Raw genomic sequence first — 72,089 nt, 5'->3', positions numbered from 1 at the left:
AATGGCAAAGTTGAAACCATACAACCTTAACAACATCAAATTAAAGCTCTCATCAAAAGTTGGCCGCCATGGAAAGAGGGCGACAAGGCACAAAGTTGGCCAACAAAGCAGCAACAGTTCAAGGAAATAAGCCGCACCGCTGCACAGAAGCACAGCCTCTAGTCATTTCCAATGCCTGCAAAGACAATGGGGATACGCTGAGGCTTAAGTAATAAGCCCAAAATGACTTCCAGAGCGGCGGGGGCCTCCTCCTCATTTCAGCGTGGCAGCGATGCGGAGGAAATCAAGAGCCACGCGAGATGAGGCTTTCACGGAGGATCAAAGATCGTGATTAGCCTACACTGTCCGTCCGCCATTATGGGGGAGATCTGCCGCCGATGGCAACCATATGCCGGCCGGATTAGCCTCTCCATCACAATCACTATCCGAAGGGAAGAGGAGACGAGGAAAAAGGGGAGAGGAGAGCAGACCCGAGAGGTGAGAGGAGCCCAGAGAGGCGGGGGGAGGGGGATGAGGGGCGGGAGTGGATGTGGAGAGGTAGAAAACATCAAATGTCAGTCAGCGATGTGTGGCATAACACGTGTGCCCAATATGCAGGAAGCCGTTTGGCAGGTTTCCCTGACCTATATAGTCCGGAAGTTGGAGAAACTGCAGGCTGAAACAAGTCTTTCAACTTTTTAAATGGGCCACAGTGGATGCTCTGTACTGCACATTTGGGATTTTAATAAAGCTAAACTTAAAATAAAGCTAATAAAACGAGTGGAGCGGTGAAGTTGTGTAATCTCACAGAAAGGGGGAGGTTCGTCTAGTTCAGTAAAGAAGTGTGACATTTCCTACGAGGCATGGGACGACAGTTTCATGTTCCGATTGTTCCGGATATTATCCTATAATCATCAAAATGTGCTTAAAGTGGCAATTAAATACACTTAGATCACTTCACATTTTGTTAAGAAACTATTTTTATTGCATCACAGACAAGAAAGATGTATTACTTTATATTGAAACAGTCAAATAATCTTAAACAAGATGATCATAAATCATGAATAAAGGATGTATAAAAAAATATACATTATCTGTATTTTTAAAATCAGGCTCTATCTTTTGACTTTTCTACCATCGTGGCAAAATACACAGCTTTTTCAAGTCACTCTAAATAATGATAATGAAAATTCAACTTATTGGGTGTTTTTAATGTGATTCGCAATAACATTTTACACCTGTAAATATGAACAAATAATTTGCTTTAATTTGATAACGACAGAGGACAGAAAAAGGTCCCCAACAAAGGGACATGACGCCTTTAGACCACCAGGTTGCCTCATACTGCAGAAGTAAAGTTTTCCCCTTCACTTTAGTCAAAAGAGGATAAAACCCGTTTGGGGACATATTTATAGAAACAGCATCTACGCTATAAGTCTCAGGCATTTCCTTTGGTGGCAGCTGACTGACATCTGAACGCTGGTGTTGGAAACAGACAACATCTGTGGTGTTCGACTTGACTGCAGCACGTCATAGTCCTGTAAAGCCTCTACGATCGCGGATACGCCGCATTATATCTTTCTTTGCAAGAAAGCCAACATAGCATCGGCTCTAAACGTTTAAAACGGCTCCCGTCCTGCTGTCGAATGTGTAATTAGATCATTTTAATTAACACCTGCCTCAATCCTTCAGTGGAAACGCCCGGTTACAGCGGCTCAAAGCGGCATCTTTTGTAACCGCTGTCCGTCTCGTCTCATTGTCCGATTCACCAACGATATTGTGCTAATGATGTTACGGCACAAAAGACCCCATCGCGTTGTGCAGCTGAGTGCAATTTGCCCTTTGTTTTAACGTCTGATTGCAATTTTCTATGTGGCAAAGTATAAATGTTGCCATTGGGGCAGGAGGGAGAGAAAAAAACAGACACTTGTACCAGACCGACGAGGTACAGAGGCAAAAACTCGGAGTTACGTGGGCGGGGCTTAAATCAACAACAGAGGTCGTCAGTGTGTGTACAAAATCATCAAGTTCAACTGAAACTAAATTGCATTGTTAGAGTACAACTGCTCTTTAAATCCCTTTTTTTTTTTAGTTTTGGTTTGTTTTGCATTGTTGCTTTGTCTTATCCTCCTCCATAGCTCGTCAGTGGAGCGACTAAACTTCCACCAGGGAGAACCTTAGTTTGCATGCTACGTAGCTTAATTAGCTGGCTCCGCTGTAGCACATTAAACGGTGTGTGAACCAGCAAATGTCCCCCGGGTCCGGTTAGAGGCCGGCGTGGTCCTTACAAGCAATAAGAGCATTCTTTTGGGCTCCAAACGGCAAAACTTAATGTGATTTCAGTTTGACATTTAACCACAGATTAGGAATAAACGACTGAGGAATCTTTGAATTGAGCTGAACAAATTAATCCAATCAGCAAAATGATTGGTAAATTACACCACTGAGGGCTAACAACGTTCACTGCCTGTGCTGTGTAGCAACTGGGATATTGATCGGAGGCACCATCGTTTCATTTTATTCCATAAAAATAAATGACATTTATTATTTCCTCTATGTGGCTTTTATCATATTGATGTTTAAATGTCAAATCAAACACCAGGGATAATGTCTTTGTGTGAAATGAAGCTTTAAAAGTTGACCCGTATGAAATGGGAGGGAAAAAAGCCCTTTATAACTGTCAGTTGTTTGCCTCTCTATCATTTTTCCTGCTCCCCCAACGCTGTGCCTGTTCCAGATTACTCAGATGAGCCGATGAGTCGTCAGGTTTAATGGCTCTCTGCTCTCTTTCATCAGCAGAGAGCCCAGTCATCACTACCGAGTGGAAAGCCGATGAGGGCTTGGCTGCTCGGGGGAATAGGAGCGGGATTAAGTGATATCATATTGTTTAGTGGGGGGGTGGGGGGATCTCCCTCACTTGGCAACAGCCCTGAGAGCCAGTCATGCCTTCAGTAGGTGGGTAGTCATCGTGTCTTATGATGAGCGCTTGATATCTGCATCGGTGACATTTGATCTCACAGCTGTCACGACGATAAATTGACGTTAAATATTGAAGGCGTTTTATTAGAAAAGGGGATGAGTCACTTGTATATCATACAGGCACATTCATCCAGTTATATTACACATGCGTCTGTCTTTCTGCTGCCTCCAGCTGAGAAAGTGAGTGGGTGGGACCATCCGATCCCCTGAAGGCCTTTTTCTTTTGCATGAGTCTGATGATCAGCGGTTTATATATTTTCTTTGTAAACCATTTAGTCTTGTTTGGCAGGACGTTTGGCCCCTGTGAAGGTTCTTAAAAGCATTTTTTGCAGCGTGATCATGTTGACACATTAGTCAGCTGTGAAAGTCCGATGATGTGTTGGGGAGGGGGGTTATAAGAGAAGGTCAGGGTCCGATAACTGCTGCTACTTAGAGACTTTGTCGGAGCCGTTTGCACTCGGCCTCGGACGGCTCCCCCGTGACTATTTAGCTCTCACAACAAAAGTGAACGTCACGTTTTTATAGCCTTTACCCTGTGAAATCTAGAGTACCGTATCTAAAGTTGTTGTTTTATTTTCTTAGAATTCAAAACCGCCGGAGAGAAATCCACGTCTCGCCAAATTTGCCTTTGCACTCAATTAATGCGAACATGCGTATCCACCATTTATTTTTGAGGTTTTGCCGAAATTAATGAAACGAGGAAACGCTGGTACCTGAAATAACACCAAGGCGTTGCGGTCGTGTTATAGAGGAAGGGATATTTGTGAATCTGGTCTGGCTGGTTCTGTGCCTTCCATCCACCATACCGCTCTAATTAGGTGCAACAGATTCAATATAAACGTCATGGCCTTTCATATAATCCTGCCCATTAAAATAAGAACCACCATTAGGGAACGCTGATGTAATGACTGTTATGAATGTCAAACGTCCTGTATCATGGCCACCCAGGCTCCTCTGTGTTATGAAACCTGAAGGAACGTTTACAGAGGATTATCAGGGCGCTACGTCAGGTCTTTCTCTTCAGCCTGGACGTCTTACATGGAATTAATACAAACAGGTTTTTGACAAATACCTTCCAAACAAAGCAATCCCAGAATAACACAAGTGGACCATAAAGAGAGTCAAGACTGAGGTCAATTAAAATAATCTCCGATATTGTCAGATTCATCAGCAGTCTGTCATCTAATTATAATGCCCACTTTGGAATGCAATGATTATTGAAGACTAATGAATAAGTTGTAGCAATTAGGCGCCAGACTTACAATTTAGTTTGTCGGATAATATCTCAAGTCGTTTGGCCTTTCTTCTATTTATTCTGCTACAAACTAATAATGAATGTAATGATTCATCTGATTCATAATTATCATTACTTTGCAGTCTGCTGCTATAGAGTGATGATGAGTTTCCCACAACTGGTCACTGAGTGACTAAACGAGTCGTGCAAATTGTTGGTTTTGAAGTACATTTATTACATATTTGGTAACCTGAGGTATTGATCGTGTATTTTAATACCTCGGTGCTGGTGAACTGTGATGTTATGTTGTCAGGTTGTTCATCCATTACTTCAGGGAATCTACTCAGATTTTAAAATGAACTGAATAGAATCTGGTGGTCAAAACACCTTTTTGGCAATAACTCAAGAATTCACATGCTAATTATGACCATTTCAACACAAATGCCTAATAGGTAAACATTTACATATATAAGAGTGCAACATTACTACCTATGAGCTCAATATTAAACATATCACACCTGTATACAACCTCTCTGACGATGGCAAAGCGTGTTGCATTGGATTGTATGAGTTTGACACATGAAGAAAATAATTTCTCAATGCATTTAATCTCTACTCGGACTAGATTTGTAGAAAAATAATAATAACCCTCAAAATAAATCCACATAGCTCATTATGTGCCCTCCTGGGACCAACAGTGGAAATACACTACGTTAATAACAACATAGTTCAAGTCTTTTGTTTACTCTTCTTGTGTCGACAAGTCACATAAATGGGTGTTTTCTTAAAAAAGAAAAGAAAAAAGGAGACAGTGTGCACGTGTTATATAATATTTTGAGGAGTGCAAACTGTGTTCTGGAAGTGAATTATCGCAGATTAACTCTGCATTATTAGTCAGTGAGTAACATGCTTTTCATGAAGGAATTTACAAGTTCCTTCAATGCTTTTAAACCAGGACTTGTATGGTGATTAAGTGTTACTACATTTTAAAGTGAGAAAGCAGAAGTGGGCTGTATTGATTGATTCTCCTGATGCTGTAACTTTAGCAGTGCCCTCTGGAAGTATCTATTCCCGCCGCTGGTTATCCAAAGGACAACACAGACTACACTTTAGAGCGTTTGCATCACATTTCATGACACGGAGAAAAATACGACAAGACAAATGTTATTCTTTCACATTTATGACATTTGACATTAACGGTGATGTATGAAGTGCAAATGTGTAAGTTAGAAAACTTCTTCGGTTCTCAAATATGGCAAGGAATCTTCCAGAGGAAAGAGCTTTTACGGATGAAATGTCCCTTCAGTCTATTTTGAGTGAAAGTTGGTTCATTAAAACATCCTGGAAAATCACATTTTCTGCACCGCTCTGCAGCGTTAAAGTCAAAGAGAGGATTTAATATTCCAAATAAAGACGCAGACGGATTTTGTCTGTCTCATTTCTGTTTTCAGTGGGATCAAGTGGTTATAGTGAACTTTGCCTGAGGAGCAATCGGCAAACACTGCTGTAAAAATGTGTACGCTGGCCGGGCTGGAATGCTTCTGCAAGTTTTGATTAACGTCATAAACATAAAAAAAATCTCCAGTGAAGAAGAATTAGTTTAGTTGATGATCCGTGCAGACATAAACATTCAGCTTCCCCACCCTGACTCTTTAGGGAGGACACTAACGGGAGAGACTGTAAATCATGTGCTAGATCCTCAACAATTAAGTCACCCCTTTGAAAATTGCCTTGATGAGCAATAATTGCCATCCAGCCCTTCCATCATCATCCGCTTTTATGTCCCCTCCGTGGGTCCTGAATCACGGCAATCTCCCGTCATCCCATACGACCCTTCAGGTGTCTGATCTCTGAGAGAAGACCACCACTTTTTGGCACCTAAGAGCCTTCTGGTGTGCCCATTAAATCATCTTAACCCTTATTCCCATCTCAATATAGCCACATATTTCTGAACAAGATAAATATTTGACTTAATACACACTGTAGGTGCTGGACTGAGCTCGGGCCAGAAGGCACCGCTAACAAAACAGGGGTGAAAGAGGAGCATTCACTGATTATTGCACATGCAGCGTTTGCACGTCCCTGATAAGGCATCGATTCAATTCATTATACGTCCTGAATAAAAACATCTGAAGCTGACCTAAAGCCAGTAATGTCAGTTTGTATTTTGATTATTTATGGATACGAATTAGGTCCTTACAAATAACTTCTCCACCTCTCTTTAAACCCTGCCTGTTACTTGTCCTCTTGAAATCCCGTCGGCCCGTTTGATAATGAAATAGAAAAAGAATTCCCGGCCAAAAAATGTCCTCGCTTTTCAAAAGAAACATTAAGTCTTACATTAAGAGCAGTTCCTTCAATTACAAACTGTTTCAGAAAATATCAGATATAATGTGGAAAAAAATAAACACTTGATAATTTGTTGAGAGACAATTTTGAAATGTTTACGGTATCTCGGTTACATAATGCCTTTCGGGGCTTGTAGGTCCAATCCGAGAGACACTGCTGGCTTTCATTAGCAGCGAGGCATTTTTCTCCATCATATTGAGCGATGCTGCCAGAAGTCTGTGCTTCTGAAAACATTGCTGGGCCGTGCCAACAAGTCCCCGCTACCCCTCCAACCCCCCTCCTCTAAGCGCAGCCAGAGCGGGGCCAGATTGCTGAAAGGCAGCACAGGCAGTGTGGCCCTCCTCCAAGCCTAGGCCACTTTGGAAATCGCCACACGCAAGTGCTGGCCTCCCTGAACGGTGGCGTGATGGGGGTCACCTCTGGGGCCTCGGGGCGGGTAAACACACATGACCCAAGACAAACTTTCGCAATTCCGCCAGGTGTGCAAACAAGAAGGCCCCGCAAAAATACCCCCGAAAAAAAAAAAAAGTCTGACCGTGCAAAAACAATACGACTGCCTCTGATGAACTCCTACCAATGCGAGAGGTAGAAAAGGCAAAGAGGGGCATGTTAGCATTGCATAGAAACATTCGTCACGCCTCGGAGAACGAGAGGGTTGCATTGGCTCGGGCGGTGAACTCACCTGCTCCGATTGGCCTCCAGCGTGGAGCTCGTCCAAGCCCGAGAACTCAGACTTCAACAAGAAGACGGTGTAGATTAAATCTGAGCAGGCCAACGTTTCTTTTTAGCTTTTGTCTCTAGAATTCTAACTCAATAAAACTTCCCCACGTGGCCCACAGTCGACTTCACGTCTCCCCCAGTGTTGGTTTCACGGCCTGCATCCGCCATGCAATCCACCCTGTCCTTCCTCATTGTCTCCCGGGGCCCAGAGAGTCCTGAAGCTGACCCCTGTGGGGAGTCTTCCAGGCACCACATGTTGGGTTTCTCTGTCCGTATGAACTCTACTTGCTTGAACAGTTCGGGCCTATGGCACCTAGTCTGAAGGACACAGCAAAACAAGGATTTAAGTGCAACCAGATGCAGCACTGTCCTCCCAGATCATCCGTTATGCTTTGTGTTAGATGTTCCCCAGATAGTCATGCAGCCGCTGGAACTTTGTTTGTTCGTCAGAAATCAAAGCGTCGGAGATGCTATTCACAAATATGTTTTAATTCTGGCTACCCGAACATCTGGCATCGCTATTTCCATTTGAGATTTTTGACAGAATTATTCATGGCCGATAATTAGTGAATAATCCTACGACTGACCCCGACGGTGTAACGACAAACAGATAATTCTCTTTTTAAACTGCACTAAATCTTTGTCATAACAACGCGCAATTTGAGCCGGTCCGATTTCTGCTTCATAATGATATCATTGTTACAACTTTACCTCTGCTCACCCCTCGCCGCTAGACGTTGAGTAAGCACGTAGCAGCCTGCTGGTTATACTATTAGCAATACAGATGAGAGATGTCTGCATGTCTGTAAAAGTCAACCTGTAATTATCATGGCTGCAGAAACCCCGGGGCGAGAGACCAAGTTCAGATTTATAGATTTATTCTGTCTTCAAATTAGCATCATGCCTCAGATTCCAGCATTTCATCTCTCAGCCGGCTGGAATGTTTTGAAAGTCAGGGGAGAAAAAATGGACTCATTGTAATTCACAAATACACATCCCCCCCCCCCCAAAAACCCACCATCTGTAAAATAACGTTGGAGAGGCAACAATATGCAAGTGTTCTGTTCAAAAGAGACACATTGGAAACCTCATTTAAGTGCAGCTGTACTGCTTTGATTCTTTTGGAACAGTTGTGGACTATTTGGATAAAAAAAAAAATGAAAGAGCAGAAAAATGTTGAATTCTGTTGGTTATTATGAGAGCTTCTTCTGGAGGTCACCAGCAGCTGAACAAGGGGCTTCTCGCTAAATTAGCATTCACGGAACATTTCTCCTGCCGACAGGACAAACAAAATTAATATAAATAAGTGAAGTAAAAAATAATATAATCACGGACAGACTTGGACGTATGAAGTAGGATGCTTGAAATAGAATATTTTTATTTATTGTGAATTCTCTAAAACATGAAATATAGTAAGTTTAATGAAGTAGAGAGTTTTAACTTGTCATCCTTAGTTGCTGCTGTTCTTTTAATGTGTTTGAGATTGAGATGGAAAATAGAAAAAAAGATAGATTTGAGGTACTTTCCTGTCATACCACTGTATACTTCTACTTCACCACAGAGGCAAACAAGTACTTGTTACTCTGCTAACTTGGATCTGACAAATATGACTTGTTAGTTTGCAGTCTTATTAAATATGTAGGTTTGGAAGTATCCAACAACAACAGTAAAAGTCTGCTTACAAATCGATGCATCAGTATCTGTCATACAATATTATAACACAGTGTACCCTTTTCTGATAATATTTCTGTTTTCTATACAAGTTCAGGGCTTGTGATTGTAATCTCCACATGATGGAATTATACTTTTATTCAAAGAATCTGAATATGGCGATGAAGAAACCTCTGACCACATAATTTCATGAACCTGATTCCAGCTTTGCATGTAAACTCTGATTTTTTTTCCTCCCGAGCCACATTTTAATATCAACACGGAACGGCCTCGAGTTTTGGGGTTTTGTTTGCGTTTTCTTGCTTTCACTTTAAAAACGCCTCCCAGGAGCACCGTGGGCCTCTAATTTTTTCACAGGCATATTTAGTCTGCATGTTTTAACGACACACACTGGAATGCAGGTTTCTTTTTAAGAAAGTGCTCCCTTTTCCCAGCTGCACTATAATATATGCATTCCTATGTGTCAATAGGCTGTTGGATAAAGTCAAATTCCAGCATATATTTTAACGTGAATTTTTTATTTTTTATTTATTCTCTCCGTTTGAAGTGAAGGCTTTTTTTTTCTCACAAGGAGTAAATAAATTCCTGGGTCGGCCTGTCCCGGTTTGATCTCTGCTGACTCAGAAAAAAGATTGCATACCTGCCGAGCATCTCATAGACAATGCCTCTGGCTTTCTTTTGTGTATGTAGGTACGTGTGCAGACGGTGTGTGTGTGTGTGTGTGTGTGTGTGTGTGTGTGTGTGGGAGGGGGCGTCTCTCATTTACAGTCTGCAGACTGAAGTTTACTGCTGTCAGTGAGGTTCAGGTGATGCATGTGAGCTTTTAAACCCCCACACAAAAGCTCTTTAATGTCTAAAATATAAAAAAAATAGACATAAATGTCAGATGTAATACAGTTGTACAATGCTCTACACTATGGTGACTTCCTTTTTTTTTATCCAGGATAAATCTGGCTTGACTCAGGAGTATTCCCATCTGATTTGTATTTGATATTCAGACAGGCAATAAGATATATAAAGCCGTAAACTATGGTACAGTTGTGTGAGCACTTTAAAATGATTATCCCAAAGACAATACAGCCAGTAAACTCTCTGGGCCGGCCTCGCCCGCCCGCCTGCCTCTGCTCCAGGCTGTATTATGACTGCTTCAAGTCAATGTCCTGCTCGTACATCTTTCTAAAATTATACACCGCAATGAAGAAAAAGCGGCCACTTCTAAACAATGTCAAAAATTCAGATTTAGATCCCCTCTTTCTTTCTCTTTTTTTAATATCTTGTTATTGTGTTACACAGGGACTGAAAGACGAGTCACAGCATTATGAAATCATGTGAGGAGGGCAATTATCCATCACAAAAACCCCACAGGAAAAAAAAAGAAAAAAGGAATAACCCACCGACCGGAGGAGACAACAGAGCCTTTTGTTTGCCCCCATTGTCAGTGACACAGTGCCGAACTCCTCCTCATAATGGCTTGTTTCTCCAGCGAGCCGTCTGCCTTCATCAGGCGGACTTTGTTCTCCAGTAACCAGTTTCTGAGACGCATAATGGGCAGCTTATGTAGAAGCTCATTCAGGTTGTCCCCCCCCGTTTGAGTCACGACCAGCTCTGAGTTAACGTATTCTTCCTCACACTCGCAGGGCGCGTGACACACACACTCGTTTTTTTTTTACTGCTGTTGACATTTCACCCGAGAGTGACGGCATCCTGCGAGGGCCGGTCATGTGACCTCGTAGTGGAGTCGTATCATCAGTGCGATGAAATTAGAAATGCTGACTCTGCAGTGCAGACGCTTGAACTCGCTTGACCTCGGGGCCGGGCTGCTATTGTAAAAACAAAAAAACAACGAAAAAATCTCGTCAGCTGCTTGACACCCGACCACACAATGACAGGCTTCCCGGTTGCCGCGACGACCAGAAACTCTTGAGTTTTTGGACGTAGAAGCGTAGGAGCATCGGGAGGTCCTCAGTCACGGTTGAGCTGAGTCCTCGGTACGAATAGAAGAAGAAGAAGTAAGTTCTGGGTTCAGGTCTCAGCGGGGCCGGGACCTGTCCTCACCTTTAACACGCCATGGCGTATATAAACCAGACGGCGTGGACTTTTCATACTGAGAAGAACCATAAAGTTTCACAGAAGTGGAGAAATAGTACGCCAAGTAAGATATATATACATGTATATATATTTATAAGTCCACCTCCATGTACTTAGCACACAAATTAAACCCAAGTTGTCAATGAACATTTAGAAATCATCGCTTGGGTCTCGGCGGGGCTTCGCTGTTTGAACTGCAGTGTAGGTAGGCAGTGTTTATCCTGGACCGAGCCCTTGATTAAAATGAGGAATGGAGGAGAGAAAAAAAAGTCCCAGTCTGTCAGTGGTCAGCCACAGCCTCCACCAATGATCTGACTTTCTTTTTGCAATTTTTATGTAATCACAACTCCACAAGCTATTTTTAATGTGTGTTTAGGTTGTGCGCGCGCCATTCGATATTAAACATTTCCCCCTTATTACTTAAAGGCCTGACTTTATTTTCCCTCAAAGCTGTGACTCCAAAAACAGCTGTCCAGACACCACAAGAAAAAAAGGTGGGCCGCGAGTCACTGGAAAAGATGGAGATACCGCCGCTGGACTTCCAGAAAGAAAAACATCTACTTTTCATTAAGTATATACCGTATCGTACCTTCACCAAACAATTCACAGAACATCAACATCCTCTTGGCGGCGAGGCGGCGGCGGCGGCGTTAGATTAAGTTTCTGCACTTCCATGAGGTTTTTTGTGAGCCCTTCCCGTGACGGTCCGGGTCCGGGTCGCCATCCCGCCTCGCGTTAGTAAGGAGATATTTACGTTCACACCAACAGGAGCTGATTGCGAGCGCCGTGTTTGTTTCCAATGAAAGCACGTTAATTCGAGGCTGCGCCGCAGTGTAAACGACCTCGGCGTTTTACAGATGTCGCCTGTTACAGTGAATCACTGTACCTGCCTGTTTGCCCCCCCGGTCTGAGAGAGTACACACAACACGAGGTCCGGCTATTAATAAAGCCCCCTTTTCCTTTTTTTTTTTATTAATACCGTAATACCACTATGTGTGTAACGTCTGCTCCGGGCTAATTATGTCGCGTCATTTTTAGCTTTTTTTCGAACAGACGAGCCTCAGTCCGGGTTAATTTTAACTCATCTTGGGTGTCGTTACCCGCCAATATTTTTTCCAGAAAATCTACGAAAAACAGTCGACGAAACTGCTGTGACAAAGTGAGGAAAGCAGCAACACACACACACACACACACACACACTGTGTTAATAGCATGTGTAATTTTAAAGCATGTTCCAACACATGATACCTCTATTATGTTTCTGTGAGAGCTTGTGATAACAAAAAATGAGTCCATTTGAAGGTGTGTGGTCCTGAGTGGTAAGAGAGAGAGAGAGTGTCTGGCAGGGTGGGCGATCGACCACAGTCCTCAGGGCAGACCTTGGCCAGGACTCAGGGTACGGCCAGGCTCTGCACACGCACACACACACACACACACACACACACACACACGCACTAACAAGTATAGCAAGTGTAGTATACGGCCACCAGTGGAGAACCAGTAATGAATGAAATATTATATTCCACATCATAATCCAGCCTTTAACATTATTACCTTCACATAAAAAGCTTTTTTTTTTGACAGCATGGAGTACATATATTACAAAATTGTCTGTGCAGCAAAATGACGAGCCTTCCAAACTGGCAGTATACCTCTCAAGCTCTAAAAAGAAATGTTTTATTAGATAGAGTATAGGAACTCATACATACACAGCGTGGTTAGATATGTTAAATCCATTAGAACACTCGCATGAACTTGACATTGGCTCCTCTTGAAAAATGGAAATGCCAAAAAAATCCCGGCTGGAATAAATTCAATAAATACCTTATGAAGCAAATGTGTCCAAAAAAATCTCAAGCCTTTAATTTGCATGTTTTCTGGATTAGATCAGCGGTGAGTTGAGTGAAATCTTCAGACACGAGTGGAGGTCGTGGTCAAGGTGATGGAGACGGGGTTTTGTTGTGGTTTTCCCCCCTGACCCCCTCGACCCCCTGACCCTGACCTGAAAGTTAGGCAAGTAACACAATGTTTGGCTCGACTTTAACTCAACTTTGTTGCAGAATAAAAGAGAAAAAATCCTCATCCCGTTCCTCGCAGTGAGTAAATAATTCCCACTGAGATATCCGAGACTACAACATCCTCGTAGTTTCACCATCAAGGTTGTTTATCACGTCGCCGTGCCACCCAAGAAGAGCCTCCGCTGCCACGAGTCGAGGTTTTGACATCTATGCTTTATTTTTCATTCACTATTTCAGATTCAATCACGACGTGCAGATTATATTCCCCGTCAAACGGCGTGTGATTTACTCCGACTCGGCAGGACTCTCCCCAAGTTTAATGCTTCTGACAGAAAAGCATCCATTCAGAAAGAAAACAACCTGAAGAAATGTTTACGCACGAGCTGAAATATTATTCCTGAAAGTATCGAGTACCAAACTAATGCTTCTGCACAGCCCGCATATAAACGTGCAGTTATTAAGGAAGACTGTACATTTATCATCAAGGTGCATGATTGATTGAATCTGTGAATGGAAATAGGTACCGTGTGTGTGTGTGTGTGTGTGTGTGTGTGTGTGTGTGTGTGTGTGTGTGTGTGTGTGTGTAGCCTTCCCTAAGGATTCTGTAACATGCGCTGCAACTCAAGAGGCATGTTCTTGTTTTAGACAGCAAATATTTACAAAGCAAGTGAAGCCAAGGAAAATGTTTCGCTGCACGAAAATAAAAGTAGGTAGGCAAAGAAATGCTGTTGTGCCATTTTATTTTATTTTGTGGCGTTTTTTATTCAGTTACGATTTTCTATATCGAGTCCGTGAGATTTTAAATAAATAAGGAGCATTTAAATAGATTATTTACTTAATTTGCCCACACAGACGTTTTTATTATTCATATTTTTAGCTCGGATTTATTATGATTGCCTGAAAACAGTTTGTTTACGGACCTCACTTGGGTATGATGCAAAAAAAATGCATCATTGACACACAATGATTTTTATCTCAGGGCTGTTATCGAGGACTGTAACATCTCATCGACCAACAATCAGGTTTTTATTACAAACGCTTTATTGTGACCCAAGAATCGTCCCGGACCAATCCTTCTGTGTGGGTGATGATTAAAACATCCCGGGGTATCTATATATCTCACCTTGAGGTTTGGGTTTCATAAGAAACCTGAGATGTGTGCAGCCACGGCAACGCAGGAGAGGTAGAAGTTTATTTATGATGCTCACGGCGATTCAGAAACACGTTTTAAAAAATTCAGCAGCAATATGTAATAAAAGTCCACAAAACACAGAGAGCAGATTTTCTTCGGGAGAAAGTTCCAAAGAAAAGTGTTCACCGTGAACGTACCGATCAGCAACGTGGATAGATTCACGATAATGTTGACCAATCATAATCATTTCTGCTGAGTCACCATTAGAGACTCTCCAGCCTGACTGACGTTCTGCTCCGACACCTCGTCTGAGTTACTGATCCATTGAAACAAACACCTGCTGATCAAAGACGAGCCGCGATGTGTCATGTTGTGTACTGTGTGTGTGTGTGTGTGTGTGTGTGTGTGTGTGTGTGTGTGTGTGTGTGTGTGATGATTCACCGCTTTGGTTGTCACGAGCTGCCTGCGCTGCTTTACATGTTGGCAGGCCATTCTTTCAGGATGTGTGTGCATGTGTGTTTGTGTGTGTGGGTGTGTGTGTGTGTGTTATTGTGTGTGTGTGTGTGTGTTATTGTGTGTGTGTGGGTGTGTCTCCGACTGTTAGCGAGACTATGAGAAGGCATCTCTTTCACAGAGGAGACAGGTGGACACGATTTATGGCCTCTTACAGGAATCCCCCCCCCCTCCCCTCCCCCGTCCGTCGCTTCCACGAGAGCCAATTAAAGCCCATGACAGGCGTGCCCACACACACACACACGTGCACACACTTATGACAGTAGTGACTCAATAACACGACTAGTGTCCGCGACATAAAGAGCGTGAAACGGCAGAAAAAGAAGCTTCAAAAGTCAGACAGGGAAAGTGACACACACACTCTGTAAATAAGCAGTTTCACACCACCTCCTCTCTCTCTTCACACACACACACACACACACACCCAGCGCTCTTCTATCTGCAGCACATGCATACACACAGACAGACACAAACACACACACACACCCTGGAAGCTCGCGGAGCTCTCCGGCTCGCAGGCAGACGGGAGCTCAGCAGCCGGCTGGAGGAGCTGAGGGACGGAGGGAGGGAAGGAAGGGGGGATGAAAGAGTGGAAGGAGAGCAAAGCCGAGCACTGTTGCCCATATGCTGAGGAGGGCATGGGCGGTTGAACAAGCTGCCCCCCCCCCCCCACACCCACCCCTCCACCAACTGAAGCCCTCCTGACTCATGGGAGCCTCTGATCCTCCAGAGAGCCTGGAAACGCTGCCGAACCCACGCGTAACAGAGAAGGAGGGCAGACCAGAGAGGAGAGAGAGAGAGGGAAGAAAGCCACAACGGTAGGCTGGGCCCCCAGCTCGCTCCGTCGCTGTTCTGCTGTGATGACATCACAGAGCATGTGACCCAGGCTCTCCAGTGACGGCACATGGAGGGCAGGAAAGAGACGAGTTTTAAAGCTGGTGCCTTCTGGGTTGTGTGAGGGCTCTGCTTCGCCTTCCCCAAACAACCACAGAACCACAGACGTGCGGCTCGGGGTTGGTGTTTGAGGGCGACCCGGAGTGTAAATGGTTAATCGTCGCGGGCCAGCACCAGTCACAAGGACGGCGCTAAGCGAGTAAGTACGTTCCAACCACACTCGCCAAGCAAGCAAGTCCGACACCATCTGATCTATCCGCAAAAAGGCGATATTTGCCTCTGCAATTTTTCTTTTTCTTTTTTTTTCTTTTTTTTTTTTTTTTTCTTCTTCGTGCTCTATAAAACCAGACCTGGTTGTTACTTGTGGTCATCCAAATAGTTGATACGTAAAAAAGCATGTCTTGTGGATGGCTTTTCCGTTTTTTTTTCTTCATGACACGCTGCGTGCTCTTGGTTTAGGACGTGTCAAGGGTCACGGAAACCACAGAGGAACAAAAGTGGGGCTTGCTGCAACCAGAGGCAGCTATGGCATCTAACAGCCTTTTCAGCACAGTGACACCATGTCAACAAAACTTCTTCTGGGGTGAGTACCGCGCCGCCGCCGCCGCCGGGTTGCTGTTGTTGTGTTGGGAGTCAGAGAGGGGGCTCGGGTCACGGAGGGGGAGGACTTGGGGTCAGGTGTTGAGGTTTTGGATGAGGGTTTGGGTAAACGGGGCAACGATCTTGGATCCGATGGTAGGATTTGGGTCCAGAAGAGAGGATGGGGATGGGGGGGGGATCAGCTGAGGTCATTGAGGGACCCGGCTATCAAGGTCCAAGCTTCTGTGGTGGAAGAAAGACCCAACGTATCATCAAGACTTTTTAGTGGTGCGCAAATACTTTTTTTTTTAAAGAAAAGGAAAGCTCTCTGCATTTACAGATATTTACGCTCCGTGATGTTAGTAAATATTTGTGGGAGAGGAAGATGACATGTTTGAGATTCACAAACGCCGAAGCCAACACAAAAAGCATGGGGTGATACGCAAACAGACGCCGCCACGCAAGAGTTTACACTCGAGCAATGGACCAAGACATGGGGATTACTGGATCTCATGTGTGTGTGTGTCGGGTGTCTCTGGGAGAAGAAATATCGATTAGTTTGCCAAGTTAAAGAGCCTTTAATCGCTTCCTGAAACTGTTGAGCTGCGTCGCTTGTCATTTATTCATCAGTGTAGTTTTCCTCCAGGGAGCGTTTAATCCACGGGCATGAATCCGCTTTGGATAAGAAGTTAGTCCACTTGTAACCAAAGTGAGGAAATCATTCATTTGAACTCGAAACAATCGGTTTACGCTGATTTAAAGACGATAGTAAACTCCTGATTCTCAAAGAATAACCCTTTTTAAAATCAACGTGTTCCCTCATATTCATCTGCATTCTGTTTGTCCAATTATATATAAAATCCCCCCCCACCCCCGAAAAAAGTGGATCTGTTAGAAATCAAGACCTGAGAGCAGTAGCAGTCTCAACTTTTATGATTTCCAATTACCTGTGAAGGCCAACTCGCGTTGCTCCACTTGGCGGTCCTCTGTTTTGGGTTTGCTTTGTGTTCTATTGTGACAGCTCCTTTTACACAATCTAATTTAATCAGCAAAATAAATGATGTTTTAGTTTTACCAGATGAATTTTCCAAATTTTAAACAAACATTTCCATTCCCGTGCAACACGAGGAAAAGACAGTTTAATATAAACCCTCCCTCCCCCGCTCCGGTCCATAGCCTCCGCTCCTCCGTCCAAATCAAATGTTTAAAAGATGTGTTTTAAAGACGTCTCCGTGGTCAGGCACAGCTGTTCTGGGCTCCGGCTCCGCACAGAAGCAGCCGAGAGCTCCCCTAATACACTCTGAAAGCCGGGAGAGAGTGAGCGTCTTCTTCCAATCACCACCACCTATTACCATGTTAACCTCTGACCTCTCGGTGCGTCTCTGGGGTCGAGCGAGAAGGAGAGGCGCTGCAGGAAATTGAAAGCACGCTGTAGTAGAGGAGAGAGAGAGAGAGCAGATGTTCAGGTGGAGAGAGAGGAGCAAAGGGATAAAGATAATCGCTGATCAATTCTCCCACATAAAAAAAAAAGGCAACGCTGATTGAACCGGTGCTGCGGCTCCTTGATGTGGCCCGTTTATGAACATCTGGGCAGTAAATCTGTCAGTGCAACCACCAAAAGCCCCCTTGACAGCGTAATGTGATTTTGCTCAAGACCACCGGCGCTTTTTCTGTTGTGTTTATGATTTCAAAATAAATAAATGGAGTGTACGTGCATCAGAGCTGGTTGGAATTAGGACGGGAGCGCCGTAAACATTGTTTTAGACCAAAAGGAGGATCTGAGAAAAGTTTGATTTTTGAGTATTTGTTAAAGAGAAATGAGAAGAAATTTGATTGGTTTTTATTTCTGTTAATTTGGATTATTTTTAGGTATAAGGATGAATTGTCTTCCTCACAACTTGAATCATTGTGGTGCACAAAAACCCATATATAGCTATAGATATATATATATGTGAGCTCAAGTTGATTTGACATCTTTTCTCCTGCTCCCACGTCTCTCCTGGATCATTTTGTCCGGCGTCAGTGAGTTTTACGAGAGCACAAAGTTACCAAATATGTTTTGTTAGTTAGAAAGCCACATTAATCCGTCTCCATCCCGTCCGTCGCTTCGTATTTAAGGACAGTTTTAATTTAGATGTGTGTACATTCCCCGGCGATAAATTGAACCGGGCTTGAGAGGGAGAGCGGGCAAATATTCCAAATTGAGAAAAAAGGGCTCTCATTAAAATTTGTCTTGGCATTTACATCAAGCAATTTTTTCCCCCCATTTAATTGCCTCAAATACATTTTTTTTTATAACTCCTCAGACTGGCACATCAGATGAGGAGGGCAGAGTAATCTTCAACATGTGTGGCACCCACCCAACCGCCGTGGCTCTCTGGGGAACATTTAAGTGCCTATTTTCTCTATTACAAACTTAATTACATATAGACAATTAAGTCATGGGAGCAATTATCGTTCAGTAAAGTCATGTAGTCACAGCGGAGAGAGACAGAAAAAAAAACTGCTTACACAGACGGACCCAAATCAACACGATCAAACGAAGAAGAAGAAGAAAAAAAAAAGCGGGTAAATATCTGAAGACTCCGGGGCGGAAAACTTTCCCCAAAGAAAATCTCAGATAATTTGCCGGGGAAACCGTATATGTATTTGAGAAAGCCAGCTTCTGTTGCATAAGTGTTGCCTTAGATCTAACCACAGGCCTGCTTCTTGGAGACATCTTAAAAGTGAACCAGACATCCCCCCCCCCCAGCCAGGGAGAGACGTGAAGCCCACTCATCAATAGGTAATTTGAAAAAGCCAGGGGGAAAAATCCCAGCGCTTCACTGGCTGCTACTGTGCAGAGAAGACTCTTCCCTTAACTCCCGGCTCAAAGGAACTCTATTTAGCGATGCTTAATTGTACCTCAGAGGCAAACATGTTATTTAATCCCGGCAGGGTCGTATTGATGGAGTGTGTGTGTGTGTGTGTGTGTTTTTGCATGCTCCCGCCAGCTATTAGGACTTATTAGCGCATTAGTCTCATAATTCCTGAGGGTAATCAGAGTGTTAATGTGATCAGTGTTTAATCAGCGATAGATGGATTGCTCTGTTTTTACACTCATAGGTAGCAACAGTGAATGGTGGGCTGAAAATAGGCTGAAGGCTCTTATTAAAGGTCTAAATGAGAGTGTCATGGGAACCGTAACCCGTGATTTTAAAAAATACGCCTTCTTCCACCCCGACTGTTGATTTAAAAGTCCAGGAGAAAGTCTTCTCTTTCTTATTGTTTGTGTTTAACCATGAAATGCTGGTTTAAAAAAAGATTTAAAAGATCACTATGAGTTTGTTCTCTCTCCCAGTAAACGAGTGAAAACGTGATCACGAGCCACTTTTTTTTCTGGACATCCAGAACGTGAACGATATCTCTGCTTCTGCCGTTTCCACGTGAAGCGGCGAGGAGAGAGAGAGAGGTAGAGAGAGGGAGAGAGAGGGAGAGAGAGTCCTGCTTCACACTGAGACTTACTGAGCAGCAACAAACGGCAGAGTTCAGTGTAAATACTCACAAGGCGCTGTGTATTATGCTTTCTTTTATCCCCGTATTCAGTAGCACGGGGGCTAATTACACTATTATGATAGGACGTCCTGCCAGTTGACTGTGATTACCCCCCCCCCCCCCCCCCCCCTTCTCTCCTCCCAATAAATCAACGCTTCATATCTCCGCCGAGCTGTAAAACTACCGTTTTACGCTAAAGCTATGATTTCTTTCTTCTTCTTTTTTTAAACGCGCAATAATGACCAGGTAGTTTTAATGCTGCGAGGCTTTTTAATGCGGCTCTGTGCTATTTTCACACTTAACAAGATCCTGCACCCCCCCCCCCCTCCCAATCCATTTCAATTGCATCATGCTGGGTGAATTACCGTTATCCTATATAAGCCCTCGGAGAGGAAGTAACTACCTAACACTTTGGAAATTGGTCTATCTTGGAAGCGGGTTGCGCCCTCTAATGAAACGAAACCCCAGCGTTATAACCCAGATTCATATTCCCCTCTCTCTCCCCCGCTCTCTCTCTCTCTCCCCTCCGTGAAGATGGCTTCAAGCAGCGCTGATACAGCAAAAACACAGGAAAACTTGAACAGCATTGTTTGGCGACCTCCTTCCTCTCCTCCTCCTTCGCTTCATGCATGTTTCTAAAGGGGGGGGGGATGTTTGGGTTCGGCCCGTAATGATGTGAGTGAGAGTGTGGCCGCCTCACCTACACAAGGCCTTACCTGTTCTGCCCACGTCGCAGAAAAGGGCAGCTTTTCCCCCGCCTTGTTGGTTTAATCTTACAGGAATGCGGTATCCCCTCTGACTCGAACTCCCAAATATATATTAAAACTAGTGGGTCACGGAAAGAGCAGCACGGGGTTGGACGGGGCGTTTTTTTCTGATTATTTTGACGTCAAGTAAAACCCACGCGGCGAACCGAGTGTAAACTAAACGAGAAAAGGCGAAAACGAGACGAAAAAGGAGCATGAAAGAGTGAGGCGAGCCCCCGACTGTGATCAATAGCTTGGCAGCAGATCAGTGGGGGCTGTCTGAGGTGGAGGTGGGGGGGATAAGTACACCTTGTTATAAACGTGTCTTCAGACACTTTTCTCACAAGTCCTGATCGTTTTGTCAGTCAGCGCATTTAAAAAAAAACACACTTTGGATTTTTTTTTGAGCGGCGACGTCACGGGGTTGTAATAGTCGGGTTTGTAGTTACTACTGTGACGAGTGTGTGTGTGTGTGAGTGTGTGTGTGTGTGTGCGTGTGTGTGTGTGTGTGTGTGTGTGTGCGTGTGTGTGTGTGTGACAGGAAGATCTGTCTGCTTGATTAATGCTCTCACTCAAACTGGCACCTGGAACCAATCCCCCCCTCCGTCGTCCTGCCGCTGACGCCCCCGTCCCATGTGCACCGTGTGTGTGCATTCCTTACACTGTTGTGCGTTGAACAGGAGGCACAGATGGGACCGGGGGGGGGGGGGTGGGGGGGGGTCTGAGCGGAAGAGAAGAAAAGGTGTGTGCAGAGGAGGGGGGGAACAATAGGTGGGACGTGCAGCGGAGGGTGTGGGGTGTCATTAATAACACACGGGGCCCCATCTCCTAATTTGCTCAAATTACCTGCCCACACACTACCTGCCCCCCCTCCCCCCCCTCCTGAGGTGTGAACACAACAGATCAAATACACCTGGAAATCAGAGTGCCCACCCACTCGGCAACGCCCACGCCAGCCTTTTTTTTTTAACGCTGTGAGGGATTTAAAAAAAAAAAGCAAAAGTGACACAGAGGTCCGATACAAAGGGACAGGATCGGTTTGCACTCAGTCTTTGAACGCCACCTCCCATATGGCACCTCCTCCTCCTCCTTCCTCCTTCCTCCTTATGTCCACCCTCCATCCTTCCCCTCCCCACCCACGGCGTCAGCAAGAAGGAAAAAAGGTGGTGATGACAAATGGGGGACGGGGCGGCGATGCTTTGGTCACCGCAATAATCAGAGCAGGAGTCAGCACCTGTGGCACACACACACACACACACACACACACACACACACACGCACACACACACACACACACACACACACACACACACGCACGCACGCACATGCAGACATAATCAAATGTGTGCACAGACACTGAAATGAAATATGCCCCCGGGGCACAAAAGGGGGGGCTGGGGGCGGAGAGTGTGTGTGTGTGTGTGTGAGTGTGTGTGTGTGTGTGTGTGTGTGTGTCTGGGATGCGTTTGAACTTTGAAGAGTGTGTAGCTGATATTGACAAGTCTCCGGGGAAAAGTGGCGAGCTAGAAAATGGTAGCTCTCATTTGGTAAAGTGGCCTCCAGAGAGAGAGAGAGAGAGAGGTTGACAAGCATGCACATAATTGGGATTAAGATTAAAACGTTGGTAAATCTTTAACTCCCTTATTTAGCGTTTATAAGCTGCGTTTAAACACACTTAAGTAGATAAATGGTTTATAACACACTGTTTAAGTGTTTATTATTGTTATTTGTGAACGCTTGTAGCCCCTCCCTCTCCTGAAGCATCACATAAACTATCCGCTCACTTGCTAAGGTTTCGCCCGGGGCTTTCACCTGCACCACATGGCCTTCATCTAGCAGGCTGAAATAAATAAATACAGCCTAAATATATGTGATGTGTTATATTAGAAGTAGACGTGCAGATATTATGAGGTTTAAACGCTCCAGACATCATGGAACCGGAGCAGAGGGGGAAATAATTATCACGAATAAAGATAATAAACCGTTTTATTACAACAACGACAACAAGTTTGGTCAAACTGATTGCTTCAAATAGGAGTTATGTTTTTGAAAGTTACATTAAGACACTTTAAATGTGTTTAAAACAACATTGAACTGCTTCGTTCCGTGTTAATGTTGCTTATAAGGGCTTTAAAGGGACGGATAATAAAGGTGTTGCCAGTTTTACAACTTTGCTGCACATTTTTCAGAAGTCTGCTTGAAAAAAGAGACGTTTGAAGCGATTTCTGCTCGTACAGCAATGTGACCGAGGCTGGCATCCTCGTACCCGGTGTGTGTTTCATGTTCGATCCCCGCTCCGTACATATCCAGGCCGACCCGCGACTCCCCCCCTGATCAAAGTCTGATCCTGGATCAGGCTTCCAGTCCGGGTTGAGTCCTGTCACTCACCCAGACAGCTGCCCTCCTACAGTCGTCTGTACTTCATGTTGTTGTCGCAGTTAAAAGTTTTTTCCGTCAACTGTTGCTGCTGCTCGTTCTATTTTCTGTCTGTTTCCCCAGAGGAAATAGGTCTCTCTCTCTCTCTCTCTCTCTCTCTCTCTCTCTCTCTGTCTCTCTCCCTTTTTGGATGGAGACCAATAGCAGGCGTTTTCCACTTCACTCCTCCCGATGCTGAATGAGCAGAGGACGCTCCCAGAGGAGCAGGAATATTTTATTAGAGTGATATTTTTGAAAAGTTCCTCATGTCTTTCTTCCTCTCTCTCTCTCTCGCGATGGAATTTTTTTTTAGGATGCTGCAACAATTCTGGGAAAGAAAAAGCAAAGACAATTCAAAGTTACAGCTCAAATGACAGGCTGGCTTGATCTGCTCTTTTGATTTGCATTGTTTTTATTCCTGCTTGGGAGGAGGAGGAGAGAAAAAAACAATTGGGACAAAAAAAAGTGCAGTTTAGTCTCTGGAGGATTCCTCGGTACAAACAGAAATAGCACTTTTTATTTTGCTGACAAACACTTTTTAACGTGTGTGTTTTTTTCGTGGGGGGAGCTGAGCTCTCTTTGTTTTCTTATTTATGACAAAGCCACCGTTCCAGAAGAGAAAGGGCGGGGCTTGTGTCGTCTAAAGGTGGAGGAGGAGAAACAGGAAGTGCTTTTGCTTAATTGGAGGCTCTGGTTCCTTAAAAAAAGAAGACATCAGAATATATAGAGATGTATCTTTACAAATATGATCAAATGTGAGTTTCACATGAATACTACATTACACACACACTTACACCTAGACACACACACACACTTACACCTAGACACACACACACACACACTTACACCTAGACACACACACACACACACTTACACCTAGACACACACACACACACACACTTACACCTAGACACACACACACACACACACACACACACTTACACCTAGACACACACACACACACTTACACCTAGACACACACACACACACACTTACACCTAGACACACACACACACACACTTACACCTAGACACACACACACACACTTACACCTAGACACACACACACACACACACTTACACCTAGACACACACACACACACACACTTACACCTAGACACACACACACACACTTACACCTAGACACACACACACACACACTTACACCTAGACACACACACACACTTACACCTAGACACACACACTTACACCTAGACACACACACTTACACCTAGACACACACACACACTTACACCTAGACACACACACTTACACCTAGACACACACTCACTTACACCTAGACACACACACACACACTTACACCTAGACACACACACACACTTACACCTAGACACACACACTTACACCTAGACACACACTCACTTACACCTAGACACACACACACACTTACACCTAGACACACACACTTACACCTAGACACACACTCACTTACACCTAGACACACACACTTACACCTAGACACACACACACACACTTACACTTAGACACACACACACACACACTTACACCTAGACACACACACACACACTTACACCTAGACACACACACACACACACACACACACTTACACCTAGACACACACACACACACTTACACCTAGACACACACACACACACACACACACACTTACACCTAGACACACACACACACACACTTACACCTAGACACACACACACACTTCCCCTGCAGATGCAGCAGAAACAGAAGAGTTGGTCTCTCTGGTAAACAAACAGTGGATAGTCTTCACCGGGCCTCCAAATTATAGTCCGGTTAACCAAAGTCTCAGAGACAGCCCCCTTTTTACGACACACACACATACACACACATGAGCTGTTGTGCACATTAAAAAGGCACACTTTAAAAAGCACATATACAATCAGATTCTAATGGGAGCTTGTCTCCGCCAGTCGAGCCAAGAGTAAGAGTCTTTTATAGACATGAGAGAGACTGGGAGGGGGAAGCGGGCCCTGGGGGCCCATCATAAATATTACCCGATCATCAGGCTCACAGTGTGAGGCAATTACTAATGAAAAAGAATCCCGTGCAATATGACCACGAGTTTAATGTTTACAGCTTTTAACCCCGTGTACAATGCTCTAGGTTTTCTTTGTGGCAGAAGAAGAAGCTGCTTCTCTCAGAGGGAAGCTGTGTGATGTGTCGCATATTTGCAGGAAAGTTGCTGCAACTATCTGGGTAGTTTCTTTAGTTGCCTGAGTGTCTCCAGGAGACACAAACATATCAGTGATGTATGACGCCGTAAACAGTTAACGCTTTTAACATCATCAAGTTCTCGCGAAATGATTCGCCGTAAATCTCACGCTTTTCAGATTGACGGCGTATTCCGAAGCGGGCAATTTTAAATGTCAGCCTCAGACCGCATCCCAACAACGGCGTTGCCAAAGAGGAGGGATTCTAATTTTCTTCTTATGTTCAAGTTCTCAGCTTTTTGCCCATCATGCAACACCACCACAGAGGAGATTGTGTTTGAGAAAGGGCGGCGTTTCACAACCGATGCAGTCGCCGAGTCTCCCCCATCCCCCGATTTGGGCGCTATAACAAAGCTGGCGTCGTCTGCGGCGTCCCGGCTATAGGGGCGACTTGTCCTGGAATAACTTCTGAGTGTTGCGCGGTCGAAGGTCGCACAATCATACAATAGTCATTTATCCTCTGTGAAATCGTGTTTTTCCCCCATTTCAGCTTGTCTGAGGACATCTCAGGCTGGAAGCTATGAGGGTGAACTCCACCACCTCCCCCCCCCTCCGTCCTTCTCTACTCCCTCCATCCTCCCCCCACCACCTTGTTGTGAGTCATTTCTGACCAGTGGCTTAATAAGCTCACTGTAATTACAGGCTACGGGGTTTTTTCGGGGCCCATCTCTTGAGTGCTGCATCAGCGGTGACACTCGCCACTTAATTTAGTTAACTCATTCGGCACACTGAAGATGCGATGTGAGCGCCTCCAAGATGTTTTCCCGGAGCCAAAGGTTTCCTCTGGAATCCGATCCGGTATGTATATACGGCTCCAGGTTGCAGAGTTCATGCTCAGCTTCTTTTTCTTTTCTTTTTTTGGAGCGGCTCCGAGCTGGACCGCGATCAGGAAGACTAGAAAGAAAAGAAAAGGCATCCAAACCCCTCGGAAGTTGAGTGGTTTCTGCCCCGATGTGCGCCCCCGCCCGCCGCTGCGGTGCCGTTGCCCGGTACTGTTTTTTATTTCCTGTTTATCTGATTGGCTTTTGTTTTCAGAGCCGGACATGCTGACAGTTCTGACTCTGATTCCCCCCCCCAGAAATGAAGTAGCAAGCCCAGGCCAGGACTCCATCTGAAGTCTATATATAAGTCGATGTGACTGGTGATATTCTGTGGTGACGGCCAAGCCAAACAGATAGTATACTTAACACGTTTTTGAGAAAAGAACGCATATGGTACATTTCAAAGCGTGGGTTAACACCATCCATGTTTATGTCTGTGTGCAATTGAGCATCCCCCCCCCCCCCCCCCCCCTCCCTCCATCTGGCCCTCCTCTACAGCTCCTTATATCGATTTGGACCCAATGCACCTGGACATTCCTCCTCCGCAGACACATCCTCCCCTCCTCCCGCCCTGCCGTCTCCAAACAGGAGCGAGTGATAGCCGATAGCCCCCCAGCGAGCGCTAGTCCGGACCGCCGTGCCTCTCGCCTTGTAGTCACTCTATCTATCTCGCCCGTGCCTCGTTGCCACACATAAATCATCCTCAATCGCACTGCCGCGACAGGGGGAACCCCTCCCACCCCCACCTTCTATAAATCTGGTATTAGTTTTACCTCGCATAATGAACACGGGGGCCTAAACGGTCCTGGATACATGAGAACAGCATGTCTTGCAGATGTACTATAAATATTTTGATACTAGCCGGCTAGTTTGCGGAGGGGAAGTAGACCAGTGAAATACACAGAGGAAGGGGGAAAGTGTAAAGTGGAATGTTGGCCTAGCCCGAGTGTCTGTATTGTCTTTAGCACCTACAGAGGGGCTCGGTCCAAGAAAAACCCTCTTTACAGGGTTCCTGTTCCCAGCCGTAGAACCAGCCACTCATGGATACGCTGCGTTTCCTTCCAAGCCGATCCCTCAAACTGCTCTCTGAATGGGGGGGGGCATTGTTTGATTCATAGCACGATCGGACCTGATTGAGTGATAGATGCTTTGAAGGGGGGGGAACCACCTTTAGGGACCCTCGGGGTCTGAGTGAGGGAAAGGCAGCTCTTTGATTGGTTGAATTAAAGTGAAGGACTAATAATAGCGTTTGCTAATGACACATAGAGTGGGGATGCCAAATGTGCGGATATTTTGTTTGCAACATAAGTGGAAAAACTGAACTCCCTCCTTTTTTTCTTTTTTTTTCTTGGCATGCATCTGGCCCCCGGGCACTGTCACTCTACCACACACACACACACACACACACACACACACACACACACACCCCTGCAAATCCACTGTGACAGCAGGTGGTGTGTGACACGTCAACATCTGAGCGTCCCCTGGCAGGCCGAGTAAAGGCTTCCAGAGCGGCTCAGATCTATCATTGGGACTCGTTTAATGGCAGCCTTCGTCACGTATTACTGCCCCCCCCCCCCGGCCCACAGAAGTTCCTTTTTTTTGGTTCCTATTTTTAAGTACAAGTGATCTCAATTAGGGACCTCCATGAAGGCGGTAGGCGGCAGACAGTCAGAGCAATAAGAGCAGAGAGGAAATTGTCTTTATACCCCCTCCTCCTCCTCCTCCTCCTTCCACTACCCCTCCTGCCACAAGCAGGGAGCAGCCGCCCCCTCCATGTCTCCATCTCTTTCCATGCTGCTCTCTTTTGCCATTTCAAAGACCAGAGTGAAATCTCAGACAAAACTTTTTTCTCTCTATCGCACTTTTCCTCGCGGAGCATGAAAACTCTGCAGCCACCTCAAAGTCTCAACACAAGATGTTTGGATTGCACTCCGTGAAAAACACACACACACACCGCAGAACGTGCCGTCCTCGTCCTAACAGTTCACGGTGATGTCACAGGCTCGGTGACAAACAGTCATTAAGGGCTTAGCTGTGATCTGGGATCAGTCGGCGAAGGTTTGTGTCGATGAGGTCAGGAGGAGTCGAGTTTCGGTCCGGCGTCATCCCTCCACCGACGTCTTTACCCGAGTGACCCGGCAGGCAGGATCCTTCTGTGGGCGACGTTTCTGCCCTTCTTGGTTTTTTTTTTGGTTGATGGGGCTAATAGTGCTGGATCTTTGGCTCGCTCCGCCGCCTAGCCCGGTGGGCTCGCTGATTGGTTCGCTGGCAGGCCCGGCTGCAGGCTGGTGGGCTGCCAAACATGGAAACATCCCGTTAGAGCTGAAAAAAAAAGCCTGGGCCTCGTCACGGCCCTCCTCTAGAAAGCTATAATTAAGTGTCTTGAAAAATGCACCACTGTTGAAATGGAGCCTTTATCCTGAGTCTTAAGTGGCTGTACTTTTCCTCCTTGAATGATGAGCGTTATGTGCTCATGAAGAGGAGAGAGGAAGAGCGTTGCTCTTTTGAGTTTTTATTATATAGGCAAATACTTTATATCACAATCTGAGTATATAAATGCATGAACCAGATTATTGATGTACGTTTTTTTAGCATCCAGCTGTTTGTTCGTTCCCCTGTCATCTTTCCGAATGACGTGTTTACAGGGAGCAGGGTTGGTACGGGTGCTGGAAATCCTTGAAAACACTTGAATCTTAGTGTGGCGTTTGAAAAGTGCTTGGATTTAGAGTAAAGTGCTTGAAATGTCTGTTCTATGTGATGACATAGAAGATCTCCATATCTGAGGGACTGAAAACAGCATTTTCTGACATTTCTTTATGAAAAATGACTTTTGATGATGAACAGATGATGAAAATAGTTGGTGATTATATTTCTGTGGATCTGTTAGTGGAATTAGTTTTCCTTTCATTTGTGGTCCTTCTGTAAAAAGCTGTCTCCAAACATCATGTTGGTTGTTTAGAGGACAATAACATCTCATTTAATGTGATGAACAAGTGACATAATAAGTAGACTGAATACTGACCATTGGATTGGTACAAATATGGAGTTTACCACAGCGGGAAGGGGCTGGAAAAGCATGGAAATGCACCTTGAAGTGCTTGGAAAGTGCTTGACGTTGGAGAAGGTGTAGGAGCCCTGAGGGAGGATGAGCGTTCATGTTTTTGCAGTAGGAGCGATGCGGCTGACACATCTCTGAATGAAGTAAAAAGGATTGTGTACGACATTATGAAGACAGCGTGCGTTCATATTAGCGGTTCACACGGTCGTCGGCGTTCCAAGTGGGAACGAGAACAAGAAACTTTTTTTTTCAGATAACTCGACAGGAAAATATAGCCAGCGAGTGTCAGCCGAGTTTTTTTATTTTTATTATTATTTTATTGGAAACAAATAATTGAAACTTTAGCGGCAGAAATACAATATTACCATAAATCATAGGAAAAAAACCTGCACATCCTGCTCAATGTGGTATAGTGTGGTTGTGTGACTTCTCCTACTGTGCGATGACTCGGAGCCAGTGTAACACAGTAGATGAATAATACCAGAGCTGAGAGAGGCGATCCAGCTGTGCGCCAGGCGAGCAGCAGCAGCCTGCGTCGACTTCAACAGCTCCTATGCTTGATTCATTACTACGTCACATGAAGTTTGTTAATACCCAGCAAAGTCAAACACACCAAAAAGTACAATATTTAAAAAAAGTCCCATTCACTTTTAATCTGAAGTGTTTTGGGGTTAAATCCAGACACTGACTAGAGGGAAGTTGGGGATCGAACAGCGTATTCTGGCACATTAACGCCTTCTCTGGTGTCTCTCCCTCTCACATCACGGCGACTTCAAACGACAGATTTCCAACTCGGAGGTCGCCCCGCTATACCTCTGAATGACAGCGATGTCAGACTGCAGGCCTTTCTGCTGTTTGAACGCGAGGCGGCATCCTGCAGGGAGCTGGGAGACAGATGCTGGACGTACAGCGGAGAGGGAGGCAAAGCGGAGTCAGATGGGACAAACACTCTTTGATGAGCCGAGCTTGTTGGGGGTTTAAGTCACGACTGCACTCGGGAGGGAGGAGGAGGGAGGCTGGGAAAAAATCAGGAGGCGCTTCCTGCCCGCTGCCTCTGATGGGACAATAACAGGGTGCAGAAAAATCCACATTTAAGTCTGATTAGTCGGCCTGATTGTCTTCGTGAAACTTGGTCTACTCGTTAAAAAAAATTCCAGTCAAAACACTATATTATAAGTAATTAGTCTGATTTAAATTAATGGCATGAAATTGACTCAGAACTTATTATTTCCTTTTAAATGTCAAGGATGTTTTCCACATTTACCCTCCTATTCAAAAAAAACCAAGCGATATTATCGGAGCCGAAACTTAACTCTGTTGGAATAAACTGGCTGCACGGTTCCTGCAAGGCCATGTTTATCACTATTCCAGATTTAATTACTCCTATTCACATGTATCCATCCATGAATTGTTAGTTGATCTTTGAGAATGTTGGGACAATGTGAACCATATTTCTGGTGTTTGGGGCACACGGAGGGGAAGTGTAACTCAATCACTCTTTTTTTTTCCCTCCCTCCTTCCCTGTCCACATGACGAGGTGCCAGATGCATGTCAATGCTTTCAGACTTTATATATATCCCTCCCACATCCTCACACACACACACAGACATGTATGCATGAGCACACACACGTACATACATACTTATGAAACACAAGAAGTTATTTCAAGTTAGTCCTCAGGCGTCTTTTTTTTTTCTCTCAACACAGAAACCTTATTCTGAAGACTGTATCCAACGTTTTAACGGCATAAAAACAAGCTGAAAAGCACCCAAATAACATGACAGCTGTGCTCCTATAGTCCCCTTTATTTAGAAACAAGAATCAAAGGGCTTTGTCTTAAAGACTGCAGTTAAAAGCGTGTGTGGGAGCAGCGGAAAAGGGGCAAATATACATGCTGCCGTGTGATGTGGCAGTCGCCGGGAGACTGATGGGTAATCGGGGTAAAGGGCGGGGTGGGTGAGATACGAGTCTCACAGAGGGTGGATGATGCCCTCTACAGTAGACAAGCCTTCTCAGCCTCCGGAGCAGCGTCCACACTCCACTGTGACCCGTTTCAGCTCCAAAGCACTTTTATTTGTTTCATTTGTTTGCTTTTTTACTCACAGTGGGATGTTGTAATTATGCACGGATGTAAAGATTCCAATTAATGTTGTTTTCATCCAAATATGCCATTTCTCTTTGGGTTTTGTTGTTTTGTTTTTGCCTCGGTTTGGAAAATGTGCGGTTTTGCAAGTTCAATATATATATATATATATTTTTTTTTTTTTGCATCGTTCATTTCGCAGTGGTGGGAAAAAAATAAAAAATCCTTTATTTAATTGTAAGTACCAAAAACCCACACTGTAAAAGTCCTGCATTGAAAATATTACAAGATAAAAAAAAAAATACTTTGGTTCTCACAAAGCAGCAAAAAGAGTTTTATATGTGGAGAGTATTCTTAGTGATGTGTAAATATCATTTTACAGTGTGAATTTGTGGAGAATCTGCTCATTTTAACTATTTTATACGCTGTTGGGAAACATATTTATGAACCTATCATATGTTTTGTATTTTAAAATATTTATCTGCAGATGCAGATGTCAAATAAATGCAGTAGAGAAAAAAAAGTAGAAATAGTGGAGTAGAAATACATGAAATTGGAATAATTTGCAAATGTCTTGTCTTTTAAAACGCCAAACAAATATTATGCATGAATACATTTCAGCTGGTAATTATGACACATAATATAATCACCTCAACATCAAACGTGATGACTGATGCATTTAAATAGGAATAAACGGAGGAAAACAAAAATATTCCCACTTTACGGGCAACAGTAATACTGACGTGAAGTACCTGAAGTGTGTATCCAAAGTGCAGTACTTGTGTAAAAGTACTTAATTACATTCCACCTCTGTTTACGTTCAGGTGAGCCTGATTAGTCACGGAGCTCTGTGCGTAATTACGCATCGAGGCTCGTCTTTTTTTTTTTGGCTCTTCCACGTGACTTGTAAACCGATTCTACATAATAATAATAATAATATTAATTGTACAAGTTGCACAGCAGATGGTGACATTAGATTGTAACACCAAAAGAAGAAGGGGGGTCACGTGGGGATGGGGGGTGGCGTGTTTCAGCAGCCTCTACCTGTACACCTGCACAACAGCTCTCCCCTGCGACCGAGTTGAAACTCTCCCTCCTCACCCTGACTCCCCCGCTCTCCGGTGACTCACTCCCTCCTTACGTCGCGGAGTAACTCACTCCTCAACCCCCGGCGGCTCGACTCTCCGACTCCGAGCCGCCGTCTGCTGCTACCGCCGCCACCGCCGCGCGTTTTCATCGGGGTGGGGGGGCGACACACACACTCACTCACACACACACACAAACCCGGGACCCGATGGACCGACGCATGGTGGAAATGACCGTCTCCGAGAGTTAGGAGCGCACGGACCGTCCCGGTTGGCGTTAACATGTCGGTACGTACTATGTGTGAAACTAGAGGGAGAGAGAGAGGGGAGAGAGAGCTTCGTGGAGGTACAGCCGCTCTGAGACCTGTCCGGTCGTCTTGCATATAGGCGTGATAGATCGTGGCAGAGGGAATGGATCTGACTCCAGACACCACGTGTTGGAGTCGCATCAGCGCAATAATTGCTGGGCGCTCGAGCTATATAAACCACAAAACGCCTGCGCACGGGAAACCCCGGCCTCCAAACACTAACCACATTTACGACTACAAAAAAACGGGATTCTATTTTCCGCCTCCTTCATCTCACCGGCGATGATGATTTCTTTCTCTTTTTTCTCTTCTTTTTTTAAAAAACCCCGTACTCTAAAACGCGCCGAGACTTTACGGGAAATAAGTAGAATTTGAAGACATCGCGGGGTTGTGAATAGCTGCTGACGTATTGTCTTCTTTTTGTGACTTTGAAAACTTTAGTGTGTGTGTGTGTGTGTGTGTGTGTGTGTGTGTGTGTGTGTGTACATCGCCTGCGGGCTTTTCAAGGGAACCTTTCAGTTTGGCACAAAGACTTCAATGGCGCACCTGGAGCAGCGCTTTGACTCCCCACTAAAGGAAGACAGACAAACTTTTTTAACATCGGTGTCGTCCGCTCCACTTTAAACCTGCTTTTTTTTTTTTTTTTTTTTTTTTGGTGTGTGTGTGTGTGTAATTGTATATAGCCGCATTACGCGCTCGGACATTTATTTGATGGTATTTATATCCACACGCGAGCCGCCCCGTGTTGGAAACATGATGGACAAAACTAAAAAAAAAACCTGCCATGTGAAAAACCTCTTCGTGTGTTCTTCTTCGCTGGAGAAGTGATGTTTTTTTTTTAAGTTTGAGCGTTTTGAAAGCGTGCGCGCACGAAGTCCCATTTTCCGTTGGCAGCGGCGCGCAGCCCCGACTTTCTCCCCGAGCGTGTGAGAGAAAGAGAGAGAGAGGCAGAACGAGAGGAAGCCGAGGAGAGAGAGAGGGAGGGAGAGAGAGAGAGAGCCTTCTGGTGCCTTTTTTCCTTGATAATCAACGCTGTTGTGATGCGAATCCCCGTAGATCCCAGCGCCAGTCGGAGGTTCAGCCCGCCGTCCAATAGCCTCCAGCCGGTCCCGGGGAAGATGAACGATGTGAGCTCTCCGGTCGGGCAGCCGGACGCGGCGGCGGCGGTGCCAAGACTGCGCCCCCACGAAAACCGCAGCATGGCCGAGATCATCGCCGACCACCCGGCCGAGCTGGTCCGGACCGACAGCCCCAACTTTCTGTGCTCGGTGCTTCCCTCCCACTGGCGGTGCAACAAGACGCTGCCTGTCGCCTTCAAGGTGAGTCCGTCTGCGGCATGTCAACCACAACCAGGCTCATCCCGCATGACTATAATAATAATAATAATAATAACTCAAATACATTTAATTCTGTGCGATGCTTGTGTTGCGTTCATGCTCTTCCTTCATGTGTCAGTGGACTTTTTTTTTAGATTTATCACAGTTTTTGAAAATGTAAAAAAAAACAATGTAGGAATGCTGAAATGTGATATTGTTTAATGTATATTTAGGAACAAATTGTGATTAGAATAAAATAAAAATCATTAAAAGGAAGGTGTTTAAAAAAAGAGAGAGAAATGTGAACCGTTTGGAAGTCGTATTATTTTGTTTTCACAATTTTATGTTTTTATGGCCAATAATAAGTTGATGTGGTAAACTATAATAATTATGCCCCCCCTCCCATCCAGAACCAGTGACTACAATCAAAGCGTTTGTCTCCACGGTTATAAGTGTTACGTTACGTATATACGTTACCACAGCATGGCCTCATACAAACACACTTTTAATCAGGATCCTAAACATGTCATTAGCCTTCACACGGACACTTTACTGAGCTTCTAATGAGCACAAAGCAGAAAAAATCATAAACTCCAACGTGCATCAAAGACTTAATTGTTTATACATGTCAGTCGTCTTCAGGCAGTTTTTTTTTTTTTTTTTTCAAAGCGATGACAATTCCTGCTCCCGTGATATTTCACAGCAGAGGCCCCTATTAATTACTCCACGGGTATTATTTAAAAGCATGGATCAAAGAAAGTGGATTTTTTTTGTCCCGGGCTCCAAATCAAATGTGACACTTTTTTTTTTTAATATACAGTATTTAACTTATTACTATGGCTCTGTAATTATTGCTGCTCTTTTATCTGCCTCCAGGAAATCTCACTGATAACAAGAGGCCTCTCGCCACTTTCTGTTTTTATAGACAAGTATTTGATAGTGAAGTACAAATTAAATCCATTCATCAACATGATTGTAAGGAAGGGGATGCATTCTTCATTTATTTCCTTATTTTAATTTAATTTGTAATCATTTTCTTTACGCCACCAAGAGAGCGGGAGAATTTCTCGTCGTGTTCTCCGAGTATGCTCCTGACGTTTCTGCCCTTTGACCTCTGTGCCCACGACAGGTGGTCGCCCTGGGAGACATCCCCGATGGGACCGTCGTCACGGTGATGGCGGGCAACGACGAGAACTACTCGGCCGAGCTGCGGAACGCCTCGGGCGTGATGAAGAACCAAGTAGCGCGCTTTAACGACCTTCGCTTCGTGGGCCGCAGTGGCCGAGGTGAGACCCTTAAACTCTCCGGGGGCTGTTGGGGTTCAGCGGCGTGGATTAGTGGTCGCGTTCACATAACGATCTCTCAAAAAACCACCATCTCCTCGAGTCGTCGACGTGTTGCTTTACAATGAAGGGGCTCTTTGATTTGCATCTTCTAACCTCAGGTGAGGCAGACGGACACCTTTCAGAGAGATGGTTTTAGCTGCGTTAGTGGATCTAGGAACACGTTTTTTTTAAATCCTTCCCTTCATGCTCACCTGACGTGACCCGGCTCGGCTCAGGCTCATAAACATGTTGGGTGGTGCTGCGGCCCCGCAGCTGATCACTCTGCACATATCCTCAGGCCGTCACACACACGAGGCAGAGCCGCGCTCCCATTGGCTCAAATGGCATTCCCTGAATATTTTGGCAACGCCAAAGCGCCTCTTAGAATCATTTACCGTCTTACTAAATCGTCTTATTTACGATTTGAGATTCTGGCACCGGGGGACGCGCTCTCGCCCTCTCCGAACTTTACTGGAAATGTTTTCTCTTCTGTTAGCCTCACAGAAAACAAGGAGAAGTTGCTGGTGATAAGCGGCTGTCAGCAGCTCCGCCGGCGACTTCTCCTCCTCAGTTTCAAAGCTGTCAAAAAAAAAAAAGGAGGAGGAGGAGGAAGCCAGTAAACAGAGGAGGACCTGTTGCCACAGAGACCTTAAAGGTGACACGGAATCTAGTCACAGGAAGTGACATAGGAGCCCGGAGAGATCAGACTACGAGGTGTCTGAAATGAACACCCCGAGATAAGTAGGAGCGAACCGATAGGATGTGAGATAGCTGAACGTCGTGGTGGGGGGGGGATGGATTGTGCGGGTGATTTAGAGAGTAATCAGATAACATGGTGAGGAGTTATAAGAATGCCGCTGTCCAGTATTTGATCCCAGATCAGCTGCATGCGACCTCAGACCAGGTATGTGGAGCACCTGCTGCATCTGTGCTCCGCTATCATCCCCATGATGGTCATGTTTACAGTGGAGGGGGGGGGGGGGGGGGGGGGGGGGCACATGGCTGAATGGACAGCTGCTCCCCCTCCACTTCCTGTTTCCTCTGCGTCGCCATGGCTACGTGATGCGTCTGCATACCTCAGACGTTAGTGCTGCTGCTGACTTGGCTGCTGTTGCGCTCTGATTCATCAGAAAGCGTTCCTCGTGCACGTAGGGACGCGCCCCCCCCCCCCTTAACCCCCCCGAAGGCAGGCAGCAACTGCTGGGGATTATGGAGAAAGGAAGTGACTATTAAAATGCCTCTCTCGCCCACTCACACTGCGTTAGACAAGGGGAGAGAGAGAGAGAGACTGGATAACAAGATACTGGCTCCTCCAGTCGAGCTTCCATTAATGCCCTGCCAACAAAAAAGCAAACACCCTCTCAAACAGCCAACGTTGTCGTTAAAACTCTTCAAGTCTCTCCCCCCTCCTCCCAGTTTGTATTGGCTATTATATGATCACAACCACACTTGTGACTGGGAGGATGGTTTGGCGATGAATGTGGGTCATTGTCTCTGCAGATGGTGTGTCATTTGATGTTGTTTGATGTCACTACAGGCAAGAGCTTCACGCTGACAATCACAGTATTCACCAACCCGCCACAAGTGGCCACTTACCACCGAGCCATAAAGGTCACCGTGGACGGACCGCGTGAGCCCAGGAGTGAGTACAAAGTCACGCTACATCCAGAGTACAGCATGGGAATGTGTTCACACACACACACACACACACACACACACACACACTACTTCCTTTAATTAGCGATTCAGAAGATGCAACTTTACAAAAGTTACACTGTGAGCATGTTTCCACAGGTTTACTCATGATGAGTGAACTGGCCCTTTAACTGAGCTGTGGGTGTGGCTGCATTTAACCAATGGCAAGCGAACGCCCGGGCTAAAAATGGTGACTGCGTGTGAAACAAGTTAATTAAAAAAACAAAAAAAAGCTTTTTACTGGAAGAGATTCTGTTTGTGTTAAATGGCAATCAACAGGCTTTTTAATTAAGTTGACCTCTTAGAAAGCAGCCTCGCATGTTTGTGACGGTTTGAAAGAAGTAAAAAAAGAGTGAGCAGATTATTCCTGAGAGGTTACGCTGGGTAGCAGAACGCTAGCATCAGCTCATTTTAATGGGCCATATAAAAACAACTGAGGAGGAAAAAAAAAACTTTACTATAGCCGTCAGTGCCAACTGGTCTGGCATGCAGCTGTTTCTCTAACCCTCCTCCCTATTCATAAAAAAAAAAAACATATTCTCATCTCATGGCGTCTCAATGAACGATATCACATCACAAAACAGACTCTTGCCCCCTCCGTCACATATGGAGACACAGCGGAGCCGGAGACAGTCGGATTAGTGCCACCATCAGAAAAAAGAAGGCCTCAAACGCTCATCAACACAAAGGCACATGCTTATCGTCAAGCACACATGTACACACAATCACACTCTCTCTCTCCATCGTGTTTGATCAAAAGCATTTCCTGTGCATCTGCCGTCCCCCGTCACACGACTTTCAAACAAGTCCTGTTCTTCGGTGGCGAGCAGATGGAGCAGTCGGAGCTCGGATTTTGTTTAGAAAAGCTCTGGGTTTTTTTTATTTTTGCTCTCAACAAAGATCTCAGATCTTGTGTGTCGAGGAAGTGAGAGTGACTCACCCCCAAAAAACTAGACAGAAGCATCCTACCTGACATCCGGCGAGAGGAGTCTGGCGTTGTAAAGACAGCTTCACACTTTCCTCCATTGTTTCCCCCCCCTCCCCTTTTTTCTTATTTGCTCAATTTGTGGCTTTTAAAAAGTTCAAGTCTGCGTGTTCTCTAACGTAAAAGTCTCGGGACAGTAATTCAAGCAATAAAAGCGTGTGTCATCACACGTAACCCCTGAACTCCTTCACTCTGCTGTTAAGTGGTCAGAATTGCAGTCGCTGGTGTAATTTACCCCCGAAAACTACAGCCAGAACACGTCTCCCTCTCAGGGGTCATTAAGCCGGGGTCGGAGGGTGGCAAAACACACATGTGCCCTCTCAACCGCTACCCCCCCCCCCCCTCCCACCACCACCTCCGACCCCCCCTCCTTTCAGCACGGAGACTTGCTGCTGAGAGCACCGGCTGTCTTTGGCTGTGATTCTATCTGTGAACGCTTCATTGACACATGGGGAGGCTTTGTCGGCCATTACGGCTCTATTTTGTGTTTAAATGAGTGGGGTAATTAGGAGGCCTGTGGTACAGCTGGGGGAGGGAGGGGTCCGGAGCCAGTTTGAAGCCTGACACACTGGCACTCTGTGATCCTTCTCTGTGTAAAAAACAAGCTGACAATGACATTTGATTCCGACGTGGGCCGCTAACCGGTCCGAGAAGCTCAAACGGGCTTTTCTCGGCTTTTATTAATGCTTCGACACGTTTCCTGATGGCGATGGCAGATTTTTTTTTTTTTTTTTGCTCCCCGTTAACGACTCGGCTGCTTGTGGGCGTCTCGTTCAGGAAGGACGTTCGTTTGATGAAACTTATGGTAACCATATGAGGGGGATGTCATTCCCCCCCGCCCCCAGGCAGCTCCTCATCTTAATATCAGTGGGTGGATGGAGTCGGACCACCCGCGATCCAAGGGGGGGGGAACTGTGGCAGCAAGCTTCAGCAAATTAATCGCGTGGTCAAAGTGACGAGTATCAGTAAGTTTAAAGATCTGTGGTATGATTTTCCTCCAGAAGTTGTAGTGTGTGTGTGTGTGTGTGTGTGTGTGTGTGTGTGTGTGTGTGTGTGTGTGTGTGTGTGTGTGTGTGTGGGTATGGCAAGTGGTTAGTCAGGTCCCTCTGGCCACTGTGTTATTAGCGGGAGGCTAACTCGGTTTCTGTGGCTCGCATTGTGCTTAATCGTTTGACAGCTCTTGGTTACCCTGTGGTTTGCCACTGCACCAACAACTCAGCGAGTGTGTGCACGTGTGTGTGTGTGTGTGTGTGTGTGTGTGTGTGTGTGTGTGTGTGTGTGTGTGTGTGTAAGCGTACTGTATAGGCATAGGCATGTGTAGGCGTGTGTGTGTGTGTGTCCCTAGAGCCTGCGTCTTGCCTGTGTGGACCCACATGACATGTTCTGCAGAGTGTGTGTGTGTGTGTGTGTGTGTGTGTGTGTGTGTGTGTGTGTGTGTGTGTGTGTTATTGCTGTCATTAGTCTAGTGTAGCCACAGTGCTGATTCGGAGCAGAGCTAATAGGCCTCATTAAATGTCATTTTGAGCTAATAGACAGGGAGTGGCTGTTTAAACCAATATGCTTTTATAGGTGGTTCTGTCTCCTTTCAGCTGCTCCTGACGGTGGCTGCGGCCAGCTGAGACAAACTTCCTGAGTGATAATAGCCAAGACCGTAATAACACAATATACTAGGCTTTCTGTCCAAACCCACTGTTCTCATTAGAGTTAATTGATGACAGACAAACATAGGAGGTGACAAAACCATCGTGGCGTCACATGTTCTGTGTCTCGCTGTGACATATTGCAGTGGTTACTGTGCATAACTGAGAGCAAGTGATGTGTGTGTGTTGTCAACCAGTGTGTCAGTGGTGGAGGTTGGCGGTCAGGCCCCTCTCTGCCTCGATGGGTGTTTGAAGCAGCTGGGTCTTGGGGGGCTCTGGGCTCGGGGGACAGGGTCTTGTTCTGGTTCGGTTTTGGTCAGGGTGTTAACAAGTCTGGTGAAGAGGCCCTGGTTACTTAAAGGCCTGCAGACAATATTAGTGGTTCGGAAGACCTGTCTGCCAAGCCAAACTCTTCCTGCTACACACATACACACAATACGAAGTTATGCTTCTGCATATGATTACTTTAATAATATTAGTACCTTCATGGTGTGGCTTATTGTTTGTGTACAGCACAAGAAAGAAAACCAATCATATTATTATAAAATGACAAAAATAAAGTAAACTGTAAGTCACATTCAATCCTCTGTCACCTCTGGTAACTGACCTGGGAACAGCCTCCCTAGAGGACTTCAGGCTGTGATCCAGCCAGGTCGTATTTTGGAACTCGACCTAATAATACGATTGCACAAGATCCTCGCTGCCCTACTTTGGAGCGACCTTAATCGAACTCTTCAAACGTAGCTAAAGTGAGCGACAGTCGTCTAATTGGGGATTGAAGTGATCACTTGAATTCCAACTTGATTTACTGCCATTAAGTCATAAGATATGTTTATAAATCAACTAATGACTCACAAGATTGCCATTATTATGGTAAGGTGTTAATGATTCACATGACTGGATGTTATCTGCGTCAAAAGGTTAATAACGTCCCCTAAAGGAAGCGAACAGAAAAATACTAGTAGGCCTAAAATGTCGCCCTGTGGCACGCCATTAACGAGATGGGCATGCATGCTTTGCCGTATTAAGCAAACAACAAACACACTCAAGACAAAATATGCACACACCTACACAGCCTTGTAGAGGAGTGGTTGCTAGGCGACGCCCCCCATTAAACACCCTTACAAAACTGCCACCTTCAGCGCTGCTCGGCTGGAAAACAGTATGAGTAAGTGAGACGCCTTCATTAACATGTCTGTCATGACGACACCACGAGGGCCTCGGCAACAGTATCATCACACGCACATGCCATTACATGCGCTGTAAGGTGCTATTAGCTGCTGGAAACCTGGAAACAGGCGGCAAATGCTAAGATTCTTAGCCGATGCTAAACACATAGCGGGGATAGGGGATATGAGGCTCTATTTTGTTTCTGGGTCATCATGTTATTTATTTAATTATTGTTTTTATATATATATGTACTTTTACAGAGCATCCAGGTATATAAAGAGACTTTCAGAAGACTCAATAGTCTTTTCTCCCTCACAGACAGTTTTACACCCACAACTATCTGCAGCCGCTTTACTAGAAACAGCTTTTAACAATGGGAGCCGGACAAATAAAACTCACCAAAACATCAGGAGGAAAAGGAATGAAAAGAAGGAGAAGGAGAAGGAGGGGAGGGGGGAGAAGAAGAAAATGACTGCAGGCTTTTCCAGAGGCAGTCAGTCAGTTGAATGTCTTATGAAGTTCCTTGAAGACGTGCCAAGGCCTTTACAACGCAAAACACAAAATCATTCAGTGGGAGGGGGAGAGACAGCGGGAGGAGGGGAAAAAAGTGAGAAAGGGGAGACAGAAAGTGAATAATAATAAAAAGAGATAAAGATTATGAAAGAGGGGTCCGGAGTCGTTTGGCATCGAGCTGAAGTATTTAAAAAAAAAAAAAAAAAAAAGGATCTCAGAGGGATTTGAATCAAAGCACTTTAATGTGAGCAGAGAAGTGCAGACACAGGCCAAACTGTGTGTGTGTGTGTGTGTGTGTGTGTGTGTGTGTGTGTGTGTGTGTGTGTGTGTGTGTGTGTGTGTGTGTGTGTGTGTGTGTGTACGCTCTTTGTACTTAGTACAATATCGAACAAGTGTGTATATAATGTGTTTTTGTGCTCAATAAATGTTCCGCCTTTGGGAATTGTCGTGTGTGTGTGTGTGCGTGCGTGCGTGTGTGTGTGTGTGTGTGTGTGTGTGTGTGTGTGTGTGTGTGTGTGTGTGTGTGTGTGTGTGTGTGTGTGTGTGTGTGTGTGTGCGTGCCCTTCCCTTGCCTGGCTTGCTTCCTCCAGGCTGGAACGCATGGACCACACAGACGGCTGGCAGCGCTCCACGACAGCCTGGCTCCCCCTTTCTCTCCGTCTCCTTCCACTCGCTGCCTCATCTCTTGCACCTCCTCTCTTTTTCACTTCTTCCTCTTTTTCTCCTTTTCTCTCCTCCCCCCCCCCCCCCCCCCCCCCTTTTCCTCTTTGTATTGTCTCCCATCCTCTCCCCTTTCCTAGCGGACCCCCATGGTAGACGGGGCGTCTGGCTGTCACCCACTCAGCGTTTTTTTGGGGGGGGGGGGTTTCAGATCGCCACCTGAAATAATTCATTGTTTCTGACCGCTCACAAAAACAACATGGCCACTGTGAGGGCTCCAAATAAAAAAGTGAAATATGGACGCGTGGTATTCATTCATCGACTTTACTGGCCGTTCCACTGCGAAATGACTGACACACACACACACACACACACACACACACACACACACACACACACACAGACTGGCTGATTCAACTCCAGGCTCCACGAGCATGGGGTTTTTTTTTCTTCTTTTTTTTTCTGAATCAGCCCCAAAGATACATTCATCCGAGCTCACTGAGTGATCATAAACCAGCCTGACGGGCTTAAAGGGCATGACGCGACACCAAATTTATAAATTATCCCATTTATTCAGAATGTGCTGGCGCTTGGCATTTTCCTCACATGTTCCTGAGTCAGGCTACAGGCAGCGGCGTTTCATCGTGTCCGTAGTGATAGCTGATGACTTGAAAAGAACATTTTAGCTACCATTTATGTCTGTGTTTCAAACACATTTTCTCACCTTTGGACGGAGCCAGGAGAACTGTTTCCTATTGTTTCCAGTCTTTATGCTCGGCTCACGCTAAGCCGGCTGCTGGCTTCGTATCCTACCATACCGACATGCAAGTGGTATTAATCTTCTCATCTGACTCTCAGCGAGAAAGCGGATATCATATTCCCCCCCCAAAAAAAAAAAATCTATCCCTTTAAACTTTTTTAGCCTCCTTGGACGTTTTGAAGAGCCGTACGTATTTAAAGGGATATATTCTTCAGCCGGGATGGATTACTATTCATAACTATTCAAAGATCACTGTGCGATCCAGTCTAATGCCAACATTAATTACAGAGGACTTATATTGTGTTTGCCTACTTGCTCTTACCAACTGTTATCAGATCAGCGGGGGCGAGTCGAAGCCAGCCTCATGTCTCAGCGACGGCTGAAATAATACTATTCTCGGCTGGCTGTGCAACTGTGTGATGGGAGATACTATCTATAGAGGCGTTATCTCGTCATTATTCATCTTTTTTAGTGCCTGTGTGAGCCTGTTCTGTGTTTCACAATGCATGTTTGCAAATCGTGTGTGTGTGTGTGTTTCTACACGTGTGTGTTAGTTGCTCACATCTGGTCTGAATCTGTCCCGTGTTTCCGGCCGCTGGCTGGGCAGGGAAGTGGCAGGCGCTATCGAAAATCTCCGCTGTTTTCACAGGGATGATGGGAATCTCAGGGACTTTCCCCTACGGCAGTGAAATCATCCGCCTTTTCCCGCTCCTTTAAATACCCCCGGCTCATTCCGCCGCCCTGCTAGGGTTCCGATAAAAACAGCTGAGACGTCTTGTGTTTGGCAACAGTCGTCGTCTAAAAAGGTGTAATTAGCTCGTGAAAAACTGTATTTACTGTCAAGCCGGGCTAAACTAATGGACTTTGAGGTTCTGTCTGTTTGGAGTGTAAATTGGACGTTAATGTGGCGGGTTGACGCGCTGCCGGAGAGGAAAATACGTTGCTTTCCCCTTTAAACGCAGCTTTTAATGTATGCAGATGTGAATTATCTTTATCTCCTTAAAGATGCTTTTTTCCCTGTATTTTGGGATCTTCCTCCCAGATGTGGAAGTCCCACACCCTCTCTAACTACTCCACCATTCGCTCTTTGACAGCCTCCCGCCTGGTTCAGACCCATCCAGTGCTCTTTAATTTACTGGTCATAAGGGGGCTCTTCCTCTCCGGTAGCCTCCTCCCCCTTCTCTGTCCCCCTGTCTCCCCTCATCTCCCTCGGTCTCTCATTGCTATTTATTCCCATCACTAGGAGACGGGCTGTGTGCACAAAGCCCGCACTGTGTCCCGAGTCGTTTTTAGAATAGAAATTCGGTCTGTTGAAAATGGAAACGCCGTGATTGACTGGGCACAGCTCTCAGAGAGAGGGAGACGAGGAATGCCAGCGAGAAATTATCCATAGGAGCGATGGAGAAATATTATTAATGAAATATGGCCATGAATTATGTCAGAAAAACTTCAATGAGCTGAGGGTTTTTTTAGCCGATATTATTCACGCTCCAGAGCAACTATGTAAAGAAGCGGATGATGAGATTGTTTATTTTGAACGGGATGATGCCAGCTCGGGAACGTCATGGCAATACAAAATCTGTCTGACTGTCCCGTGGCGGCGGTTTTTTTTTTACTCTCGCCATTCTCAAGTCAATTCCAAAATAAATTAATTTGTTGTGAGGCAGCCGGATGGGTTTATAAAATGCATTACTGTGGCTTTTTTCTTTTTTTTAAGTCGCTGTAGTGGAAACATGATCCACAGGGAGGATGAGGCCGTTTAAAAAAGATTATTTTGTTATCATTTGGCATTTATTTGAGCATGAACGTGCCTTCAAATCTTCAGAGAGAGAGAGAGAGAGAGAGAGAGAGAGGTCGGGTTGACATTAGGCCTGTCTGATAATTCAATTTCATATAATACTCAATGGACTCACATAGTGATGAAATCATAAAAGGAGATAACTGATACACATATATTACATTGTCTAAATTGATAATAACAAGCTTGCTCACTCTAATATCTCATAAAATGTGATTATTTTAGTTTTAGTGCTTTTGGTTGGTGAAGGATTCAATGCGTTTATGCAGTTGAAGAGTCGGCATGTATATTTATCGAGATATGAAAATGATAGAAGATTTTGGTCCGGCCCGAGCTGACACACGACAGAGCTGTGAGACGGAGACGGAGGGAGGTGGGGGTCATTACTACACATGTTAGGACTGTTAATCCACAAGGATCCCCGGTGAGGCAATTTTCTGCGGTCTTTGATCTCCGTAATGGTGGTTTTTTTTTTTTTTTTTTTTTCTGAAGATCTCGTCTCCTTCCATAACACCCGGCCTCCCCTGTAGGTGTAGCGCCAGGCCTTTGTTCAGGCAGCAGGCAGGTTGGGCAGGATTCTGAAGTAGCTCGTTGTTTCTGCCCGAGCCAACTGGAGCTCTGCCAAGCACAGCGGGAGTTTCTACTCTCCTCTGTTTGATATTTGCTGTGCCGCCTTTCCAGCAGAACTAATGCGAGAGCAGACGCATCGACACAAACCTGTCAGCGTTAAAAGAGAATACAGTGTGTGGGTGTGTGTGTGCACAGGAACCTTTCTGTTCTACCCCACCTTTGCTAAACTCTCTACACCTGGGCTGGGTTTCATGTTGGTTCCCAATCCAGGGCTCCATTGGGGGTTAGAGATGGGCTGGCTCATTGTGTCCTGTAATAGATTTACCTGCCTGAAAAAAAATGACGGCAACAAAATGAGGATATAAAGGCTGCTTTGGCAGAGGAGTGCAAAAAAAAAAAGATCTGATGTTATTTGGCTTAAGTTGCGACTCCCGCGGGGATAATTGGGTGATAGCGTGAGAGCTTGTGTTTACCTGAGGAAGAAGGCCTCGGGTTAAAAACCTACATGCAACTTCTCACTCTCCCTGTCACTCATAACTCCATTTCTTTTTTCTTTTCTCTCTCCCTCTCATGCAATATGATACCAGATAATTGCCTAAGCCTTGGTTAATTAGCAGGATGTAGCGTCCCACTCCCAAACGCCTCTCTTTGCTTCCTCTTTGTTCCGGGAGCGCTGTTTACCGAGTTAGGCATGGCACACAGAAGCCATTTAAACACAGGGAACAGGAGCCAAGAGCACAATCAAACACAATTCATGGTCATTTGCATACAGCGTCTTCAGCAGGGATCAATTAAAATTCTGTTTGAGTGCCGCTTGAAACCTCCTTACAAATAAAACTGTTTTTTTAATTGTGCGTGTCCGCAGGACATCGCCAGAAACTTGAGGACCCTCCCAAGACCGGTCTCTTCTCTGACCGCCTTAGTGAGCTGGAGAGGATGAGGGTGAGAGTGGCCATTCCAACTCAGGGCCCCCGGCCGACTCTCAACGCAGGGGCCAACTCCTTCAACCCGCAGGGACAGACGCAGATAACAGGTGAGCCCCCCCAGCTAGCATCGTAGAGCCGGATCTCACCTGGTCCAGAGCTCACCTTGACCTCTGACCTCCCTGTGAAAAGATCCTCTTGGATCACATGGTCAGATGGTCAACAGTGTTGTACAAATAAGACACAAATCCAAATTGTTGCTGCGACGGCCTTTGTAGGTTGCATCGTCAAGTAAATGCCATATCTATCGAATGTGTCATGCTTTTAATATCATACCGATACCTTGTTTCCTTGTACGGAACAATGGCACCTAACTTTTGTCCAGAATGAAAACAATGTTACCTGCTGGGTTATTGGGTTTCTTTTGGCCCGTTGCCATGGATACAACACCTTTGACTAAGGCTGAGCATTCAACGTATATCAGCTTTTGTTGTTACCATATTATTTTCCATTTAATTTTTACATGTGTCGCAGTGGAACAGTGGTTTGGCCTACAAAAATATATCAAATATCATATCCTTCAAAACTATTACGTCAAGTATCAAGAAATATTCTCAACAATATTGATATTCAGACACGTTGCCCAGCCTTGCATTGTGTGTTTACACCCAAGGATTGATGTGTTCTACACATTGTATTTTACACACAAATCTAAATATAGTATTCGTCCCAGCGGGTATCAGTGAATCAGCATAGCAGGCCAAGCCACAAGCTAAGCAACCTTTACCTGTACGTTAGGTGAAATATCAAACCCCAGCCCGACTCTTGCTCCGTCACTCTGTCGATCTGCATCCTAGAAGGTAACTCCATCTCTCACGGCGGAGGGACGGCTGCAACCCGATCGTCCTCTGGAGGATCGTCACAGGTCGCCACGCAGCTCTTAGTTACCGCCCGACGCGGCGTCGGAGTGTTACTTAGCGGATCGTTTGAGGGATGGTTACACAGCGCTGAGCGTTGTACTCTGGATTGGATGTTAATTGCATGTGATCGCGTGTGTCAGTGTGTTGAGGCGAAGCTGGAACTCTGATTGGAGCCCCCAAGTACCCCTTCAGTTTATATCACACTATTCATTTTTATAAAAGTGGGGATTAATGTTAATGACGTTGCTTTGGTCACATTTGAACCATTCCTCCATTAATGTCCACTAATACTTTTAACTGTTCATCCATTCATTTATGTATCTGTTTTCACACATTTATCCATTCCTTTAAAGGAGTCATCACCTGGAAATCGCAATTTCTCTTGTTAAAACATGCATATCTGTGTTTGACCTCAGTTGAAACTTGCCTGAAAGGCTGGAGTTTGAAAGTGGCGCCGTTTTTTCGCTTCTGCTCTTTTTCCGAACAGGAATAGCACACAAGGGTGTGCATTCCTAAAGCACGAGATTTTGATTCTGCGCCTACGGTGACGTCACCGTGGCGGCTACTTGCATAAGCCCACCCCTCTTTCACCACCCAACCCCGCCCCGTTTGCTACCTGAAATCGCCGAAGCGCCGCCATTATGTTTTGGAGTCTGCATGCAGGCAAGCCCCCCCGGCTCTGTCCTTCCTGCGGCGAATCAACGCGCGCCTCATTACATATTATACAATGCACATCCGGACCAGTCAAAACCTCGCGCGTAATCTCGCGTGATAAAATCGCGGTACGAAAAAGGGTCAGAACAAGCTCAATGTTTGATTAAAATTTTTTTTTTTTTTTCTAATAAGTTTTACGAATTGATCCAAAGCGATCCAAGGGGGGCTGGATACGTATAAAACCAGGTGATGACTCCTTTAAGAAACCTTTGTCAGCGTATTCATCCAGTTCAACCTTGTATCTCACTACTTCTCACACACTCTCAATCACAACAGCTCAGGAATTACAGTTCGCTCAATATGTTCTTAATTTCTGTTTTTTTGGAAGGTTCTTCACATTTATTCAGTAAGTCTACCGTCTTTTCCACAACCTGGCAACCGCTCCGGCTGGGAATTAGGGATTGTAAATCACTACACATTTGCTCACATATGTCATCATCGACACATAAAAATAGCTCTCACACACAATGCGTTATCGACCAACCTTCACGCTCTGCAACAGCAACACACACACACACACACACACACACACACACACACACACACACACACACACACACAACACAGTGTGTTTACACCCTGGTTGAGTGCCAGTGAGGCTTTCTGTGCCTCAGCTGTGAGCACAATGTTTTAGAAGGCAAACAGGAAGATCTTCTCTTCCAAGGTAAACATTAGATGTGTCATTACGGAGGATGTTGCATAACAAGTCCAACTGATACTTACCTCTTAACTTACGCACAGAGAAAGCCCAAAAATATCTCCAGTTGTTATGTTGGAAATATGGAAAATTTGAAGCAGCTGATGGGCCACTGCTAATCATTCTTTCTATCGTTTCCTGTTTCCCTTTTGTATGTCTTTCTGTTTCTGCTCATGTTTTGCTTTTTTTTTAATCCTTCTAATTCCCTCCTCCTCTCCTTCCCTCGCTTTTCCTTCTCCCCATCAGACCCACGTCAGTCCCAGTCCTCTCCTCCCTGGTCGTATGAACAGACGTACCCGTCCTACCTGAGTCCCATGGCGTCCCCCTCAGTCCACTCCACCACCCCCCTCTCCTCCAGCCGAGGCACCGGCCTGCCTGCCATCAGTGACGTGCCTAGACGATTGCCAGGTAGAACCATTGCTACTGCCTACTGTGTGAACCCCGCTCCGGTCCGGTCCTCCTCCAACCCATCAGCAGCACCTGAACTGCCTCAAATAATCCACAGATATTACATTTTCTTAGGCCATAGACGGAGAGAGAAAGACATACACATACGTACTCACACTCAAAAGCAGAAACTTTCAATTTAAGAAATCTCTACCACTTTACCAGAGGTTTATACAGCGAGCTGCTATTGGCTCGTTCTCAAATGAGAGGAATGAGGCATGGAGTCATCGTCCGCCCGTCTCTCTCTTCGGAGAGCGGTTTGGATGGCGTGGATGACAGCAGAGGGGAAAAAACGATTGTTTCCGGGCTTTTTTTTCTCCCTCTCGCTCCAAAAACCTTTGATCCCAGAGGAGTATGGGTAATAACAGGCCCGGGGATAATAACAGGCTCGTGACTGACAAATAAAGTGTCTTTATAGCAAAAAAAAAACGCTACTCTCACAAGGCATTCTGGGTAACTGCCTCAGCACTGTTCGCCGTAACGGCAGCATCTGTGTTCCAATTTGTCTCTGTTTTTTCCCCCGATGTGAAAGCTCCTTTAAACTCCCTACACGCCGCCAGACAAGCTTCTCCCCCGTACACCTGTTTGACTCACTGCCATGTGAGTTTGCTCTCTCTCCCACCTTTTTTTCCCTCTGTTTTCTTGTGCTACACTCTCCTGTGTGCTTGTGCATGTGTGTGTATGGGGGGGGTGCCCCGAGCGAGGCTGAGTGATTACGCCCCTACGTTTTTTTTCTCACCCTCTGTTTTCTTGTGCTACACTCCTGCGTGCGTGTGTGTATATGTGTGTGTGCGTGTGTGTCGGTGCATGTGTGTGCGTGTGTGTGTGTGCGTGCATGTGTGTGTGTGTGTGCATGTGTGTGTGTGTGTGTATTGGTGCCCCGAGCGAGGCTGAGTGATTACGCGACGCAGCCGTGTGACTGCATTAGAAAGGGGTTTAAAATCCCACCAGCTGCCTTGTCAGCTTTGATTAGTTTGGTCTTTCCTTTCAACTTTCATCTCACAAGCGTCGGGGCTTTTGTTCTCAAAGTGACGCACACGTGCACGCGTAAGCAACGGACGGACGAACACGGACGCCCCAAAAAAAACCCCTCTCCTTTTACCCACTCGCACACCTCGAGCACTTAATGCCTTCTAAGTGATGTGACTAAGGCTCTCAGATCTCTGGAGATCATGTTGACACCTCGCCAGGCTGCTCTGTAACAGTATCCAGCCACAGAACATACCGACAAGTACAAGCAGAAGCTGATATGGATGCTCCAGTGCAAACACCGTCCCATACCCCACCACCCACCAAACCCCCACCCCCTCCCTCTCTGCACACACCTTCACTTAATCCATGCGCATGTTGCAAAAAGTGAATCAGTCAAAGCACCTAATTCGGAAGTGATGCTTGAGGGTTCGTAAGAATCCTCGCAAATATTTAGACGTTGTTCCAGTCTGGTTTCGTTCAAACCATTAAAGTTCGATCTGGCTTCTCATCACAGGACCCCCCCCCCCCCCCCCCCCCCCACCACCACCACCACCACCACCACCACCACCAACAACCTTTGAGCACTAAAATAGGGTCCAAATGTTAAAAGCAGGGAGTCAGGAGTTTATTGAACAGCGCCTGCTCATGTCTGAGATCACACCGCTCGCTCCACAGCAGAGACAATCACCTACTATTTCTATTAGAATCAAACGGATCTTGTGGAAAGAGGAAGTTTAAAAAGGAGGCCTAATTGGCAGCATATGCTATCTGACGCTAGCGACAAACCCCGGCTTCAGCTATTCCTCCCTGCACATAAACACTGCCACCACCCCCCCCGCCGCCACCCCCCTGTCCTCTCGCAGCAGACATGGTGACACGGAAGACGCCTGGTGATTTATGATAAGAGCGCCATGGCTGGACTAAACCACTGAGAGGAGACGGGAGGGGGGGAGGACCCTCCTATTCTCCTTAAACTCTGCGCCCAGCGCGAAGCTCGCCGCAGCCAGTTAGTGGTTTTTCGGGTATTTTTTAAAGGGATGAAGCGAGGAGAGGAACGAAGGGTGAGATGGAGCAGCTCCTTCTCGGCGCTCTCGCTCGCTCACGCGCACGTACACGCACACGTACACACACACGCTGGAGCCGATGGGAGGCGAGGAGAGGAGCCACATCAGAGCTCAGCCCTGCCTCATTATGGATCTCATGGAAACTGTTTCTGCTCAAAGTGTTTCCACATGTGCAGCTCCTGATTCATCCCAACTGCTTTTTTTATGTGCATACAGTATTCACGCACACACACACACACACACCTCACACCCACACACTGTTTGCACACACACACACACACATTTGCATGCATAAACAGTTAACAGATAAACATGGGCCAACACACACAGAGAAACATAAATATGCAGAGGCATAAACATCTTAAAGCAGCGCTCTGATGTGTTTGTTAACTTTATCAAAACTGAGTTGACATGAAGAAAAAAAAACAAAGTTGATGAATATGACAATATTTATAGATGAATGCTATTGCATTGCATGACTGCGCCCATAAAATCCATTAGACAAAGTCTTAATAAACATATTTGGCAGGAAATATTTGATCACACACAATTAAGTTTACTACTGTTTCATTCCTCACGGGACTTATTTGTTAAATTCAATTATTCTAAGACAAAGTGCTGAATTGTTTCCAGTCCAAAAAAGCCACATTTCAAACTGACAAACTGTAATTCTGATTATATATTATTCTATACTGACAATCCCTAAAGAACTGTTTTCATGTGTGTGTCCGTAGGTTCCTCTGACCTGAGTCCGTTCCCGGGTCAGTTCGAGCGCCAGTTCCCGGGTCTGTCCTCCCTCACAGAGAGCCGGTTCTCCAGCCCTCGGATGCACTACCCGGCCACCTTCACCTACACCCCGCCCGTCACCTCCGCCATGTCGCTGGGCAGCGCCCACTACCACACCTACCTTCCCCCGCCGTACCCGGGCTCCACCCAGACCCAGAGCGGACCCTTCCAGACCAGCAGCACGCCCTATCTCTACTACGGCGCCTCGTCCGGCTCCTACCAGTTCTCCATGGTACCCGGCGGGGATCGTTCGCCCTCCCGGATGATCCCGCCTTGCACTAGCGCCTCCACGGGCACCTCCCTGGTGAACCCCAACCTGCCCAGCCAGACGGAGGGAGGGGTGGACGGCGACGGGAGCCACAGTAACTCCCCGACCGTCCTCAACCCCGGAGGCCGCATGGATGAAGCGGTCTGGAGGCCATATTGAAGAAGAAAAAAAACCAACGAGGAGATTTGGAAGTCAACTGATGTCATGGTTTGAAAGCACAAAACCATTTTTTGTTGTTTTTTATTGAAAAGGGGATTTTTTTGGGCTCTCATCAACTTTCTCTACCTTTTTTACTTGGAAATTAAAGGTTGAGATAAAGGACCAGACTTGTACGGACGCGTCTTCCTGGAATGTGTTTTGACCAAAGGCACTACTAAAGGGAGTCATTCTCACAGCAATAATGAGAGAGACGATTTTTTTTTTTTGGTTTACTCGGCCCAAGTGGATGGAGACAATTATTTCCGTTTTATTATAATCCACAAGCTAAGGGATGCTTCAACAATATTTGTAAAAGACTGCCTCTTTTTGTATAGTGTTTGTATTTCAGCAAGGCTTTTTTGCAGAGCATGTTTTTGTACTACGACAATATCAAGATGCAAGTTAGGCACTGAGTAGCAAGTGATGAGAGTAACGCATATGTTACCTTCAGTGGTATGGACAGTAAATTTGCTTTAAACCAATTAATTTAACTTGTATATTGTGGGTGAAACGTTGATGTAGATTGAGGCGTTTTTCTTAGTTTTAACTTATAAAGCCATAAATTATGTATTGTATTTGAAAACTTGAGTCAAAGAAGTGTAATCTGAATATTTTTGATGCATCTATATGACTAAGTTAAAATGATTTTTTTTTTTTTTTTTTTTTTGATTATTGGTAATTTAAGAGAGTGAGAGGTTTAATTTTTTCGTACCCAAAGATTTAAATCGTTTCGAATATGAAATGTAATTTCCAAAGAGTATTGCAACATGTTTTCTTCTGGTGTAACTTTCAGTTTAACTGCTCCACACGGTTCGAGCCCAACATCCTCGCAAGGCGTTGACACACATTTGGCTCGGGAATTAAACCTTCGGTATTTATTGAGCAATAACTAGCATTGTGCCTCTTGGCAACATACCACGAAAAGAGAGCTTCCATGGGGGGGGGGGGGGGGGGGGTTCTGCTTGATTTCTTTAGTTTTGTGCAGTCTGACATGCACACAGATGCATATGTATTTTATTGTCCGAATAAGAAAATGGTACATTTATTACGCGAAATGACTATTCTGTTGGCACCACGCCTTTAGTAGTGCTCCTCCGAAGCAGCGGGTCAGACTTTAAAGGTTCACTTATTTTTACGATACATGAACTCCTCAGGACTGGAATAATCCCTGGATCATCTCAAATTCCACAGTTTTTTTGGGGGGGGGATAAAAAGAAAAAAGCTGCACGTCACGTTTCACATCCGGTCCGGCTGAATCCTCAGTCGGGATTACAGGGCAACAACATCGTGTGTAAAAAAAAAAAGATAGCTTTGAAAAAGTCTGTCTTAAGTGTGTGACACACACGGGTACTGTCTTCTTGTTTCTTACTCTGTTTTTTTGTTTATTTCTCTCTCTTTCAGTCTTTGAGACTGAACACGAAACATCACGGTTCGACACAAAACAGACTGTGACATTCCTTTAGATGCTTATTTATTTTCCCCTTTATTTTGCTTTTTTTGCGTTAACATGGTTTTCCTGAGAGATTTTATATCGTCCACGCTTCCCAGTCTAAAAAAGAAAAATCACACCTTACCGGCACCAGCATGAGAGGAAGTCTGATATTTTTCCAGTTTGAAATTACTATGTGGGATCTTTTTTCTTTTTTTTTAAAGTTGTTGAAGTTTAAGGAAAAAGTGCAAAAAAATAAAAAGCGAGGTGATTGGATTCAGCTGCTGGCAGCAAAACTGGTAACCAAAAAATATGGGAGACTTTTGTATGTTTGTTTCAAAAAGCACTTATTTCTTGTTTTATTTTTTAGCAGCACTTACGGCAGGCTGCCAGCAGGGCTCGTGGTTTTGGTCCTCAGTGCAGATATAACGCCACTGGAGTCACACACACACACACACTCTGAATGGATAACACTTGGCCAAACAAGCCATTTACATTGGAGCTGAATCTAATCTCACAAGGCAGTTGGTATTTATCTGAAAGAAAAAAAAGAGCATTTTCCCTGCTTTCATACAATATGATATTCGGTGCATGTAGGTAATATAATAACCCAATTTGAAAAGCTGAGAAAAACATGGCCCTGTCCAAGGATCAGACTTCAAGCTTTTCATTGAAGGTTTGCACGCAGTGCCTCGTTTCCAGTCTCTGCAGAGGATGTTCTGAACCCACTTAATGGAATTGAACATGTCACACTACATTTCCCCAACTGCTTCAGCCCAAGTCTTTTTTTTTTCTTTTTTTTTTTTGCTGTTACAGTGTAACATAAGAAAGCAAATAAAAACCTTTTAGATTGTTGTGATTTTATAGCCTTTTTCCCCCCATTACAAATTGATTTAATGTCTCCATAGTAACTATGCACATCTGTTGGAATTTACTTAATCGGCGTCTTTCTTTCCAAACTTTTGAACAGGAAATGGTCTTTTTGAAAACTGTTTTCACATCAATGCAGCACTGACATCCCATTTGTCCTCATCTGCTTTTATTTGTGTGTGTTTTTTTTATTATTTTCTCTCTCTCGTTCGGAACACAAGGTTCATCGTTTTATTCTTTCCTTTGGTTAAATGTTGCGTACAATCTGTCATCAGAAACCCTTGTATTATTTAATGATCAACATGTATGATATCCAGGAACCATAACCGTACCCTGCTCTTATGTAAAGTTTACTTGTTATGCCTATTGTTATGCTTCTTCTCTCATGAACACTTGTCAGGAAACTGAAACTAATGGAGACTCCGTTAGATTGTTGCTGGTACGTTTCATAAACATCATCAAGTGAGGTTTTTTTTTTTTTTTTTTTAAAGGGACAAACAGACCTGACAACAGTGAGTGAAATTGGCATTGTGATTGTACATTTTTTGTTTATTTTAAGAATAAAATAGGAATTTTGTAACTTAATTTCCCCTCCTAATCTCTTTCCTCTGGATTAACAACCGATTTAGATTTTAACGTCTGATTAATTTTACTTTAACGCTCGCCACTCAAAATGTTCTTCTTTTTGTTGCTTAATGACGATGTGTGTGCAGAGTTTGATGCTAGAAGGCTGTTTTCACGTTTCTTTGTACGGTTTTGTGACATTGCAACTGTGCGATCGTGGTGTGATGTGGAAGCTTGAATTGCAAAAACACTTTTTAGTAAAGTGGGAGACACTTTTGTCCGGGTTTTGAGATGGCAAATCTTTCCATGTTCATATATTTTTAACCAGATTATTGAACTTTTATTGAATTTTATTTGAATTTAATGTATGCCTGTGTCTCGAGCTCAACCACCATATTTTCTGGATATTTGGATGACATTTCTCCGCCTGCTGCTTCCCATTTAAATCTATAGATCCACCACTGAGCTTGCACTATATAATTCTCCAAGAACATGTAGCAGGATCATCACTTATTATCATTTAAACTTAGCATTTCTGCGGCGACAACCGGCCCATAAACAAGTCAAGTCATTAAACAAGCCAATCATATGTGGCGCCCTGTCACATGCAGATTTATTAGAATATCACGCTTCCGCTCACTGCTTGAGAACTTTTGCAAAACGCTACATCTTTTTCTTGAAAGCCAATCGGAAGCAGCCCTTTTTTTGGACGGGCGCTAAAACGGAGCGTTTGAGACAGAAGGTGAATTCAGATATATTCAGACGGACTTTATGAGAATAATAATGCTTTTTTTTTTCATTAAATCATGTAAACATGTTTTAGTAGAAACCCCATTATGCATTTGCAACCCTGAAAATGAGCATGATAGGGTACCCTTTAATCTTTTCTGAAATGTTAACAAGCAGATCTGTGAGCAGTTTTGCGCGTAGTCATCTCTGGTCTGCCGCTCCGTCTGCACCAACATTGTCTTTGGAACGCGGACTAAGCAGACTACTACTGCCGCTGCCGCTGCCATGGCTTCATTTCAAAGGTACACTGGGAAACCAGAGAGATGGAGACAGGAACAGAGACAGGGAGACCCAGGGAAGCTGTTTTACATTATTCCAAGACATAATAGAGCCAATCGAAGTGTGCGCACACACACACACACACACACACACACACACACATATGCTGAAATGGAGAAAGAGAAGGAGAGCTACACCATCCCCATGTGTTTTTTTAAGGTTCAGATTGGGAACATTCTCGGGATTTCCCTGAATATAGATTGCATGGAAAAAAAAAAAAAAAAGCTCCCGCTGGTTTCAAGTTCACATTCACTAGCGTTCTCAGCCATGTCTAGCAATTATAATAATGAACTCCGGAGGAGCAACGGGACCCAGACACCCGGCAGAAATTAGCATAATGTCCTGCATGCACGGGAGAGACAGCGGGGCCCGAGACGGTCTCGTTAAGAGGGCTCGGTCTGGAGTTGGGGTCCCTCGCTGAAAGTTCTTGGTGGTTTCTTTCATCCCCAAAGAAGATTGCACTCTCCTCCTTGTGTTGGACAATCAACAGAGAGCAATACAAACAGAGGGTTTATGAGGAGACGAACCCACTCCAGTCAGATGACTGCACACACACACACACACACACACACACACACACACAGCCCATACACAAACTGTTTACTTGACCTTTACAAAGGTTTCAGAGTAGCAGCTCAGGCGGGAAGTGATCCTCAAGGGTCCCGTAGCACTCACAGGGCTGTATATCTCTGCCTATGTTTCCGTCTCCACTAACAGGGCTGAGAGCTGTGTGTGTGTGTGTGTGTGTGTGTGTGTGTTCTGCAGGAATACATGCATCTTGATATCTCATCTAGTCCCGAGATAAACTCGGTGGCAGGGAAGTCTCCGGTGTTGGCCTCGGCTGTTGAATCTGTGTGACCTCCCTGAACCTTTTTTCTTCTAACGTGATGTCATCCGATCTGAACCAATGGCAGCCGGCCACCTCGGTGTCTCAAAGGAAGTTCGAGCTGAGACCCTGCCCCGACCATAAAACACGCAAAATTGATCTTAATGTGATCTGATTGTAATTGAGCGACCCCACCTCCCCCCCCCTCCTCCTCCTCCTCTGTCTCCAGGAGGATTTCAAACTGAGTCAACAATAACTGTGTACTTTGGCGCACTCTAGTGGCTCGTTTTTTATTTAACCTTAGGGACCTTGGGTGAGGGGGCCCACCCAAACGGTGTTGCATGAAGCCAAAAGGCAGGCTGGATGTGGCCAAACCAGCACTTATTATGTTAGCGGTGGTACTCCTGCTAAAGTTCCAACAGCCCACGTTTTGTCTCTGCGGACTTCAGCCGCTACGAGAGGTTTTCATCCATAACGGAGTGTCAGATATGAAGAGATGGAGGGGGAGGGGGGGGGCGTAAAACAACGACTTGACCTGTAATAAAAGAGATTATCAAACCGCGTTCAGGCAGCAGCCCAGAACCTCACAAACCCTGGTCTGGGCCCCGAGATCCAGCACCAGGCTCCATTCATCACTAGATTAAAGCGCTGCCTGTGTGTCTTTTAGCCTCCTTGGCTTCCATGAAAACCATTTGCCTGCTAAGTGAAACGCAACTCAGAGAAAAGTGCACTTATGGAGCATACTTTTTTTTTTTTAAAGCCATACATATAATGGCTTCTGCCAGATCAGATTATGCAATCTGATCCACGGCCACACCCCTGAAAGAAGAAGAAAAAAGAAGGAATTCACTGTGAAAATGCGAGTGTCAGGACCATGGACAGCGACCAAACACACAAACAAAAGGCCTCTTTGTCCAAAAAGCCTCCGCTTCATGTCAGTGTTTCAAATTATACACCATCTCAACTGTCAGAAAATGGCAAACTGTTGCAGCACGACTGAGTGTACAAGAACATAAGACAGGATAAACCGCCGCCCGGTGCCAAATATTCATGCAAAACAGGCCTTTTCCATAAGTTTCAGCCAGGCAATAAAATTTCAAAAATTTGGGCAGCGGCCCCATCTTTGCCTGAAAGTCAAGCATGAAGGAGCCCTATGTGTTCTTCCTGTCAGATGAAGGGCCGTTAAAGTTTTATCAGGCCGGCGTTAATTGAGGACTAATGGACTGGTAATTCAGGGCGGTGAGATCCAGGGGATCATGTTGGGAGGGCTTCTTCTTCTTGTTTTTGGAGAAATCCACCATGGCGACCAACGCCATCTGGTGATGCCAGGCAAGAAAAGAAAAAAAAGAATTTGGGTTTGAAGGATGCCCGCCATCGTGTCTGGTTCTGCTTTAGCCATTCATCCTCTCGGTCTCCAAGGATCATAACTCGTGTTCGAGGCAGCTTTTATGGTTTACGACTGGAAAATAAAATGCTGCGTGTTTCCTGCAGGCGAGGCGATGATTTACAACTATGAATGATAAAGTGAGCGCCGTGGCTGACAGTGCGGATGTGTGAGGGCTGCCGAGGATCCAGACATGTCCGACATGTGGATGTGGAGTGTGGTCGTATAGCGAGTGTGGTCGCCGCAGTGCGGTTATATACATTGGAACGTGGGCAATGGAGAGAAAAGGGGGGTTCTGGCTCACTAATAGGTATCAATACCTGACATCATCATCTCACATAATTAGCACAGTGTCCACATCCTTCTCCGGTGACTGTGGATTATTTCATGTGGTCCGCAACTGGAACCCAAACCCAAAAACCAGTAAATCCGACCGAGAGCGTAAATGCCCCTCGGGCTCGGCTGTCGGCAGACACGGTTACTCATTTTCTCTCCAAAATAAAAAGACATGTTTATTGTTATCGTCTGCCCTAAATTCCGACGTGATTATTTAAATAGGCAGAAATATGTCTTGATCACCTGCCCCTCCTCCCCCGGAGCTCAAACTTCAGGCCCACGACAGTCCTGTCCCGACCTCCACACGGCTCCTCCACTGATCTAAAGACAGGGGGGGCGTGTGCCAAGAACTCCCTCTGGTGAGGTCGTCAGTCTTACGCTGAAACCGCAGGCGCGCGCCGGGCAGATCAATAATCCCCATCGAGCTTCACCACAAGTCACTCAAACCTCCAAGGGCAGGCGGCGGGTCGGCGGTGGGGAGGGGGGGGGGGGAGAGAACCTGCTGAGAATCTGATACTCTGTCAGATACTCTCCCTGTCTGGAGTGGAAGAAGACGAGGACTCGTCTTCCTCAGCTCCAGCCGCTCCTTTTGAACACGATCTGCTGTTATGACACGCTGGCTGTCGTTGGACTCTGATTAGACGCTTCGTTCTCGAGGCCCCGCACGACCTCGGACGCCACGGTGATGTCACGCGTCAGTCATGAGCCGACACCGGGAGTTACGGCGCGTTCAGACTGTGCACATCCGTCGACGATCTCGTTGGTGGATCTTGTTGGTGGATCTCGTTGGTGGATCTCGTTGGTGAATCTCGTTGGTGGATCTCGTTGGTGGATCTCGTTGGCGGATCTCGTTGGCGGATCTCGTTGGCGGATCTCGTTGAGACCTTTGCATTGGCTTTCGTCACATTAATCCGAAATGAATTGTGGGTTCGTTCTGCTTGCGTAAAAAAAAAAGTTGAGGAAAAAAAAAACTCTTCAGGCGCAGATGGATCCGTCATGCTCAATCAGATCGCAAGTTACGCAACTCCCCCCATGCTCTAGACACGCTTCGTGATCGGAAGGAAAAAAACAATTGTGACACGCAAAAAAAAGTAAAAATGTTGCACGAAAATGATAACACAAATATAGAGAATCAGAGTAGAAAAAAGTTGTACAAATTGTGCAAGGACACGTGTCATTTCCAACCTCCATCTTTGTTTGTATTACAACAAAGAGAGGATAAACAAAATGTGGGTGTTTTTCTGTAAATACCTTCAGGACGACGCTACGTGTCAAACAACCTTCAGAGGGCATCGGTTCAGGAAAACTGAATGTTACGATAACACAAAGTGTGACCAGCATCACGCTGAAAGTGCAGAACGTGAGATTACACGACAAACTGCCCTTTTGCAGTTATCCCACGTGGATCATTGGGTCGGGGGGGGGGGGGTTCACCTCTGGAACATGTGTGTGTTCTCATATTGTGTCTCCTGGGTGCACCGAGGTCTACGCATGCCGTATTTCTTTAAAAAAAGCTCTGGCCCTTAATTGGATCACAGGTCTGTTTCTGGTGGGTCCTCACACTCAAACACACCAGTTTGTTTTAATCAGTCAGGTCTCCAAGCGAAGCTCAATTTAGACAATTTATTGCCCCGAGCTGAGAAGGTTTACTAAAGAAACCTGGCTATAAAACGTGTGTGTGTGTGTGTGTGTGTGTGTGCGTGTGTGTGTGTGTGTGTGTGTGACTCCCTCCGTACCCTACGGTGGCCGAGCCAAGGCCGAGCGACTGCTCCCTCCGCTGGGAGTGTAATAGCAGATTAATGTGGCGTGCCAGGCCCCCGCTACCAGACGTGTTTGACGTTAATGCTCCACTGTATATTATCCAGCTTTAAAAAAAAAACGAAATGTTGGATGTGAGCGATGGGATCCAAGGACAGGGGGATGTTTAGGTACTAATTACCAAACAGCAAGGCACAGGTCTCGCTCCATATGTCCTCCCTCCGTGGAAACACGAGGCGGCGGGCTGCGTTTATTTTCCCGGCCTGTTGTTTCTGGCAGGCCGCGGCCTCGCTAAACGCCGCTCGCCCACCATTGTAAATCCGACAGGCAGAGATCTTTCAAGTTCCACTCCTTTGAGGAGAAAACACCAGAAAAGAAACACGGAGACGGATCGGATGGCGGCGCTCGGCTTTTCCGTCTTAATGAGAGAGTGGATGAGAGGGGATGGCGTTTGATGCGCTGGCATGGAGGCCTCTATTTAAGCCTGTCAACGGCCATCACTCTCTCTCTCTCTCCCTCTCCCTCTCTCTCTCTCTCTCTCCTTTTTTCTCTTCCTTTCTTTCTCTTTTAGGGATGGAGAAACAGACCTGCACTTTCTCTCTCTCTCTCTCTCTCTTTCTATCTGTCTCTCTCTCCCCTTCTATCTCTGTCTCTCTCTGTCTCTCTGTCTCTCTGTCTCTCTCTCTCTCTCTGTCTGTCTCTCTTTCTATCTGTCTCTCTCTCTCCTTCTATCTCTGTCTCTCTCTCTGTCTCTCTCTGTCTCTTTCTATCTGTCTCTCTGTCTCTCTCTCTCCTTTTATCTCTCTCTCTGTCTCTGTCTGTCTCTCTCTCTCTCTCTCTCTCTCTCTCTCTCTCTCTCTCTCTCTCTCTCTCTCTCTCTCTCTCTCTCTCTCTGTCTCTATCTGTCTCTCTCTCTCTCTGTCTCTATCTGTCTCTCTCTCTCAGGGATGGACAAACAGACCTGCTCTACTGGATTTGATCAGAACTCAGTTGTGCATGCTTAACCCTCTCCAGGCTCCGGCAGCACCTTTTACCTTTACTACCCCCCCCCCCCCCCTCCCCCCCATCACCCCAACCTCCAGAATATCGGTGTTGATTGATCACCTGGCTGGAAAAAGGGAAAAGAAAGAGGGGGAAAAAAAGGCAAAAGCAAGATCTGTGAAAATATTATTTTATTTGTAGAGCTTCGCAATGAGCAAGGCTCTCAGTCATCATGCTCCAATTTCATATCACATGTTTGTCCAAAACCACACAAGAGCCTTATGGTTCTTCGAGGAAGTCTCGCTATAGTTGCAAGCCCTGACGCCGAGCCAAAGACGATAAGCCCCGAGACAAATTTCCATCCTCCATCCTCCGAGGACAATGAAACTGTTGAACTTGAACTTTAGGATGTCGATAGGCGAGAGGAAATGTGTCTTTGATGAAGGGGGGGTGGGGGGGCAGGACTCCGGACCCCGGCGTGGACCTGGCCCTGGAAGACGCTTTTCATCGCGGCGCTTAATGGCTCAAGCTAATCAGGCCTGATTGAGGCTGCTGAATAAATACTCTCTCCGTTCATAATATCATGTGTAACGTAAGACAAAATCAATACCTAGACTGAACACTAATAGCTGGAGGCAGAACAAATGTCTCCGCTCTTTTTTCAAATGTTTTCAGAATGAGTCCATCAGTGACATTGGCGTGGATTCCTGATACTTCCAAAATAAAGGCACGTAGGAAAAGAAGCTCGTAAATGTTACAATTTTAAAAAAAAACAGATTTGTGCATGCAAGCGAAGCTTTATTGGAAGCCGTAGACGCCCCCTCGTCGGCGAAATCTTAACGAGCATCTTAAACTTCTGCAAAATCAATCAAATCTTTCAGAAGAGCGAGTGGATTTCAAGTATGAGCTCGAGGAAACAAAACAGTAAATGACAATCAAAGAGGAATCTGCAAACCCAGCGAGAAAAAAAAACAATTAGCAGGCAAACATCAATCACAGATGAATCAAGGTATCTCCCCCCTCCTCCCCCCTCCTCCCCCTGAGGGAGCCAAAGCTTCATAATAAACACCGGAGTCAGACGAGACGTTCTGTGGGCTTTAGGAATAAATAAAGTCAACGACCCTGACATCAGCAGCTAGTAAAAAGGTTTGGCCGTGCGTATGAAAGTACGTATGAAAGAGAGCTTTGTGTTATGAGGCATAAATACAGACATAACGGGACACAATCACGTTTCCAGTCAAAAGTGTCAGAAGTTTCACGGCAGCTCGAAAAACATTTTGAAACCTGTGAATGAAGTGCAAAGCGTTTTGATTTATGGTGTCTGTTTCTGTAATTGCAGCAGCTGTGAGGCAGCAGGCCTGCAGACATCGGCAACATCTGACACGTTTACTGTGTTCCTGCTCCCTGAAGAAGGGACAGTGTGGTGAAAAGAGATGCTTTTTTTTTTTTTTTTTTAAACTCATTTTCTCTCGTCTGAGCTACTTGGCCAGTCTCCTCGCCACGTCTTTGTAGGCGATCTCGATCTCGAGGTCGGCGGCGCAGGTGTTGGTGAATTCGTCACGCGTGTAGGCGTTCCTCAGATACCGCCACACCCCCGACATGTCGGAGGGGATGTCGTAGTTACGATACTTCTTAGCCACGACCTGGGAGAGAGAAAGCAGAGCTGTATAGAACTAGTACTTTATTAGAACTACAACCAGTGAAGAAGTGCAGCTAGTAACACGTTAAACGCATCCATTCTCTTCTGTTGAACAAGCGTTACTGTCATGTTAACGTTTAGACACATTAAAGCTGCATGCTTCAAACCTGATGATGTAAATGTGTCTTAAAGTCATACGTATTCCTCTCTTCATTAGAGAAGCTGCAGGTCTAAAGAATGCACTTTAATTACACCAGTTACTGTCCTGTAGATTGGTTCAATCAGAGTGTGATTTTCTGTATAAAACCAAGACTGGTTTTAAAGGTAACAGTGAAATCTGACAACATAAATACGAACTTTACCCAAATAACTATATTTTGTATTTGTTCTATGTATTTATTCAGGCTGAATGAGGATACAGTGTCTGTCAAAAACACAAACAAATAGGCTTTACAGAAATGCTTCTTTCTAAAGAATATTCTTTATGTATGAGATTATTCTGAAAATATGGAATTTATATATATATATACAGTATAAAGCTAAATTATTTTGGGGGGGAGAACAATTGAGGGTAGGTCCAGCCCCCCAAAATAGGCTTACAAATGTCACTGGTGTGACGTGTGAAGACCAAACTTGATTTATTCCGTCAGACAATTAAAAAAAAAGAAGAAAAAACACCCTCGGCGATGGGGGGGGGGTCTTATAAACTGTACCGTCGGTTTATGTGTGGCACATTCCAGGAGGTATTTTGAGAAGCGTTTTTTTAATTTTTTTTTTGTGTGCCCTGCTTTCCTTCAGCCTGCCTCATTTACTGCTTTTTCACTTCATAAATGTGGAGTAAATGACTTTCAACACCCCCCTGGGTGGCTTAGCTCCAGCTATAACGCGGTGAACAGAAAAGGTGGTGGTGTGAGTCGCTCCACCTGATTCAAATTAACTTTGCACATGAGAGTCTGTAACGCCAGTGTAGCTGCTCTGCGATGATAACGCACTGACATCTGCATGCCATCTAATTTTAAGCAAAAACAAACTCTACGTAGCCCTGAACACACAATACAGCTGCCCGGGGCTGATGGGAAATGTAGTTGAGCTGTTAATGTGGTTAAAGGCCTGCAGGTGGCGGTAAAGTCATGTCTAATGTCATGTCATGTTAATACATTCAATAGGTGTTAATATATTTCACTTATTTTTTTTTACTTTTTTTTTTTTTTAATTGGGGGACTTGTTGTTTTTACATTTAAATTTTTTTTTAATAAAATAATATTATGTGATGTAATTATGTCGAGAAGTATTTAATTTCTCAGATTATTCCTTTATTTATCACCGTTTCTCTTTATTTACCCCCTTTCGCCACAGACCTGTCAATCAAAGTGATTTTTTACGTCTATGTCGATTCTTATTAGTTCGTCAGACAATGCTGGCTTCTGATTGGACGAAGGGACACAAGTCACGCCCCCTTTCAGACGCAGGTTTTGTGTTGCGAGCCAAAGCGGCGAGCCGGCGATAGGAAGTGGAGGAAAATTAGTTAAACTATAAAAGTAGTGGTCGTTAAACTTTTATCAACACGGATTAAAGTTTCCGGCGGACCTACACGTCACGTGAAAGAGGTTATTACGGAGTTTTAACTACTTCCGCGGCAGCGTCTTGGGTGAGTTCACGTAGCTAAGCTAGCGCAGCTAACTGCTAGCCGAGCTAACGAGGTGTGGTAGAGAGCGCAAGTTTAGCACTTTTATTTGATGCTAAAAACATTCTTTACTGTTGTACTTTGGTTGTGTTTGTCCAAAATCTAATGTTAAGTGTCTTAAGGTTAAAAAAATCACTATATAACTCCTATGAATTATAATTATTAATTTTACATAATTTACATTTGAAGCATGTCTACTTGTGTTAATGTGTAAAAGTGTACAAAAAACCCACAAATAATGTGCTGTCACTCAGTTTATGATTTAAAGGACACGTTAATGTTTAAACGTTTAAATTAATTATTTTCATGGTTAAAAAAAGAATTGCAATGTATTTTAGTTCATGTAAATAGAGCTAAAACATCAACTGTCAAACAGTTGTATTTGCACTGAACTTTAATTTTGTGTGGATTTTATGCAAGATTTCATTATAAGTCAGAAGTATCCTGTGGCTCCATTGTTTCATTGTGCCTTTAATTAATCATCCTGAAGTCTCGGGTCCTTTTTTCTCAGTATTCTGTGAGCCCCAATTAGTTAGTAGAAGAGTTAGAATTTTATTTTAAAATAGCTACAAACACAAAGATGTGAAAGATAATATAAATCAAACACTTCCCTCAGTGGTTTAAAGCAAAGCATTTAGGAAGATTTATTAGCAGGAATGTATTCAGTATTAATGGTATGTTTTATTTAGTGTGTAATCACTTGAAAATATCATTTTTTTGTGACATTAGAATGAGGAGGGTGAAGTTTCACTTGGTTGCAATCTGCAACCCTGCTCTCGATGCAGCCGAATCCAATACAGTGCGCCTGTTTAAATGTATATTATTGGTACCGTAATGATTCTATATTTACGCTGCCTTCTGTACCTTGACGATGTGCAGTTTGGGCAGCAGGTTGCAGTCTGCGAGGGTGAGCTCGTCGCCGTCCAGGAAGCCTCGGCTGGAGCCCTTCTCCTCCTCCATGCTGTCTGCGTCGATCTCATCTGGCAAGGTGCTGTTCAGGTAGTCGTCCAGCTTCTTCACGGCTTTGGTCAAACCTTTCTCTAGGACTACACACACACACACACACAGACACACACACACACACACACATGAGGCATGGGTAAAACTGCTGCAAGGTGTCACTAGGTGGCAGCACAGCAGAATACAGGAGTGGAAGCCTGAAATCCTGGACTCTGCTACGACCTAGTGGAGGGATATAATAATAACGGCTGTCACACGCACGCACACACACACACACACACACACACACACACACACACACACACACACACACACACACACACACACACACACATATATATTCTCTCTCTGCTGTGTGAGTGAGTTATGTGTGCGTCTGCGAGCGTAAAAAGGCACTAAATGAGCAGCCCACCGGCGTTGGCCTCCGGTCTGGTGTTCTTGATGTAGGCTGAGAACTTGGCGAAGATGTCGTTTCCAGCTGTGTTGGACTCTCTCTGCTTGGCGGCCAGTTTGGGATACCTGAGCAGACGGTGGGACAAGAGAGGCAGGAGACGCCGTTCAGAGACGCGAAGGCAGACCCGAAACATCTGGATGGCATTAACACCTGGAACGACTGGAGCTCAGAGCATGTTACACACTCGCACCGGAGTTGGCCGGCCGCCCCTCCAGCTCTCTGTCTCTCACACACTAAGGTCCATTTATAATGCAAAAAACTTTACAGGCAGTAAAAGAGAGATTTAGTTGATCTGACGTTTTTCTCTGCAACTGCTCGTACACTGGATTTTTTTTTTCTTTTTCTTCTTGGGAACGACAATAACAAAAAACAATAAACCTGTCTTTTCTAAAATTACACATAAGCTGGGACTCAATAAAGCACATATAGGTATAAATAGTCAAACGATTTACAACAGCCATAAACAACAAACAGCTATATCAGTTAGCATCAGTCCTCATCAGAAACAGCATATATTTGCTTTTTTATTGGACTTTTAACGTTTCCTGGCCTTTCCACAGTGTTGCTGAGGTGAAATAAATCTAGGTTGTGTGATAGTGTAAACTACATGCTGTTAAAAAAAGCTTCCCGCTGATTTTACTTTGGAGGACAGAGCGTTTCCTCCAGGAACTCCTCGATCTTGTTGATATCGGTCTTGACCTCGCCGTTGAAGGTCAGGAACGGAGGGTGCGTCCCCGGAGCCAGGTTGTGCAGATCCGCCGGCTTCCTGCGGTTTGAGACACGGAGACAGCAGCGTGTTATGAGTGTTTGATGCAACGGGAGACGTTTCCTAAGTATCCTTCGTGTCCTACGTATCCTTCGTGTCCTACGTATCCTTTGTGTCCTAAGTATCCTACGTGTCCTAAGTATCCTACGTATCCTTCGTGTCCTAAGTATCCTTCGTGTCCTATGTATCCTTCATGTCCTATGTATCCTTCGTGTCCTAAGTATCCTTCATGTCCTATGTATCCTTCATGTCCTATGTATCCTTCATGTCCTAAGTATCCTTCGTGTCCTAAGTATCCTTCGTGTCCTATGTATCCTTCATGTCCTATGTATCCTTCGTGTCCTAAGTATCCTTCGTGTCCTATGTATCCTTCATGTCCTATGTATCCTTCGTGTCCTAAGTATCCTTCATGTCCTATGTATCCTTCATGTCCTAAGTATCCTTCGTGTCCTAAGTATCCTTCGTGTCCTATGTATCCTTCATGTCCTATGTATCCTTCGTGTCCTAAGTATCCTTCATGTCCTATGTATCCTTCATGTCCTATGTATCCTTCGTGTCCTAAGTATCCTTCATGTCCTATGTATCCTTCATGTCCTATGTATCCTTCATGTCCTATGTATCCTTCGTGTCCTAAGTATCCTACGTGTCCTAAGTATCCTTCGTGTCCTATGTATCCTTCATGTCCTATGTATCCTTCATGTCCTATGTATCCTTCGTGTCCTAAGTATCCTTCGTGTCCTGTGTATCCTTTGTGTCCTAAGTATCCTACGTGTCCTACGTATCCTTCGTGTCCTACGTATACTTCGTATCCTACATATCCTTCGTATCCTACTATCCTGCGTATTCTACGTGTCCTACGTATCCTACATATCCTTTGTGTCCTACATGTCCTACATATCCTTCGTATCCTTCCTATCCTACGTATCCTTCGTGTCCTACGTATCCTTCCTATCCCACGTATCCTTCCTATCCTACGTTTCCTTCGTGTCCTACGTATCCTATGTATCCCACGTATCCTTCCTATCCCACGTATCCTTCCTATCCTACGTTTCCTTCGTGTCCTTCCTATCCTTCCTATCCTATGTATCCCACGTATCCTTTCTATCCTTCGTGTCCTTCGTGTCCTACTATCTTACGTATCCTCACCGTTTGAGGTCGACGGTGGTGACGTTGAACACGACTCCTTTGAGCCAGAGGATCATGAAGAGGCGCTGAGAGAAGGGACAGTTGCCGATGCTTTCTCCGTCGTTGCCGGCCTGCTCACACGAAAACAAGGAGACGGAAAACAACGACGACACGATGAAATACAAATCCAGTTAAATTGACACGTTTGTGAAACCGATCAACAGAAAAACACCAATGATTTGATGGTTCTAAGTGTTGTTTTGCCAAAAGGACTTGAGAAAAAAATATATAATAATCATCTTAGTAATCCATATGTAAGGCCTTATGAAATCAGTTTTCTTTTTCCAGATTCTAGTTTATTCAATTTCATTTTTCTAAAATCTGTGTTACAATTTTAGAGCTTTTTTTTTTTTTTCTCCATCAAATAGTGTCTAATCATGTGGTGGATGACTCAAAATTAAGACATTTTCCTAAAGAATCATTCTAGTAGTCATTCAGAAGCCATACATGTGCATAAATATGTAATTGTAATCATTTATGGAGGAGTCACAAATATACCAGACACTTTTTAATAATCTCCAGGGCTCTATGATTTCCTGCGATTCACCAATGAAAATGGAATCAATTGTAAAACTTGTCCAAATCTGGACACAATTTTATATTTATGTATTATTATAATATTTATCATTCTAACATTATCACACCGATATATATATAGTAATTCCCCCCAGCTGCTTTCTGGGAAAATCTTCGTTCACCTTACTACTAAGAATATATTCATATTGGATTTAGCTTCCTGTTGTCTTTGACTCTTATTTGACCAGTAACGTTCAGGGAAAACACGACACGCGAAAACGTCACCTTTAAACCCCCGATAGGAAGGACGGAAGCAGACCAAAAGTTATTACTCCACGTGTACTTCAATGGTGTATTTGCCGGCGTGCATTGTAGTACTCGACTTGGTCTCATGACGACTACTTGAAGGTTTTCGATCAGCATTCGTACTCGTCTCACATGAAGAAGACCCTAAACTACTCACTTAACTTTCTCATGGTGTACTTATACATGCACACATATACAGTATAAATGGCAGTAAAGGAGGTGAATGAAGAGGAACTTCTCTTGGTGCTTTTATGGGAATGTGGATCTTTCAGGTCTACTTGCGTGGTGCTGATGGGACTCCGGTCTTGACTCAGTCTCGACACACTGGTCTTGATGAGGACTACGACATTTTAGCCAAAACCAAAAAGAAAAGCAAATATTTGATATAAGTAATGCTGACAGGATTAACACTCCCTTCAGCGGTCGAATCACTTCCTCTGCGTCCTCCACTCGGTGCAGACTGAGATCGTGTGTCGGCATGTCAGCGGTGACACCTGACCCCCTGCCCAGCTGAATTATACATAGCACCTGGTTCACCGGCCGAGGGGGCACAGCGTGCAGGGTAGACCTGCAGACCTGCAGTCACAAAGGAGTCCACAACACGCAGCAGCATTAGGGCAACGACCTCGAGGTCAGCGGAGGTTTGCCAGCGAAGGGACTTTCTCTCATTTACTCCACAATTCAGTATTTAAACCACTTTTATGTGCTGTTATTTCTAATATATGTGATACACAAATAACATGCGGTGGTTTTCTTGGATGCAGCACCAGCGGATGACTTCACTGATCAACATGTTGCCATTCAGCTGCACAGTCGACGCTGCTCCTCGCAAACACCAGAAAACAACACCGAGCCGTCGCTCTGAAAGTCGCTGAGCCGACGTTATGGACGCCAGCCATTGATGCCCGCCGCGGTCAGGCAGCATGTGACGCCTCTGTCCCGGGCATTGTTGTGGCTCGGCACGGCGGTAACACAATACACGGCCGGCTGATAATAGCCAATCAACATCTAGAACACGGAGGACAAAAGCTGTCACACACAGCCGGGCCGATGAGTGGAAGTAGAGGGGGGGCTGGAGGCACTCCATATGATCCATCCAGGATTATTTTATATATATATATATATATATATATATATATATACACATGCTCATTGTACTATGATGGGTTTTGCTGTTCTTGTTTGTCTCAACACATGATTTAAATTAAATTTACTGCTAATATTTTTATGTGTTTTTAACGCTGTAATATTTCAGCTCGCCTGTTCCAATGCACTTCTCTTTTTTTTTTCTTTTTTCTTTTTTTCCAACACAAAGATGAGCTGTGCCGGCTCAGACTAATCATCCGACTAAATTATATGTTGCCGTTTCCCTTCCAGTAAGCAATTTTCTTTTCTGCAGCACTTTATGAAAGCTGCCGACACACTTTATTCTTTTTTCATTCAGTTAAACATAATTGTGCAATTTGCACGCTAAGTACCGTGCTTTAGAGCCCTTTCTGAAGCATGCCGCAGCTCGGCTCTACAGCATCGCAAAAATCTGATTTTAATTTTTATTACAGATAACTGACACCAGTGAAGTTTTTCAGCTACTTTGATGAATAACGTCGGGAAAATGTGCTGCTGTTTCACGGGGCCTTTAATGTCTGTAGAAGAGGAGAAGCATCATTACCGAGTGTTATAAAGCTGCACGATTTCAGAGAAAGAGAGAAGATTAAGAAAAGGCAGAATTGTTGCAGCAGAGGACGAGATCTCGTTAATTAAGCCTCAAAAATGCATTAAAGGCTGGTGCAACAAGTTGCATCTTCTTTCACTGGACTGAAATATCATGACATGCAATTAACATGTCACCTAAATTGATAATAAACAGCTTCCTCAGTGTAGTTGATCTGTATTTGTGTGCACGTATGAAAACATCGACAGCTGGATTATTAGTTTTTCGACATAATTTCACTTGAAACTCTCATTTTCCTTTTGCACACATGAGGAAACACTTTGTTTCATTTGTTAATTAATTCAGGAGTTCACAGAAATGGGCTTGACCGTGTGGTTGTTTCATGAAGAATATATTGATATGATTGATTTATATGAGGAATAGATTTTAAAATGTGTACTTTTTGTTCAGGCCTGAGATCTTTAAATGAGGTCACATCTCCGACGGCATCGCGAGAGGAGGAAAAAAATCATATCTGGGCTGCAGCTGCTCTGGAAACCACAAGGTTCACCTCACACAGGTGAGTTTCATGAAGAACGACATTCATCTTCCTTTTCTAGAAATGGGAGCTTTAACGCACTGAAACCTCTGGTGTCCTCGGAGGTGGATCGGCTGAACCTCCGATCCGGATCATTTGGGTGGATGCATCCGGGCGGGCGACATCAGCAACCACCTGCTTCCTTCCACCTCACCTGCCTCCTCAGGTACATTACACTCACACCTCCCACAGGAGCAACACTGCTGTAGCTACGATGGCACTGTGATCGTGTTTGGACCAGATGCTCGATTGACTGATTCAATGTGGAGTAACATGGAGGAAAACCGGCTTCACTATCACTGTCACTGTCACGAGGATCCTGGGTCACCAGCGTGCCACCGTAACTCTACCTTCTGCTATTGAGTTACACAAGCTTTCCACAACACACACACACACACACACACACACACACCCCGCCTCTTATCTTCACATCCAAGCGTAACTGTAGAAAACACCATCATGTCTCCGTCTTACCTTGACGAAAAGCTCGATGTCGGGGTCTCTGTCTTGGCCGTTAGTGGACATGATTCCTGCTTCTGGCTCTCACCTTGATTCTACTTATTTTATTTTTTTTAAGTCCTTTGCTTATCCTTGGAGGTCTACATCCTCCAGGGGGAAAAAGGTGGAAGGAAAAAAAACCGCTTCAATGAGAATTCCCTCTCTCCGCTGACAGTGATCCCTGACACCTTCAGGAGCCGGTCCCTGATTCAGGATCTCGTTGGTGTCCCGTCCAGCTGGCGGGTCGCTCTGATTTTAGACACAGATGGAGAGCAGAGCGAGCTCTCACTGACACAAAGTGGAAAACAGGTGTCGGTGTATAACCAGGGGGTGGAGCTCCATCCCTCTCTTCCCTCCACTGCAACCAAACTCCCCTCCAACACACACACACACACACACACACCACCTCTATCACCTCTCCTAAACCGGCCACCTCACTATTTCTCTCCTCTGGGGTCAGATCAGGTTGACCTCTTCAGCCACATCACTATCAAAAACTTATTTTTGGGTCATCCTTAATATAAAAAAAGGGGACATTTGTGTCACTTTTCTCCAGTTTTTGAGTGTGTGAGCAGCAGCATTTATATTTAATGTCTTTTCACATTTGGCAGAATGAGGCAGGTTATATTTGATCACCAGCAGGAGACCTGGAGAGGATTCCTCTGTGAATTATTGATGCCTGGCTTTGGTTTTCGAAGGCGAGAATTGGCGTTCGTTTACAGAAAGTGGGGCCTATGTAGGGCAGCAAAAAAATAAATT

General features: G+C 45.0%; 2 protein-coding genes across 5 annotated transcripts in view; one reads left to right on the top strand and one right to left on the bottom strand.

Moving 5' to 3' along the window:
- Window positions 1-15,540: 15,540 nt before the first annotated feature.
- On the top strand, window positions 15,541-52,785 carry runx2b (RUNX family transcription factor 2b). 4 transcript variants are annotated; one of them, XM_084030788.1, is made up of 8 exons: window positions 15,544-15,776; window positions 16,037-16,160; window positions 33,493-33,755; window positions 34,882-35,038; window positions 36,615-36,719; window positions 45,734-45,901; window positions 48,369-48,530; window positions 51,340-52,785. In XM_084030788.1, the coding sequence occupies exons 2-8, from the start codon at window positions 16,103-16,105 to the stop codon at window positions 51,816-51,818; spliced, it is 1,392 nt and encodes a 463-aa protein (XP_083886914.1). In that variant the 5' UTR covers window positions 15,544-15,776; window positions 16,037-16,102; the 3' UTR covers window positions 51,819-52,785. The 4 variants fall into 4 exon arrangements, with proteins under 4 accessions (XP_083886917.1, XP_083886914.1, XP_083886915.1 ...); XM_084030789.1 differs by having other exon boundaries at window positions 15,544-15,780; XM_084030791.1 differs by lacking the exon at window positions 48,369-48,530 and having other exon boundaries at window positions 15,541-15,776.
- A 9,319-nt stretch (window positions 52,786-62,104) lies between these two features.
- The window catches only part of LOC311026768 (uncharacterized protein), a 20,089-nt gene continuing 10,104 nt past the window's right edge, over window positions 62,105-72,089 (bottom strand). The window contains exons 6-10 of the mRNA XM_084030466.1: window positions 67,723-67,832; window positions 66,451-66,576; window positions 65,769-65,875; window positions 65,261-65,442; window positions 62,105-62,716 (exon numbers count right to left, since the gene is read on the bottom strand). Coding sequence (XP_083886592.1) covers window positions 62,552-62,716; window positions 65,261-65,442; window positions 65,769-65,875; window positions 66,451-66,576; window positions 67,723-67,832 — 690 coding nt within the window. The 3' untranslated portion in view covers window positions 62,105-62,551. The remainder of the gene's footprint in view (window positions 62,717-65,260; window positions 65,443-65,768; window positions 65,876-66,450; window positions 66,577-67,722; window positions 67,833-72,089) is intronic.

This window comes from Eutrigla gurnardus, assembly GCF_963514095.1.
Source record: "Eutrigla gurnardus genome assembly, chromosome: 16".
NCBI classification, from domain to species: domain Eukaryota; kingdom Metazoa; phylum Chordata; class Actinopteri; order Perciformes; family Triglidae; genus Eutrigla; species Eutrigla gurnardus.
The sequence above is the reverse complement of the archived record's forward strand: the minus strand, read 5'-3'. Positions and strand labels throughout refer to the sequence as shown.

Coding starts and splice junctions, on each gene's coding strand:
- runx2b (XM_084030788.1), top strand. CDS start 16,103: ATGGCATCTAACAGCCTTTTCAGCACAGTGACACCATGTCAACAAAAC. Junction 35,039..36,614: donor CGTGGGCCGCAGTGGCCGAG/GTGAGACCCTTA, acceptor ATGTCACTACAG/GCAAGAGCTTCACGCTGACA. Junction 45,902..48,368: donor GGGACAGACGCAGATAACAG/GTGAGCCCCCCC, acceptor TCTCCCCATCAG/ACCCACGTCAGTCCCAGTCC.